This window comes from Coffea arabica, chromosome 11c (genome assembly GCF_036785885.1).
Source record: "Coffea arabica cultivar ET-39 chromosome 11c, Coffea Arabica ET-39 HiFi, whole genome shotgun sequence".
Lineage (NCBI taxonomy): Eukaryota > Viridiplantae > Streptophyta > Magnoliopsida > Gentianales > Rubiaceae > Coffea > Coffea arabica.
In genome coordinates this window covers 33,376,808-33,448,896 of record NC_092330.1, presented here as the reverse complement: position 1 = coordinate 33,448,896, position 72,089 = coordinate 33,376,808, and the positions used below count along the sequence as shown (strand labels likewise).

The 72,089-nt window shown below is 34.2% G+C and overlaps 5 protein-coding genes and 2 long non-coding RNA genes across 11 annotated transcripts; 4 read left to right on the top strand and 3 right to left on the bottom strand.

The window, feature by feature from the left end:
* The first annotated feature begins 4,844 nt into the window (after nucleotides 1–4,844).
* On the top strand, nucleotides 4,845–6,690 carry LOC140016694 (UDP-glycosyltransferase 83A1-like). The gene is made up of 2 exons (XM_072070284.1): nucleotides 4,845–5,340; nucleotides 5,671–6,690. Exons 1-2 carry the CDS (start codon nucleotides 4,860–4,862, stop codon nucleotides 6,300–6,302), a joined length of 1,113 nt encoding a protein of 370 aa, XP_071926385.1. The 5' UTR covers nucleotides 4,845–4,859; the 3' UTR covers nucleotides 6,303–6,690.
* On the bottom strand, nucleotides 4,960–5,988 carry LOC140016695 (uncharacterized). The gene is made up of 3 exons (XR_011822893.1): nucleotides 5,873–5,988; nucleotides 5,190–5,787; nucleotides 4,960–5,090 (listed from the first exon to the last, which is right to left on the bottom strand). It is a non-coding gene; the product is annotated as an uncharacterized lncRNA (long non-coding RNA).
* Nucleotides 6,691–34,690: 28,000 nt separating the features above from the next.
* On the top strand, nucleotides 34,691–38,852 carry LOC113717281 (uncharacterized). 5 transcript variants are annotated; one of them, XR_011823116.1, is made up of 6 exons: nucleotides 34,691–34,706; nucleotides 35,469–35,510; nucleotides 35,779–35,867; nucleotides 36,845–36,900; nucleotides 37,188–37,321; nucleotides 37,604–38,852. It is a non-coding gene; the product is annotated as an uncharacterized lncRNA (long non-coding RNA). The 5 variants fall into 5 exon arrangements; XR_011823115.1 differs by lacking the exon at nucleotides 34,691–34,706 and adding an exon at nucleotides 34,787–35,209; XR_003454309.2 differs by lacking the exon at nucleotides 34,691–34,706 and having other exon boundaries at nucleotides 34,789–35,510; nucleotides 37,604–37,652; nucleotides 38,587–38,852.
* A 3,939-nt stretch (nucleotides 38,853–42,791) lies between these two features.
* On the top strand, nucleotides 42,792–43,656 carry LOC113715758 (agamous-like MADS-box protein AGL80). Its single transcript, XM_027240047.2, has one exon. It carries the CDS (start codon nucleotides 42,792–42,794, stop codon nucleotides 43,464–43,466), a length of 675 nt encoding a protein of 224 aa, XP_027095848.1. The 3' UTR covers nucleotides 43,467–43,656.
* Nucleotides 43,657–45,768: 2,112 nt separating this feature from the next.
* On the top strand, nucleotides 45,769–46,482 carry LOC113716063 (uncharacterized). The gene has a single exon (XM_027240363.1). It carries the CDS (start codon nucleotides 45,769–45,771, stop codon nucleotides 46,480–46,482), a length of 714 nt encoding a protein of 237 aa, XP_027096164.1.
* Nucleotides 46,483–54,801: 8,319 nt separating this feature from the next.
* On the bottom strand, nucleotides 54,802–60,890 carry LOC113716062 (transmembrane 9 superfamily member 2-like). Its single transcript, XM_027240362.2, has 9 exons — nucleotides 60,885–60,890; nucleotides 60,711–60,747; nucleotides 58,740–58,827; nucleotides 58,535–58,575; nucleotides 57,118–57,700; nucleotides 56,830–56,967; nucleotides 56,574–56,730; nucleotides 55,943–56,427; nucleotides 54,802–55,133 (listed from the first exon to the last, which is right to left on the bottom strand). The coding sequence occupies exons 1-9, from the start codon at nucleotides 60,888–60,890 to the stop codon at nucleotides 54,914–54,916; spliced, it is 1,755 nt and encodes a 584-aa protein (XP_027096163.1). The 3' UTR covers nucleotides 54,802–54,913.
* A 3,404-nt stretch (nucleotides 60,891–64,294) lies between these two features.
* Nucleotides 64,295–67,551, bottom strand: LOC113716061 (subtilisin-like protease SBT4.4). Its single transcript, XM_027240361.1, has 10 exons — nucleotides 67,519–67,551; nucleotides 67,374–67,465; nucleotides 67,175–67,266; nucleotides 66,822–67,071; nucleotides 66,224–66,716; nucleotides 65,950–66,044; nucleotides 65,647–65,865; nucleotides 65,441–65,552; nucleotides 64,949–65,162; nucleotides 64,295–64,867 (listed from the first exon to the last, which is right to left on the bottom strand). Exons 1-10 carry the CDS (start codon nucleotides 67,549–67,551, stop codon nucleotides 64,308–64,310), a joined length of 2,160 nt encoding a protein of 719 aa, XP_027096162.1. The 3' UTR covers nucleotides 64,295–64,307.
* Between the last annotated feature and the right edge of the window lie 4,538 nt (nucleotides 67,552–72,089).

Sequence of the window (72,089 nt, the reverse complement as noted above, 5' to 3'; positions counted from 1 at the left end):
AGTCTTTAGTTTTTCTCTTCTTTCTCCTGACTGGCCTCTGACACACGCCAGGTGTTCGACAATATTCCCCAACGGAAAAAACACCTTTTATTCCTTGCTTCCTAATAGAAAACGCAATGCCTTTGCAATTTATTAATTCGTGTGGTGATTTAATTATGCGGCGTGGCTAAGCCTTCCATCTAGTCAAGGGTCAACTCGACGGCGCAGTCCCGAAAATCTGTGAGATCTAATTAGTTTTCACGTGTTCTTTTATTTATTAATATTTGCACGTTGTCTGCTTGAATTTTCAAGGGATTATTTTATTAATTGGATGTCAAGGGCCCGATGTTCAATGTGATTTATTAATCTCGTGCCAATTTAGTCAATTAAATCCGTAATTGTTTGATTGATTAATATTAGTGGCAACTGGTGTGTTTTCACATTAGGGGAACGTGCAATCTAATTTAAATAACCCTCGTAGCGTGTTATTGATTAGGGCTAGGTTTTTCTAGTTATTAATGCAATTGGAAAATTAATTCCTACGGTCGTACCTAGTAATACTTTTCTGGTTAGGGGTGATTAATGGTCGTACCTTGGTCATCTATAAAATAAGGAAAAATTGGTCATTAGAGCTCCTCGATGGCTATAACTAGTCTATTAATGAATTAAGTGAACCTCTCTTGTATCAATGATCGGATAAATGGACTGTGCCTGAGTAGTTGCATCCTTGGCTAGAATTTCTTTAGTCTTGTTTTAATTCCTGCTCAATTTGTGCTAGTTATTTGTTCATTTTTTGTACATTGTTTAATTATTTTTAGTTTCATTTCGGTGAAATCCCCCCTTACCAATTGGCATTTAAAAGAGACAAATATCTCCAGTCCCTGAGGAGACGACCCTACTTGCCACTGTCTACTATTCAGTAATTTTTGCCAACTAATTAATTCTGATATATCGGATTCAGCAAACTCTTCGGGAACAGGGTGAATCAAGTAATCCATTGCACACCTAGAGTCCCTGCTCCAGTACCTAGGATTAATTAATGACAGCTTTTTAGTGGTATTTAGGTTATCATTATTATTATTATTATTGCACAGGCCGACGACCTGTCACATTTTATGCATGTTTTCATTTTAGGATCTTTTTTTTCTCATATTGCATGATATTTCCCCTACTATTATTCTCTTACCATCTATATGTTTGGACCATATCATTTAGAATTGCATTTTATTTTAAGAAATTAGAAATAGTCTAGTCCATTTGCTTGAAGAGTTACCCTTCAAATATGGGAAATGAACGAGTATGCCTTCTTAGCCTTAGCACGCTCTTATTCCCCTCTGTAAAAGAAAAATTGAGTCACAAATCTTAGTCTCCCATATCCATTCTATTGCAATCCTCTCTTTTAAGTCATATATATTCATCTATATTATAGTTTCCTCTTTTTGAATCTCATCTTCAGCATATTCGTGACCTCTTCGAAGGATCATTTTTTGGGTCTCACAATTAATATGATTGGTACTAATTAGACTTTGAAGAGACATCTCGACCCTCTCGATCCCCCTAGGTTTAAGAATGCATCCATATATAAGTATCCAAATGTGATAAGTTTTATAAGTTAGACTAGGAAAATTTTCGACTAAATCTCATAACTAGTTTTGGTTAAATTGAAAAGTGCTTTAAGTTTGAACCTATCAAATCTTCGCCTTCCTTTTCTTCAACCGTGATTCCCAAACTCTTTTCTGTTATTTTTAAAGACCTGGAGTCATCTTAAAAGGGTTTTATTTATTATTTATCTTGAGTGACTTGGTACATCTAAACTCAATACCAAATGACAAATTTTTCTTTATTTATTTTCTAAAATCAAAAAATTCATTTTTTTAACACATAAAATTTATTTTCAAAAATGGGGCGCGACATCCCCAAGACTTTGAACTCTAGAAGAAACGAATTTTTTCTAGTTTCTGTGGATTCGACCATGTTCACCTTATATGCAAAAATTGTATTTTTTTTGAGTAGACATTTATTATTGCACAGGTTCAGTACCTATCAATTTTTAGCGCCATTGCCGGGGACTGGTACCTGATTAAATTGTTTCTTTTTGAGTTCATCTTATTTTTATTTTTATTTTACTCTTATTATTATTATCATCATCATCATCATTATTGTTATTATTATTATTATTTTACTAGTTTATGGCTGCTAATATTCAATATGTTGGTGATAAACTGGATTTTATTTCTAGAAGGGGTAATGAGGCTCGTATTTTTTCTAATAATCAATATTTAGATGCACTGACGTCTCATGTAGAGAAAGTGGCTGTTGCAACCTGTGGGATCTGTTATGTCTTGCATCATTTAACAGACATGTGCCCCGAATTTCAAGATGACCTGAGTGCTCCAATCAATACTTGTGGAGGTTTTTCACCCTATCTCAAGTATGGTGTGACCCTTATTCAAACGGGTATGATCAAGGACGGTGGGATAACTTTAACTTTAATTATGCAACAGAGCCAATGGATTTTCAACAGTAAGAGTATCAAGAACCATCATCCATGTCAGATATGTCTTTTGAAGAAATGATTAAATCACTAAATGTTTTTAGTAATAAGAGACAAAGTATAGAGCAAAACATGAAAATTAACTCATGAACCAAAATCATATAAACATTAATTAAATTCAATGAATAAACATTAACCCTATACAAATTAACACAAAAATTCTAGGAGATAAATTTAGAATAAGAACAACTGATAAATTAATAATTATGAAAGAAATATCAAAATTACAAATCGAAAATAATGTATGTGTCTAAATAATTAATGATTATGAATCAAAATACAATAAATTGTAAAAGGAAAAAAAAATTAGACTTGCCTTGGAGGAAATATCAATGCTTGCTTGTTCCTTTGACTTGATTGATTAGATTGTTCGTTCGGGTGTTGGTTTTTGGCGAATACATCAAGTCAATCACGTATAAGGATAATTCTAAACATGATTAAATTTCCTTTTATTTATCAATTATCTATTTCCTTACGTTAACTAATGTAAGGATATACTAAATACATTAAAATTATAATCATGAAATTTAATATGTATATATATAACACACATATACATATATATATATATATACATATAATTAATTTTCTTACACAGACAGTATATATACTCTCAATATTAGATGAATGATCACTATACAAAATTTGAATTTAAAATTTAACTTTTTCACATATATTATGGATCCAATGGTAACAATGTATACACCGTTATGTGTATAAAATTTATTTATTTATTTATATATATAAGGAAATTAGAGTGAGTTATTACAAAAGATGTCGTTTTCAGAGAGAAATTAAAAGAGATAAACATATTAAATAATAAAAAACACTTACTGAGGATGGGGTAAAAGGATAGAGTTCAAACTTCCTCTAATTGTTTAGATTATTTAGGAGATATTTGAATTTGTAAATTATAGACTGTTGTATTATTTAAAATATTTTTTGATGATTGGTGAATTATAAATTCAAAGATCTCTTAAATAATCCAAACAACTAGCGCAATTTAAATGAATTTCAAAAATTTCGTCAAATCTCTCAATCCAAGTGAAGGTTAGTGTTTTTGAAAAATTTTGGAGGCAGTTGCCCGAGTGCAACCCCTTTGTGCCCGTCGTTGTCTCCTTTGATGGTAGACCTTGCCGTAGTAATTGGGAAGGCCCCTAATGGTCCAATCCCACGGCCCCTTTGTGTCCGTCATTGTCTCCACTGATTCTGGACCTCACCGTAGTAATTGGGTAGGATCCTAATCCCTGAAGGGGGTGGTTCATTGTCATTACAACACAGCCAAATTTGTACTTGTAGACAAATTCAATGCCAGAAGACAATATTTACTTCCACACGCTGCTCCTCCATTCGCATGCAGCATGCTGAAAGAAATACAGCAGCATGCAGTATCTTTATGCTTCGAGTTTCTTGCATCTATTCTACCAGTTCAACGCGGAACTAAGAATGCCCTTAGTTATTCCAGGTGTTTTGTTTAATGATAATCACTAAGAAGGCAATAAATTCTTTCACGTTGGATTTGATTTACTACAAATAAAACACGAGGAAAAGAAGCGGTAACTTCATCTGTTCCTTTTTACCTTAATCCCTGTTTTCAACGACCGAGGCCCTGGATTTCTTTTTTTCTTTTGATGTTCAAATTCAAGAAAAATCTCCCACCGACAAATAAATAATCACCTCATTTATTACTCTAAAGCTAACAAGAATGTGAGCAGACTGATTTTCCTATCTCACAATTAATAGCAATAATATATTGTCTGGTTTTCTTTGTCAGACAAAGGACCGTCCTTGAGAAGAGCAGTTTTGTGTGATGGGAAATTTACATCTCATCCCATAAACTTTGTCTACTAGCAATTTTCAGTTCCACGGTTATATCTCTTAAGCTAAACTGCTTATCAACTAAAGATAAGATAGCAAAATTTGCTTTCATATATTGCATTGCATTTCAATGCTGTGATGGTAACAAAGTTAGAAAAATGATACATGCTTTTTAGTTTTGGTGATAGTCAAAATAATAAAACATCTCCCATCTCAATCTGTCCTTTGCAACCCATCTTCAATTTTCATTTCAATCTAAAATTATTGATTAGCAATGATGCCAAGATTATCAAAAAATTAAGAAAAAGGAAGGTGCACTTAAGACAGAGGAGCCTTATAAAACAAAAGCATAGTAGATTGCCTCCCTCAGGCTCAGGAAAACTTGACCACATATTGGTCATTAGACATTTGATATGCCATGGGTGCTTTCCCTAATTACAAAAAAAGATGAATTATAACATATAAATAGGGACACATAATAGTGGTAGTATAGTGTTCAAGAAACAATATGGGCATTCCACATGTTCTAGCTATACCTTATCCAGCACAAGGTCATGTACTTCCCCTAATGGAACTTGCCTTGCGCCTAGTCAAGAATGGCATCAAGGTTACATTTGTGAACACGGAATTTGATCACAAACGAGTCATTGAATCGTTATCAGGTGAAGAAAATGTACCTGATATGATGCATCTGGTATCCGTCCCAGATGGCCTGGAATCGTGGGAAGACAGAAATGACCTGGGGAAGTTAACAAAGACAATTTTTCGTGTTATGCCTGCAAAGTTGGAGGCTCTAATGGAGAAGATGAATGAATCTGAAACTGACAAAATCACATGCCTTATTACTGATGAGAGCATGGGTTGGGCACTGGAGATCGCGAAGAAAATGGGAGTCAGGGCTGTAGCCTTCTGGCCTGCAGCAGCAGCTGTATTGGCTCTGGAACTCAATATTCCAAAGCTCATTCACGATGGAATCATAGACAGCTCTGGTAAGACTCCTTTCAGCATAATGCTTTTACAGTTTCATCATTTTCGTATAGGCACTTACTTTTTTGTAGTCATAAAACAGTAAAACAATATAAAGTTGATTTAGAATTGGAACCTATGAAGTTAAAAATCATAATGCAAGCAAAGTAACAAACTCATAGGAAACAGGGAGGTGCAATTTTGGGTGTTTCAAAATAAGTTGAAAGTTGAAAAGCATATCAAGTGAATTAGTTTTCATCAATGCAAGGAAATTTTTGCAGCAAAGTAAACAAATGCTTTGCCAGAACAATGATTATCAAATTTGGCATTTATTAAGGCAAATTTTGTGGCAGGAACTATCACGAAGAAGCAGATGGTCCAGTTATCATCCACCATGTTAGCCGTGGACTCTGAACACTTTGCTTGGGCCAGTGTCGGTGATGCGACCACACAGGGTATTGTTTTTTATGCTATATTAAAAAATAACAGAACATTAAAAATGGCTGATTGGATTATCGGCAACTCGAGTAATGAGTTAGAGGCATCAGTTTTTACCTTATTTCCAGAAATGTTGCCAATTGGCCCTCTTCTAGCTAGCAACCAGCTTGGAAGATCAGTTGGTTCCTACTGGCCTGAAGACTCGGATTGCTTGGCGTGGCTTGATAAACAACCAGTCCAATCAGTCATTTATGTTGCATTAGGGAGCTTCACAGTTTTTGACCAGACACAGTTTCAAGAACTGGCTCTAGGCCTTGAACGCACCAATATGCCATTCCCGTGGGTTGTGAGGCGGAATTTAACAGCAGAAACAGATAATGCATATCCAAAAGGTTTCAAAGAGCGAATACAAGGACGAGGAAGATTATCCAGTTGGGCACCTCAACAACAGGTGCTGAGTCATCCTTCAGTTGCCTGCTTCCTCAGCCACTGTGGTTGGAATTCTACAATTGAAGGTGTAAGCAATGGTGTCCCTTTCCTCTGCTAGCCATACTTTGCAGACCAGTTCACTAATAGAAGCTACATATGTGATGATTGGAAGGTTGGATTAAGATTGGAAAAAGATGGAATTGGAATCATTGCACAAGGAGAAGTTAAGAACAAAATTGAGCAGCTAGTCACTGTTAAAGGCTACAAGGAGAGGGCCTTGGATTTAAAAGCAAAAGTTATGAGTAGTCTTAGAGAAGACGGATGTTCTGGCAAGAATTTCAACAACTTTGTCAAGTGGATTAAGGATGATTAGAACAACTAAGTGTGCTCTGAGCACGCTTGACTGCCACTTATCAATACAATTTAGCATTGATTCCACTCTACATCAAAGTATTTAGTATATTTTTTCCTTGAGATTTTGACTTATGCTTTTGCATTTCATTTTATAGCAGGTAATTCAATAGTTTCTTTTAAAAATTTTTTAGAACTTCAAGTTTACTTTTCTTGTTTGTTTAGGTGCTAACTAACTCGATGTTTGTCACTCTTAGATGAAACAAGCAAATATTTGCCAATATATTTTCAATTAACGTAATTAAGCATATTTATCTGGGCTAATTTGTTACAATGAATTACTAATTTTAGGAATATTTTGTACAAGTAAAAACAATTCTCACATTTAAGCATATATTTGTGAATACATGATTAGGCAAGTATAGTAAGCTACTACATAGGATGAGGAGATGTATCAAGCCAAAAGTGTTCATAATTTCTGAATAATTTATTGGCTTAATTACACTTTGCCCCCTGAACTTGAGCCCTTTTAACACTTTACCTCCCTAATCTCCAAATATATACGCTTTACCACTTGTGATCGATACACTATGAATTTGATCTTTTAGCACAAAAATAAATTAGATAATCCACAATAAAGAAGTCTAAGCAACTCAATGTGTTTTTTCTTAATGCTTATAGCAATACTTATTTTAAATGAAATAAAATTAATTAGTGCATTGGAATGAAATTTATTTGCTTATATTTTTTATTGTAGTACTTTTTAATGTGTTTTATATGAGATAAAAACATGATTAAAAAATAAATGTGTATTTTTGCCCTCTTGATAATTTTATTTTTGTACATGATAAAATGAGACGAGTTTAAGAATTTAGAGAGTAAAGCATCCACCACAAAAATTTAAAAACTAAAGCAAGAATCAAGATATAATTTGAGGGTGCCAAATGAAATTAACGCTAATAAATCAATAGTATATTTAACATAGTATGACAAATCATGCAATAAAACATGTTTGGCGTAAGAGAGCCATGACTTCACGTGTGGGTACTATCGACAAACAAACACCCCTTCAAGACAAAAGGCAGTTCCCTACATACAGTTTTTCCTAAAAGACTTGCAAATCAAAACTGTCAGCGAAGTTACTGAATCACAAGAAAATAGTAAGTGCAGCAATCAGCTGTTGGGGAAATCGGGTATTTTCCCACTCAAAATTACAACTAGTGATTAAACCGATTCAGTAATTCCCAGGAAAGATCGTCAAAACAATCTCCTTAAACAGAATTACCATTCCAAATAAATTCCCAGGAAAGGCTGGAGGGGTCACAAGCGGTCCCACTTAAAACCCAGTCTCCTAGACAGAACTTACGTGCACGGTGTATTATCACAACTATACCCGTGTATACATAAATAATACGTACACACGAATAAGAAAATACACCCAAGAGAATCGTATAATACACTATAAATAAACCCGGCAAATATAGACAAATATATTGAATACTATATTACAATAGAAAAGAAACTAATAAATAAATGCGGAACAAATAAAAGAGATAAGGAAAGAACGCACCCGAAAAATTGATAACGGAGTTCGGCCAATTTTGCCTACTCTCCGAGCACCACTCAAGCAGCCTGCTTTTATAATTTAGGAGAGAAGAAAGAATACAAAGAATTACAAAATCCTTATGGGTAATTCTTTGTTGTTCTTGGTACATTCAATTTGGAGGACTTGAGAGCTATTTATAACTCTCAAGCCAAGCTCTCAAATGCTAAGCTACTAGATGTGGGATTTGTAAATTTTGCCAAAAATCAACAATATTGGCTTGAGATAGTCAATAATGTTGGCTTTGAATTCAAATGTTGGCTTTGAATTCAACAAATCTCCACCTTGGCATAATTTCTAGTCCCACCAAAAATACAAACCTTCTCACCCAAACGGTCCTTGCGGTGCTTCCAAATTTGCGCCCTTAGGCGCCAACTCAAATATGCAGGATATTGACCAAGTCTAAACAATGTTCAAACTTGGACCTTGTAACCACCTTAGTCAGCATATCTGCAGGATTCTCCGCAGTCCAAATCTTCTGATGAAAAATCTCCTCTTCTTCGAGAATTTCCCGCACAAAGTGATAGCGAACATCAATGTGCTTCGTTCTTGCGTGCAAGACCTGGTTCTTTGCTAAGTGAATAGCACTCTGACTGTCACAAAATACATCAATGTGTTTTTGACCAACTCCCAAGTCTTCAAGCAATCCTTGAAGCCAAATTGCCTCCTTCACAGCTTCTGTAATTGCCATGTACTCTGTCTCCGTTGTTGACAAAGCCACCGTTGACTGCAAAGTAGGCTTCCAACTGACTGGCGCCTTGGTAAATGTGAACAAGTAGCCAGTTGTTGAACGTCGCTTATCCAAATCACCTGCATAGTCAGAATCACAATATCCAACTACACATTGACCAAGTGATTTATCCTGCTCAAATACTAATCCAACATCTACGGTATTTTGGATATACCGTAGAATCCATTTCACAGCTTGCCAATGACCCTTGCCTGGATCATGCATAAACCTGCTTACCACACTAACTGCCTGTGAAATGTCGGGTCTCGTACACACCATTGCATACATCAAGCTGCCAACTGCATTAGCATACGGGACTTTCGCCATGTATGATCGCTCTTCATCCGTCTTTGGAGATAATAGGCTACTAAGTTTCAAATGAGGAGTAAGCGGAGTACTTACAGGTTTTGATTCTTCATTCATGCCAAAACGTTGTAGTACTTTCTTCAAATACTGCTTCTGTGTCAGACAAAGCTTGCCGCTCGTTCTATCCCTGCTTATTTCCTTGCCGAGAATCTTCTTGGCTTCTCCCAAATCCTTCATCTCGAACTCTTTACTCAACTGAGCCTTCAATTTATCAATTTCAACTTGGCTCTTTGATGCTATCAGCATATCATCAACGTACAAGAGTAAGTAGATGTAGGAATCATCTCGTAGCTTGCGCAAATACACACAGTGATCGTATTTGCTTCTTGTGTACTTCTGACTCATCATGAACTGGTCAAATCGTTTGTACCATTGTCTCGGTGATTGTTTCAATCCGTACAACGATTTGCTCAGCTTACAAACCCAATTTTCTTTACCAGCAACTTTGAATCCATCTGGCTGAGACATATAGATTTTCTCCTTCAAGTCACCGTGAAGGAACGCGGTTTTCACATCAAGTTGAGTTAGTTTCAAATTCAACTGCGCTACCAAGGCCAACAAAATTCTAATAGAGGAATGTTTAACAACTGGAGAAAATACCTCATTATAATCAACTCCCTCCTTCTGAGCGTAGCCTTTAGCCACCAATCTTGCCTTGTAGCGAACATAAATCTTGTCAGGAAATCCTTCTTTCTTTGCAAATATCCATTTGCATCCAATTACCTTCTTGCCCTTCGGTAGTTGTGTCAACTTCCACGTCTTGTTCTTCTGAAGAGATTGCATCTCTTCTTCCATAGCATCTTTCCATCTATCATTTTCTGTACTTCGAACTGCTTCAGAAAATGTGGATGGAACATCATCAATAACTGGAAGTGCATAAGCCACCATGTCAACAAAACGAGCAGGTTTATGAATTTCTCGTCTTGCCCTATTGACGGCAATTGACTCTTGCTGCTGTTGAAGTTCTTGGGTTGAAACCTCTTCCTCATCTGACTCGTCTTCTGCCATGGGAGAGTCACTGATGGTTCTATTTGCTGGACTCACCACTAATTGCTCAAACTCCACCTGCTTCGGCGTACACTCCACCTGTTGAGGAGTACCACTGGTTCCATCTTGTGTTACCTTATTCAACATGGCAGATTCATCAAAGGTAGCATCCCTGCTGATAATGGTTTTCTTTGCTTCTAGACACCACAATCGGTATCCCTTAACTCCAGCACTAAAGCCCATAAAGAGAGCCTTCTTTGCACGTGGATCTAATTTTGATTCATTTACATGATAATATGCAGTAGAACCAAAAATACGCAAAGAATCATAATCTGTTGCAAGTTTTCCAGACCATACCTCTAATGGAGTCTTGCCACCGATTGCAGATGATGGCAAGTGATTGACGAGATGTTGAGCGTATGTCACAGCCTCAGTCCAAAATTTTCTGCCTAACCCAGCATTAGACAGCATGCAACGTACTTTCTCCACTAGTGTCTTGTTCATACGCTCTGACACCCCATTCTGCTGCGGTGTTTTTCTAACTGTGAAGTGCCGAACTATGCCACATTCTTGGCATATCTTCTGGAAGGGATCACTCTTGTATTCTCCACCGTTGTCTGTTCGGAGAATCTTGATCTTTCTTCCCGTCTGGTTTTCAACCTGAGCTTTCCATTTAAGGAAAATCTCTAGCACCTCATCCTTGCTCTTAATAGTAAACACCCAAACTCTTCTGGAAAAATCATCAATAAAAGTGACAAAATAATACCTGCCACCAAGGGATGGAGTCTTGGCAGGTCCCCACACATCTGAGTGCACATAATCCAAAATACCCTTGGTATTATGGATACCAGTGCCAAATTTCACTTTTCTTTGTTTTCCCAGAACACAATGCTCACAAAATTCTAATTTGCAAACTTTCGTACCTTTCAATAATCCTTGTTTGGCAAGATTTTGTAAGGATTTTTCACCAGCATGTCCCAATCGCATGTGCCACAACTTTGTTGCCTCCGTATCTTTCTTGCTACTGGAAGATGTTGCTGCTGCTGCTGTCCCAACAACTGTACTACCTTGGTAGTAATACATATTATTCTTCCTCACATCTTTCAACATCACAAGTGCTCCCGAAGTTACTTTAAGAATTCCATCTCGCATCTTCACTTCCAGGCCTTTTGACTCCAAGAGTCCCAAGGAGATGAGATTCCTCTTCAAATTTGGCACGAACCGAACATCCTTCAGGATTCTGGTGGATCCATCATGATTACGCAGCTTGATTGAACCTATCCCAACTGTTTTACATGGATTGTCATTTCCCATGTACACAACTCCACCATCAAGTTCTTCAAATTCAAAGAACCATTCCCGTATGGGAGACATATGGTAGGTACAAACTGAATCCAAAATCCACTCATCTGGATGGGATGTTAAAGGTGATACAACCAAAGAGAAATCTGATTCCGCATCACTTTTGCATTCTACAACATTTACGTCTTGCGGAGCTTTCCCTTTCTTCTTTAACTTTGGACAGTCTTTCTTCCAGTGCCCTTTCTCACGACAGAAAGCACACTCATCTTTGGCAACTCTGCTTTTCGATTTGGACCTTCCTCTTCTCCCCTTTGATTGGCTTTGTTGATGACCTCTTGCCACTAACGCTTCATCTGCTGCAGCTACTTTCTTTTTCTTTTTATCCTGCTTTCTCAATTCACGACTATACAAAGCAGAACATACAGCATCTAAAGACACATTTTCCTTCCCATGAAGTAACGTAGTTTCCAGATGTTCAAATTCATCAGGAATGGATGATAACAACATCAAAGCCAAATCTTCATCTTCAAAATTTACATCTAAATTAAACAGGTCTGCTACTAATTGACTAAATATAGTGATGTGTTCATTCATAGTAGTACCTGGTTGGTAATCGAAACGGAACAATTTTTTCTTCATTAGGAGTTTATTCTGACCACTCTTCTTCAGAAATTTCCCCTCCAATGCCTTCCACAATTTCCATGCAGAAGTCTCGTTCTTGAAAGAATATTTTTGCTCTTTGGATAAACACGATCGAATAGTTCCGCATGCCAACCGATTTATGGTACTCCACTCCTTCTCTTCTATGTCATCTGATTTCTTTTCTTCAATGGCAATGTCAAGACCCTGTTGGAAAAGGGAGTCCATGACTTCGCCTTGCCACATGTCGAAATGGCCAGTACCGTCAAATGTGTCCACCGCCACCTTCAAACTTGACATTGGAATCCTCGACCATGTGGACGAGGAAGTCGATGCCCCAGATATAATTCTTGACGTGGAATTGTCAGATGCCATTACAGACTCAAATGATAGTATTCAATATAACAAACTACAAACAAGCCAAAGGACGAACCTTCGGCTCTGATACCACTTGTTGGGGAAATCGGGTATTTTCCCACTCAAAATTACAACTAGTGATTAAACCGATTCAGTAATTCCCAAGAAAGATCGTCAAAACAATCTCCTTAGACAGAATTACCATTCCAAGTAAATTCCCAAGAAAGGCTGGAGGGGTCACAAGCGGTCCCACTTAAAACCGAGTCTCCTAGACAGAACTTACGTGCACGGTGTATTATCACAACTATACCCGTGTATACATAAATAATACGTACACACGAATAAGAAAATACACCCAAGAGAATCGTATAATACACTATAAATAAACCCGGCAAATATAGACAAATATATTGAATACTATATTACAATAGAAAAGAAACTAATAAATAAATGCGGAACAAATAAAAGAGATAAGGAAAGAACGCACCCGAAAAATTGATAACGGAGTTCGACCAATTTTGCCTACTCTCCGAGCACCACTCAAGCAGCCTGCTTTTATAATTTAGGAGAGAAGAAAGAATACAAAGAATTACAAAATCCTTATGGGTAATTCTTTGTTGTTCTTGGTACATTCAATTTGGAGGACTTGAGAGCTATTTATAACTCTCAAGCCAAGCTCTCAAATGCTAAGCTACCCGATGTGGGATTTGTAAATTTTGCCAAAAAGCAACAATATTGGCTTGAGATAGTCAATAATGTTGGCTTTGAATTCAAATGTTGGCTTTGAATTCAACATCAGCATCCTATTCGTTTTAGTGCAACAAATCAATCTGAAGAAACAGTAGATCTATGGATGTTTTACTATATTTTTTACATCCTTAATAGGCAAAAACTTTCATTGAAAATAATAACTTTCTTTTGTGCATAATAGATTATCTAGTGTAACATGTGTGTATAGATAATAACTTTCGTCCTAAAGAAGCAGTGCCTTAAATTACACAAGAAATTGTTGGAGTTAAAATACTTTTGTTATATCTTATTCAACAATTTGCCGTCGTAGGTATTACTTGTTGATTGCTCAATAGACATTGTGGCCAAGTTTGAACGAGCAAAGTAGCAAAAATTTAACTCTACGTTGAGTATAAAAAACTGAATTTCCATTTTTACTGTTGTTTAGTTGAATTTGGTCCAAACATATGATTTACTCACAACCTCAATTTGGTACAAAATTGACATTTGTTAGGAAATAGATTTTTTTTATATAAAAAAAAAAGAGAGAGAGAAACAATAGCAGTTTAAATGCAATGAAAATTTGGCCTATATATATATGTGTGTGTGTATGTGTGTGTAAAAGCAACAAGAAATTGTGAGGCCATGCAAATTGGAAACCCTAAATATTGCAAATCAATAAGAATTGGCCGTCATGTTGTCCTAGAAATAACAACAGCATGATTCGTACGGCCGTCAAGTTGTGCTAGAAATTATAGGATAGTTTAGTTCCAATAGTGCTATTAAGTGACTGTTTGCTCCACAACAGAAATTTTGCTCCCTTTGTCTTCAGACTTAATGCAATTTCTTGAAATATGTTTAAAAGTCATCACTAACTTTAATTCTCTTGGGCCACTTGGGTAATATCTATATATCATGCTGCATTTACGAAGAGGCTATACTATATATGAGCATAGTAGTAGCTGTATCATGTATGACATGGAAGAGCTGGTGAATTGCTTAAGATCAACTTTTACAGCTTAAACATGGGCTTTGGCAGCTGACGGATGAAGATGTATAGCATGGGTAATTTACAACAGGACGCAACAAAACCATCGTCTGCCTCAGTTCCTGTGGATAAGTACTCAATGCCCACTTTGACAAAAATAATAAAGAAAAAAGGAAAAGAAAAACGTTGTCTAACAATTTTAATACCTCTAACAGAATATTTATAAATAGTAAAAGATATTCAACATAGGAAAGCTTTGTATAAAGGCCAAATTTTATACAAAGACACACAACTTTTGCTTAATTTCTGTGAAGGTTGGGCACATAATTTTGTGGTGAATCTAAAGACATTTATAGTTCTGATCACGTCTAACAAAAATTTTTATACCTCTAACAGAATATTTATAAATAGTAAAAGATATTCAACATAGGAAAGCTTTGTATAAAGGCCAAATTTTATACAAAGACACACAACTTTTGCTTAATTTCTGTGAAGGTTGGGCACATAATTTTGTGGTGAATCTAAAGACATTTATAGTTCTGATCACGTCAAAAGTGTGCACAATTGGCATACTAGAAATTTAGTGAAGTGTCACTTTTATTAGCTAGTATAATTCCGCTCTCCTTGCAGAAAATTTTCAGAAAAATAGTAAATATGAATCCTATAGTCACCAAATGATCTAGAATCAGAATCCAGTTTTGGAATTAGATAGTATGTAAACTTAAATATAACAACAATTGAATTGAACACAATCCAACATATCATGCGATAAACATGTTTCGAGTTAAATAGCAGTGAGTGCTTCATCTTTACGTGCTTGCATCTGCCAAGTACAAACAAAAATCACTCCAAACAGAAAACTAATTCAATCAGTCCATTTGGATTTCCCTGTTTTTTTTAAAATAAGTTTTTCAAATACAATACGACAGTAATATAGAAACAAAAACAATTTAAAAAAATCTCATATAAAAGTTTTTCATATACGCTGCTACAGTAAAGTTTTTCAAAAACACATCCAAAAATAGCACATCCAAACTCAGCGAATTGAACATACAAATTTTATTAATTTAAAGAGGTATTAATTGAGTAATAAATTAATAATTTATTAATTTATCGATTGAACTTACAATCCAAGCAAACACTCATTTAATCAACTAAAGTTTTATTTTATTTTATAAAAATATGAATTATTCTATTAATAAAAGGAGGCTAAAAATCTAAGGAATATAAATCAATCCATATCTACTTGATTGCAAGTATAATTTAATTCTATTAATGTCTTCAATATGCATACGTAAAAGTAAAATATTGGAACATTGGATTTTAATTGACAGGAAGGAAACAAAAAGTAAAAGATAGTTTTCTTAAGAATTCCTAAAATGGTTTATAATTTAAATTTTTGTAAAATATAGTTTCAAGAATTATTAATAAAATTATCTTTTATTTTTGTTGTCTTTCCTACTAATTAAAATTTAATGCTCAAATATTGTAGTTCTAAAGCATTTATTTTAAAATCTATGTATCCTAATAATCATCTAATGGTTCATATAATGTGTATAAAATGCCAACTTCATTTCAAACTTAATTGATAACCTATTTAAATAACAAAAAAAAAGAGATCAACATAGTTTGCAAAAATTATATATTTCTTATATTTTAAAGAGATATTTAATCAAGTTTTTAAATTATCATTAGAAAAAATAATTTAAATCATTGTCAATTAATTATTAATAACAAGAAACAATAATATATATCTATTATATCAAATTTGAGATTAACTATGTAAAAGAAAAGAAACATATGACATATTACTATCATAAATAAATAAAATAAAAATTAAAAAGAAAAAGAAATTTAATTAGAATTCTTATTATCCATTTAATATTTTTTCCATTCTAATTTGAATCCTAATTATGCTAAAATCTTTAATATCACTATTTAAAATGAAAGCAAATATAATTATTGAAAATCAGAACATTGGAGACCCAAATTACAAAGTCAAAGTTGTTCACTAACAGCAATTTCATGTTGACCACTAGTCACTGTTCTATTTCAATTTTTTGTCCTAAATTTCCTAAAATCACAAACTTTGGGGAATAGATTTGTTTTGGCCGAAATATTGGAGACTAATTTGGCACACGAGCTAAACATTAGGGATCAAAACTTCAATTCTCTACCATTTAATTTCAATTGTCACATTGATCTTTCCCATTTCTTTTGAAAAAAAATGCTTCTAATTTATGATTAAAGATGAGGTAATCAAATAATTTTGTTCAAAATTAGAGTATGAACAAGTTGGCTTGCTCAAAAGAGACGAGGGTTATTCTTACGGTTTGGCATTACAAAATAGACAAAGTAAATGGAATTTTACCTTATGCCACAATAAATTTCGGTATATTATTCATGGCTTTCGGCAAATGGTAAATGTTTCATTTTGAATTTGCTTGTTTGATCTAGAGAGTTATTCATAAATTTATGCAAAAACAAGGTTTTCTTTTTTTCCTTTGAGAAAGATACAAGATCGATTTATTTGCATTCTACATCTATGCCTTCCACTTGGATTTAATAATAAAGTAGTATATGCTTTTACAATTTGCGAATTATAAGTGAGACATGGAAATTGTTTGAAGGTATAATGGTATTACCATTTGTGGCACAAAAAAATATTCAACGGAAGCAATTTTAACACATAAAAATATGTGGGAAGAGGAGGAGAACAAACACACAAACAAATAATTAATGATTTTATTAACTCAAATTTTAACAACAATAATACCAAATCATAACCTTTCGTTCATAACAACTCACAAATCTCAACTATGAACCTTTTCCTCAAACCCGCTCTCAGGAGTCAACTCAACTCTTTAAGAATTACCTAGCACCACTATAGCTATATATATTGAGACCGGAGACCAAACCTAAACCAACTAGCACTTGGACTAGTATTCTTGAATGACACAACTGCACAAAAGGAAACTTAACTGGACCAAGGATATTTCCAATTCCATGATAGAATAGACAATTACAAGACTACTAATATGAATCAAACTTGACTTAATGCAATAAAACTTAAGGAAAATAAATTGTAGTAGGACTAGAGACCAAAATAAGAAACTAAAATAGGAAATAAACAAATAGAATCGCTTAGTTTAATTTTCATCGTTGCTTCCCTTAAACTAAGCTCTTATTTGTGGTCATCTCCAATGCCATCTCGAATTTGAATCTCCATGAAAATTTAGCTGCTATATAGATGACGTAGAACTCCAACTTGCAATTGATTTTCAATTTCACCTTCACGCACGATAATGGACAAAATTTGTACTTTTCGAACAATTTTTCGATTGATCACTCTTGTCAAAAAAAGACAAACATGTTCACCGAAACTTCATTGCACACTCCATAATTTAGTTCATTCGCGTCACCAAGAAAATTTTTTAACACAAGAATATCATAATTTGCACCACCGAGATTTTCAATATCACCATGCTTTTCCTTTAAGTTTTCCATACTAACAATTGCATCAACTTTAACAGTACCACAATCTTGAATTAATTTGTGCACTCCACAATTGATTTCAACCAACTCCATCACTTGATTTTTCTCTTCAAAAAATTCATCAACTCTAACAAAATCAAGAATTTCTACATCAACAGGATCTTCAGTTACATCTTCAATTTGATCAATGATTTCACTTTCCTTCTCAATCACTCGCACAATTTCTTTTTGAATCATAGATTTTTCCTTTTCATGCGTACCCACAGTTTCTACAATTTCTTCTTTCTTTGTCTCATCAAAAAATTATGTTTCTTTTTCCTTGTCACAAGAATCTTCTTCACCATGGCCACAATAAGAATTCATCAAAATTTTCCAAACCACCTTTACCATCTTTGCATGTATGATTTTTTTTGGCTACGTGCAACTGGATTTGAGTGTTGAGATAGTGGAATTCCCTACAATCCAACTATTTATTCCTTTCTATTTCTTTAACTACATCACTTGATGATTTCGTGCCTCATACAGGTTTCAAGAACCTCTTCTGGACGATATCCCAAATTCCAATAATTTGAAAAAATGTTTTCATCATCCAACTCCAAAATTCAAACTCATTTTTACCATCAAAGATAAAAACGTCACAATGTGGTAAATGATATGGATCCATACTTTAATTTCACAAACAAGTCCCAACCCCGAAGATCAAAGTCTAAAGTTTTGATACCATTTGTTAGCACAAAAAACACACACATAGTGGAAGCAATTTTAGTACATATTTAAATACGTGGGAAGAGGAGGAGAATAAACGCACAAACAAGTAATCAATGATTTTGTTAACTCAAATTTCAACAATAACAATACTAAGTCATAGCCTTTCGTTCGCAACAACTCACAAATCTCAACTATAAGACTTTCCTCCAAACCAGCTCTCGGAATTCAACTCAACTCTTCAAAAATTACCTAGCACCACTATAAGTATATACAGAGACCCGAGACTAAACCTAAACCAACTAGTACCTGGACTAGTATTGTTGACCAACACAACTTCACAAAAGGGAACTTAACTGGACTAAGGATATTTCCAATCCCATGATAGAATAGACGATTACAGACTACTAATATGAATCAAACTTGACTTAATGCATTAGAACTTAAGGAAACTAAATTGTAGTAGGACAAGAGACCAAAATAAGAACTAAAATAATTAGGAAATAAACAAATAGAATAGCTTAGTTTAGTTTTCATCACCATTCATAGGATACTAGCAACAAAACTAATTAACACTTTAAATATTAGAAATATTTCCTTTAACACAGTGAGCGAAAATATTACACCAATAAAGTAGAAAAATATCAGAAGAGTAAATTGTACGTAGGTTAAGCTGAGGTATATAGCCTACTAGAAACTAAACTGAATTTCAGCTATAAATATCCAATGACTAATTTCAGAATTTGAACAACCTTATATCAAATTGATAATTTAACCAAGCCTTTTACTTAAGCCAAATGATGTGGCTTATATTCAAACAATATTTTCATTCTTGGTGCATTCATAATATAGCACAATGATATTCAAATGAAATAATAGTGGCATAGAACCTTAGTTTTGTTAGGGATGGCCATGGTTCAAATTTGAATCAAAATCAGACCGAAATTGAATCGGTGATTGTTGAATCCGAATCGAAACCGAATTTTGGAAATTGAACCAAAAGCATAACCATAACTACAAGTTCAGGTTCATATTAACCAAAATTTTGAATCAGAGCTGAAACTGATGATTTAGAACACCTGCCGTCTAAAAGAACACCTGCTATCTAAACCTATTTGGCCAATTTAGAATTGAATATCAGTAATTAACACTGAACACTAGTAGCTCAATCCTAACCTAACAACACATTATCCCATCTCATTAGTAAGCCTAGATCCTATAACAAATCTAAGTTCAAGACTAATCCAATGTAATCAACAACGAAGTATTTTTTTCACAAAATTTGCATCATTTGTCTTTTTTCTTGCATATGATAATATAATAAAGTTCTTTTTTTTTCCTACATTCATTGTCTTATTTTCTAACAATCAATTTTTATAATAATAATAAGTGTTTAAACATAATTAAGAGAACTAGAACTATAAGCAGAATAAAATAAAAATTGAAACCAGATCGGAATTGATGGTTTAAGAACCGTAATCATAATCATCCCTATAAGGGCTAGCTCAGGTTCCATCTTTGAGAAGATCTGGAACTGTTGATTTTTAAACTAAAACTGACCGTTTTGAGACCGTAGCCATGTCTAAGTGTTGTAATGAAAATTGCACGTAGAGAACAAATAGAAGTGAATATAAATTGGTAATTTGGTACGAAAGTGAGATGAAGGATGAAATATACTAATCCTGCTCGCACAAATGACTTAGATGCCCAAGGATATCTTTTAAAAAATTGTGTCATTTTTTAAATTGTCATTTTTATCTTATTATTAAGGCTAAAATGATCACAATTTAGTTAAAAAATTAAAACTCTATCTTAACATGGATATGGTTACTTGGATTTCTCCACGTTTGTTCAAACTTCTATGCTTATCTAATGTTATTTCAAACACTTTACTGTACTTCTTCCTGCACGTTTTTGGCTCTAAATCTACTGGCGAAAGAAAGGTCAGCATTTCAACTATTTGCGAAAGGTTTGTAGTCTAATATTTTTTAGGTTTCAATACGTTCTCAGGTTCTTCTAATATTTTTTTTTTTGGGTTTGTTGGAGTCTTCTAATATTTTAGCTTTCAATTCATACTTAAATATTTTTTTAATCTTTTTGCAGATTTCTTTCCAAGTTTCGACATTTTGTTTTTTGCCAACTCGAGATTCTTTTCCTGGTGAGTATTAGATGCATTATACTTCCATAATCTGTTTATCTTTTATTTTCTTTTATAAGTTTTTCCTACATATATTGTTGAATAAATTTTCACTATTTTATACTTTTTGACCTTTTTGGTTTACATGTGCATATTTCTCAACTATTCTTCATTTATTTCTTAGTCTGACAGGTCGTCAGCCGGTGCAATAATAATAATAAATATAGAACCTAGATACCACTAAAAGCAGTCAATAATTAATCCTAGGTACTGGAGCAGGGACTCTAGGTGTGCAATGGGTTACTTGATTCACCCTGTTCCCGAAGAGTTTGCTTAACCCGATATACCAGAATTAATTAGTTGACAAAAATTACTGAATAGTAGACAGTGGCAAGTAGGGTCGTCTCCTCAGGGACTGGATATATTTGTCTCTTTTAAAGTCCAATTGGTAAGGGGGGATTTTACCGGAATGAAACTAAGAACAATTAAATAATTTAACTAAAAATGAATAAATGACTAGCACAAGTAAAACAGGAATTAAGTCAAGAATAAATAAATTCTAACCAATGATGCAACTACTCAGGCACAGTCCATTTATCCGATCATTGATGCAAGAGAGGTTCACTTAATGTATTAATAGGCCAGTTATAGTCTGACAACCAATTTTTCCTTAAATTATAGATGACCAAGGTACGACCATTAATCACCTCTAACCAGAAAAGTACTCCTAGGTACGATCGTAGGAATTAATTTTCCAATTGCATTAATAACTAGAAAAACCTAGCCCTAACCAATAACACGCTACGAGGGTTATTTAAATTAGATTGCACGTTCCCCTAATGTGTAAACACACCAGTTGCCACTAATATTAATCAATCAAACAATTACGGATTTAATTGACTAAATTGGCACGAGATTAATAAATCACATTGAACATCGGGCCCTTGACATCCAGTTAATAAAATAATCCCATGAAAATTCAAGCAGATAACGTGCAAATATTAATAAATAAAGGAACACGTGAAAACTAATTAGATCTCACAGATTTTCGGGACTACGCCGTCGAGTTTACCCTTGACTAGATGGAAGATTTAGCCACGCCGCATAATTAAATCACCACACGAATTAATGGATTGCAAAGACATAGCGTTTTCTATTAAGAAACAAGGAATAAAAGATGTTTTTCCCGTTGGGGAATTTTGTCGAACACCTGGCGTGTGTCAGAGGCCAGTCAAAAGAAGAAAAAACTAAAACTACACTAAAAGACTAAAAACTAGAGATATCCCTGCTACTCTACGTTATCCCTATTTAAGCAATAAAAGAAAGATGACTAAAGGCTATTTAGGTGGTCCCCACACATGTGGACAAAACCTTCAAAGTACTTCTTGCCTTAAGTCTCTTTCCGTAGCTTTCTTTTAAGAGTCCAAAGGAGTAGATGCCTTCCACTAGCTTGTGGTCCCCCACCAATTCAAGGGCCCAAGAATTGAAGCCCGTAGAAGTCTCCCTATTTCCCATAAAGTCCTTCCTTTTTGGTAGTTTCCTGCTTCATTCCTGAAATTAAGTCCAGATACCAAATATGAGTGAATATCAGCAATTAACACAATATTTATCAGGGATAAAAGGGGAAATTAATAATAAAATTACTAACAAATTATACCCTATCAATTCCCCCCACACCTGAATCATGCTTGCCCTCAAGCATGGGAAAAATTCAACTCAACAATGGCTAGCTTTCACATTATCATAGCCAGCTGTGCTTCTACCCAGAATCAAGATCTAGTAACTAAGTGTCAAGACATGTCTCTCCCGGTTAGCTCCTAAGTTCATAGACCCGTCCAATTCATGGCTAATTCGCTTAGGAAATCCAAATACTAACTAGCAACCTGTCAATAACTAAGTCAACTGGCAACCAAAATCTCAACAATACGAACCAAGGATCGGCAGGCTAACATGATCATAAACTCACATATTCTCCACATCTGATTTTTTTTTTCTCTTTTTTTTTTTCTCTTTTTTTGGATTACTTAGTCCCGAGCTATTTAAGTCTTTTGACATGAACTCTGACATTTTTAGATGAAAGAGCCCAGTTACTCAACTTTTCACAGCTCCAGGACCACTTACTCATAGATATCGCCACTTTTTGACGCGAGAGCCGACACTTGTGGTGAAGGCTCCCGGTTACTAGGTGGCGACACTAGCGGAGTATAGCCATATGTTATTCACCATAAAACACCAAGATACCAAATAATTACAGATCATAGCCTGCGTCATGTCCTAAATATGGAGAACTAAGGCAAACAGGAGACCGAACTACACAACAGTGCCAGCAAAATATTTATATTGCCTAAACAAGTTAGCCATAAATTGCACCACGTCGTTAAACTTAAAGTATTCACCAAGAAAGCATGCTTTTACTCGCCACTGTAACTCAACTCATAGTACAAACCACAACTAACAAGAAAAAGTGAGCTGCCAAAAATATTCACCAAGATAGAAGCAGGGGAAAGACACTCAAAAGGGATAAAGGAGCAACACTTAAACAGAAAACAAGAGGAAAAATAGTAAAGAAACGAGAACTAGCACCCAAACTGACCCCCCACACCTAAAATGACGCATTGCCCTCAATGCGAAAAGATAATAGCAGAAAAAGGGGAGGGGCAACGGTACTTCCCTGAAGTCGTCAAGACAGGGGAGGGTTAGGCGGAAACGGCGGAGGGAATTTGGCTTGCTGCATGAATGCCGCAATATTCTGTGCCATGCCGGCGACATTGGTGTCAACACTGACCATCCGAGCCTCCAAAGCCTGCATTTCCGAAGCCTTTGTTGGGACACAGAAAACGCGATTGAAAACGCGCCTTCAACTCGCGTTTTCTAAGGCGCGTTTTCTGCACAGAACTTGCAGAAATGAAAACGCGATTACAGGTAAACGCGCCTCCAACTCGCGTTTTTGACTCGCGTTTTCTGCACAAAACTTGCAGAAATGAAAACGCGATTACAGGTAAACGCGCCTCCAACTAGCGTTTTTGACTCGCGTTTTTCTTGAATCTTGACCCCCTCCTGCACTCCATCACGCGGGCGCGTCAGGAGGAAATGCCACCTACATATCAGCAAAAACAAAAACTGAAACCCAAAATCAGTCGAATTCAAGGGAAGTATATTTAAACTATCACACGAAATCAAATAAACAACGTAAAAGAAACAATTGGGTTGCCTCTCAATGAGCGCCTTTCTTTAACGTCTTTGGCTAGACGTCGTCCAAAACTTTGCTTAAACTAAGCAAATCGAGTCTTCCAAGTGCACCATCTCCACCCGTTCAATTGGAACCCCTTCATAATACGGCTTGAGACGATGACCATTCACTACAAATTTCTTCTCAGTCTTCAAACTTTGGATCTCTACTACACCATAATGAAAGACATTAGTCACCACAAAAGGACCAATCCACCGAGAACGTAACTTACCTGGAAATAACTTCAATTTGGAGTGGTATAGTAGAACTTTTTGCCCACACTCGAATGTCTTCCTTGAGATCTGTTGGTCATGAAAAATCTTATTTTTCTCCTTATAAATTACCGCATTCTCATAAGCTTCATTGCGAATCTCTTCCAACTCCTGTAACTGTAACTTCCTTTGAATTCCGCTCTCCTCAATATCCATATTGCATTGTTTTACCGCCCAGAATGCTCTATGCTCGAACTCCACTGGCAGATGGCAAGGCTTACCAAATACCAACCTATAGGGAGACATCCCTATAGGCGTCTTGTAGGCAGTCCTGTATGCCCACAAAGCATCTTCCAACCTAGAACTCCAGTCCTTCCTATCAGGGCGGACCATCTTTTCCAAAATAGACTTTATTTCCCTATTCGAGACTTCAGCCTGGCCATTGGTCTGTGGATGGTAAGAAGTGGAAACCTTATGAAGTACACCATATCTCCTGAACAGAGCAGCGATTGTCTTGTTGCAAAAATGCGTCCCCCTATCACTCACAACTGCCCGTGGCATTCCAAATCGCACAAAAATGTTAGACTTTATGAAATCTGCAACCACCTTAGAATCATTAGTGCGGGTGGCTTTTGCTTCCACCCACTTCGAGACATAATCCACTGCTAGTAAAATGTATAAAAATCCACAAGAGTTTGGAAAGGGACCCATGAAATCTATACCCCAAGTATCAAAAATTTCAATGAAAAGCATGGGCACCTGTGGCAGTTGATCCCTTCGGGATAAATTGCCTACCCTTTGACATTTATCACATGTCTTACAAAACAAGTAAGCATCCTTAAATAAGGTAGGCCAATAAAATCCACTTTTCAACACTTTTCTAGCAGTCCGTTTAGGACCAAAATGACCCCCACATGCAAAAGAGTGACAGAAAGTCAATATAGATTGGAATTCACTTTCACTTACACATCGACTCATTATTTGGTCAGTACCTTGTTTCCACAGATAGGGATCATCCCAGACATAGTACTTTGCATCGCTTTTTAGTTTGTCCCTTTTTGCCTTGGGCCAACATGCGGGCAATTTGTCAGTAACCAAATAATTCACAATATCTGCAAACCAAGGAGGGGATGAATTAATAGAAAGTAAATGCTCTTCAGGAAAAGACTCCCTTAATGGTAATCCTTCCTCCGCTACCAGTATTCGGCTTAGGTGGTCAGCTACTAGATTCTCCGCTCCTTTTTTATCTCTAATTTCCAAGTCAAATTCTTGCAGGAGCAATATCCATCTTATCAAGCGGGGTTTAGCATCCTTTTTGGTCAGCAGGTATCTCAAAGCTGCATGGTCAGAATACACAATTACTTTAGCACCTAACAAATAAGGTCTAAATTTTTCTAAAGCAAAAATAACAGCTAAGAGTTCTTTTTTCGTAGTAGAGTAATTGAGTTGGGCGCCATTTAAAGCTCTAGAAGCATAATATATTGCGTGCGCCGCTTTCTCCACCCTTTGCCCCAAAACTGCTCCCACGGAGTAGTCGCTGGCATCACACATAATTTCGAACGGGCGATTCCAATCAGGAGGTTGGATGATAGGTGGAGAAGTGAGTAATTTCTTCAACTTCTCGAACGCTTCTTTGCACTCCTCGTTGAATTCATAACTGCCATCCTTTTGCAAAAGTCTAAAAAGTGGTGCCCCGATCTTTGAGAAATCCTTGATAAATCTGCGATAGAAACCTGCATGTCCTAGAAAAGAACGAACTTCCCGTACAGTTACGGGGTAAGGTAAAGCAGATATCACATCTATTTTAGCTTTATCAACTTCAATTCCTCTAGATGACACTACATGTCCTAGAACTATCCCGTGCTCAACCATGAAGTGACATTTTTCCCAATTGAGCACTAGGTTAGTCTCAATGCATCTCTTCAAAATCAATGTCAGGTTATCTAAGCAATCATCAAAACTATCACCATAGACACTGAAGTCATCCATGAATACCTCAATTATTCTCTCTACATATTCAGAAAAAATGCTAATCATACACCTCTGGAAGGTTGCAGGGGCATTGCACAACCCAAAAGGCATTCTTCGATAGGCAAAAGTGCCAAAGGGGCAAGTGAAAGTTGTTTTCTCTTGATCCTCTGGTGCAATTGCTATCTGAAAATAACCAGAGAAACCATCTAAAAAGCAATAATAGGCACGACAAACTAACCTTTCAACCATTTGATCGATAAATGGTAGAGGAAAATGATCCTTCTTGGTCACTGCGTTCAACTTGCGGTAATCGATGCACTAGCGCCAATCCGTAGGCTTTCGAATTGGAACGAGTTCCCCTTCATGATTTTCCTCCGCAGTTACCCCTGCTTTCTTTGGCACCACTTGGACCGGACTCACCCATAGGCTGTCTGAGATAGAGAAAATAATTCCTACGTCCAGAAGCTTGATTACCTAATTCTTGACCACTTCCATCATGATGGGGTTCAATCTCCCTTGTGGTTGTCTTATCGGCCTAGCATCCTCTTCCAGGCGAATTCGATGCATGCACACAGACGGGCTTATACCCTTGATGTCTGCAATTGTCCACCCTATAGCTTCCTTATGCTCCCTTAAAACCCGTAGCAGCTTATCCTCCTCCGTGGGTGATAATTTGGATGAGATTATCACTGGTAACGTCTCTTTTTCACCTAGAAAGGCATACTTTAAATGTTCGGGCAGGGGTTTCAACTCCATTTCAGGTGCCTGCACGATAGAAGGTAATAGCTTTAAGTGTGGTTCAGGCACAAATATAGGAGCAACCTCATACCTTAGAGGACTTTGGCCTAGTGAATGCAAGGCTCCAACCATTCTTTGCAAATTGATGTCTAACTCCATTTCGCAGGCTGCTTCCAGATCCAAATGTTTGGTGATTGCTACCTCCAATTCATCCCTGCCATTAATCTCAAATACTTCTTGCACCAAAGGGTCAATTATACTCACAGCAAAAACAGCATTAGAATGACACGGATATTTCATGGCCTCAAATATACTGAAATGAACTATTTCTCCATCAAATTCCATCGTTAGGGTGCCCTTACTAACATCAATTTTTGTACGAGCCGTGCTCAAGAAGGACCTCCCCAACAAAATTGGTGATGGATTTGGAGAACGTTCATCACCCATATCAAGAATATAAAAATCAGCAGGGAACACTAAATTGTTCACTTGTACTAACACATCTTCTATCACCCCATCAGGATAAGCATTAGTCCTATCAGCCAGTTGAATTATAATGCCAGTTTCCTTTAAGGGCCCCAAATTCAAAGAAGTATAAATAGCCTTGGGCATCACATTTATAGAGGCTCCTAAATCTAACATGGCATTCCTAATGCTAGTGTTCCCTATTTTACAAGGAATAGTGAACATACCTGGGTCTCCGCACTTGGGTGGAAGTTTTCTTTGAAGCACTGCAGATACGTTCTCTCCCACAATTATCCTTTCATCTCCCCTCAATTTCTTCCTATTGATACATAGGTCCTTCAAAAATTTGGCATACCGGGGTACTTGCTTAATTGCGTCAAGTAGGGGGATATTTATTTCCACCTTCCTAAACATCTCCAAAATTTCCTTTTCCTTGTCTTGCTTTTTAGGCCTTTCTAACCTGCTAGGAAAAGGTGGTGGGTTAGGCTTAACAGGAATCACTGGGTTACGTATTACCTCCTTATTTGTGCCAGACGTTCCTTCTTCCTCAAGTTCCTTCTCAATGCGGTCCTCATTCTTGTCCTTCGGAGCGACTGGTGCTGGACCTTCAACCTCTTTCCCACTCCTGAGGGTCATTGCACTTACATTCTTGGGATTCACCTCAGGTTGTGGTGGAAGTTTTCCCTTTCCCTGGGAGTCCAGTCGGTTGACAATTAAGGCTAATTGACTCATCTGATTTTCCAAGTTCTGCATACGCGCTTTCATCTCTTGATTGTTGGCCTCAGTGTCCTGTTGAAATTTCATAGTATTAGAGGCTATGGTTTTAACCATGTCTTCTAGGGACATACCTGAGGCAGAGGAGGGTTGATTCCTTGTTTGATATTGTTGCTGGAAACCCTGTTGTCTATTGGGGATGAAATTTTGTTGCTTATTTCCCCCATAGCTCAGATTTGGATGATCCCTCCAACCCGGATTGTATGAGTTGGAATAGGGGTCATACTGTCTACGTGGCATGGGCATGTTACCAGCCATGTTTGCTTGCTCAATTCCCTCCTCTTGTAACTGTGGGCACGAGTCAGTGGTATGACCAATATTCGTACAAATCCCACATACTTTGGCCTGCTGTGCATTTCCTACAGCCATCTGTCGAACAAATGAGGTTAATTCAGATAACTGCTGTTCAATGGAAGATGAACTTACCTCGTTGACCTTTCTCGTAGGAACATCTGCTCTCGTACCAAACTGCTGGCAATTCTCTGCCATTCGCTCGATTAAGTCCCATGCCTCCTGGGTAGTCTTATTCACCAGTGCACCACCACTTGCTGCATCAATGATATTTCTATCGTTCATCAGTAGCCACTCGTAGAAATACTGAATCAGCAGTTGATCACTTATTTGGTGATGCGGGCATCGGGTACGCAGCCTGGTGAACCTCTCCCAATATTCATACAAGGATTCTCCGTGAAATTGCTTGATGCCACATATTTCCTTTCGCAAACTAGCAGCTCTAGATGCAGGGAAATATTTTTCAAAAAATTTTTTCTGCATCTCTGGCCACGTGGTGATAATGCCTGCAGGTAGACAGTATAACCAGTCCTTTGCCGAATCCTTGAGAGAAAAAGGGAAGGCCCTTAATTTAATTTGTTCATCAGTTACTCCCGAAGGCTTCATACTCGAACATACCACGTCAAATTCCTGCATGTGTTTGTGGGGTTCCTCTCCTGGCAGACCATGAAAAACAGGCAACAAATGTATTAAGCCAGGTTTTAATTCAAAAGCTGCATTCTCACTAAGGCGAGGAAAAGTTATGCAAAGAGGTTGTTGGGTCAAGTTTGGAGCAGCCAACTCCCTTAATGTCTGTGTGTTAGCCATGGGGATTTCTTCTTGCTCTGAGTCACTCGAAGTGTCCCCAAATGAATCTGTTGGTTCAACTTCTGGCTCAGGTCTCTGAGATGTAGCACTGGAGTGCTCCTCTCGGAGCTGTCTAGTCTCTTTTCTTGTCCTACGCGCAGTCTTCTCTACCTCAGGGTCAAAAACCAAATTACCTGTACGAGAAGATTGCGGCATACACTAGAAAAATCCCAGAAAATTAGAGCGAAAATGAACTTAATAAAGAAACAAATAATAACGCCAGTCCCTGGCAATGGCGCCAAAAATTGATAGGTCGTCAGCCTGTGCAATAATAATAATAAATATAGAACCTAGATACCACTAAAAGCAGTCAATAATTAATCCTAGGTACTGGAGCAGGGACTCTAGGTGTGCAATGGGTTACTTGATTCACCCTGTTCCCGAAGAGTTTGCTTAACCCGATATACCAGAATTAATTAGTTGACAAAAATTATTGAATAGTAGACAATGGCAAGTAGGGTCGTCTCCTCAGGGACTGGATATATTTGTCTCTTTTAAAGTCCAATTGGTAAGGGGGGATTTTACCGGAATGAAACTAAGAACAATTAAATAATTTAACTAAAAATGAATAAATGACTAGCACAAGTAAAACAGGAATTAAGTCAAGAATAAATAAATTCTAACCAAGGATGCAACTACTCAGGTACAGTCCATTTATCCGATCATTGATGCAGGAGAGGTTCACTTAATGTATTAATAGGCCAGTTATAGTCTGACAACCAATTTTTCCTTAAATTATAGATGACCAAGGTACGACCATTAATCACCTCTAACCAGAAAAGTACTCCTAGGTACGACCGTAGGAATTAATTTTCCAATTGCATTAATAACTAGAAAAACCTAGCCCTAACCAATAACACGCTACGAGGGTTATTTAAATTAGATTGCACGTTCCCCTAATGTGTAAACACACCAGTTGCCACTAACATTAATCAATCAAACAATTACGGATTTAATTGACTAAATTGGCACGAGATTAATAAATCACATTGAACATCGGGCCCTTGACATCCAGTTAATAAAATAATCCCATGAAAATTCAAGCAGATAACGTGCAAATATTAATAAATAAAGGAACACGTGAAAACTAATTAGATCTCACAGATTTTCGGGACTGCGCCGTCGAGTTTACCCTTGACTAGATGGAAGATTTAGCCACGCCGCATAATTAAATCACCACACGAATTAATGGATTGCAAAGGCATAGCGTTTTCTATTAAGAAGCAAGGAATAAAAGATGTTTTTCCCGTTGGGGAATTTTGTCGAACACCTGGCGTGTGTCAGAGGCCAGTCAAAAGAAGGAAAAACTAAAACTACACTAAAAGACTAAAAACTAGAGATATCCCTGCTACTCTACGTTATCCCTATTTAAGCAATAAAAGAAAGATGACTAAAGGCTATTTAGGTGGTCCCCACACATGTGGACAAAGCCTTCAAAGTACTTCTTGCCTCAAGTCTCTTTCCGTAGCTTTCTTTTAAGAGTCCAAAGGAGTAGATGCCTTCCACTAGCTTGTGGTTCCCCACCAATTCAAGGGCCCAAGAATTGAAGCCCGTAGAAGTCTCCCTATTTCCCATAAAGTCCTTCCTTTTTGGTAGTTTCCTGCTTCATTCCTGAAATTAAGTTCAGATACCAAATATGAGTGAATATCAGCAATTAACACAATATTTATCAGGGATAAAAGGGGAAATTAATAATAAAATTACTAACAAATTATACCCTATCATAGTCTATCATATTTTTCACTAGATCATATGATTCACGACGGATGTGTGTGCATTGATCACTAGTATGAATATAAGTGAATGCATCATTAACTCCTAAATAAGATGGATTGTTTTAGACCAAGCTTTAATGACCATCTAAATGCAAATTTCTTTACTTTTTTTTTTTTTTTGTAAATTCCTTATTTTTTTCTTGATCCAGAGAAGAATGTAAACTATAGAAGGGATTGTCCCTTAGTCAAATACATCAAATCAATAAAAGAAACCTGTAATCTATACTACAAGTCTATAGAGTGTCATCAATAATGCAAAGGAATATCAAATTCAGCGCATAGCTTTAAAGTTTCCTGCTTTCTATCCACCTTTTTCCATCCTTTTACCAGGCCTCGAACATCCTTAAGAATATGACCTATACACTTAGGAGAATGCAATATACTTTTTTCCTTTTAGCAAACCAAACAAAAAAAATTTTTGAATTAGCTAATTTTTTTTGTCTTTTTAATTTTTTTTCTCTCTCTTGGATACCCATCTAATATAATTTGAAACATAAAAATGTTAATGGACTGATCTTATTGAAAATTAGATAAATTCTTCGAACTATTTAGTAATAAGAATTAATCTTCTAATACACTGGCAGTATATACATGGTTAACTTTAGATAAATGATAACTATTCAAAATTTAAATTTAAAATTTAAGTTTTGCACATATATCATGAATTTAACAACAGTGATAGTGCATTCTCCATCAGTGTATATAAGATCTACTCTTATTATAATTAGATTTTTTTGTAGCAATCACATAAATCCTAATTTGGGACTTTAGTCATTACCAATTGCCTTGGTTGGAGATGTTAAGCGTGGACGTATACAAGTTAATTTAACTTGCAACATTTACATGAGCAACACAGTTGTATAATTCTTGTGATTTATTGTGCAATGGAAATGTCCACAGTATCTTGTAATTCAGAATTATCCATGACCACAGTTTACGAAATTTTTTTTGTGCGCTCCAATGATCTCCAACTCCGAAGAATGAAAAGCATGTTTGACAACATTATCCATGCTCGTTAATCTTATCTTAATGTCTCCCAAAATTGTTTTTTTTTTTCACATGAATAACATGGGCCTATAGGCCATAACAAGATTCTTTGAAGAGTTATGTATGTTAAGTAATTCACTACCAAAATTTTATAGATACTAGTTTTTTAGGCCTCGCGCTACGCGCGAGGTTGCCCTAACTTGTGTTAATTTAATTTAATTTTATGGAGTAGGTTAAACGATGATAATTGGTAATATGATTGCATTCGATAATTAGAAAGTAATTTTGTACAGAAGGTATAGATGTATCAGTGTATGTATATAGATATATATATTTAATGTAGAATGAAGATCAACTGATTCTTTAAAGACGTTGGATGAAAAAAATGTCAAATGTGTAAATAAAAGAAACCATAGTGTTTCGGTACTGTGTTATCACATAAGAATATAGGTCGTTTATAATAACGAGCTCTTCTTTCACTTACACTATAAAAGAAAAGAGGGGGGATGGAGTGATAGACTCAGATTGATTTCAACCGTTATATGTAGTTGTTTTTAAACTGGTTTTTTTTCCCCTGGTTGAAATATTTATTTTAAGTTAAACGTTCCTTTGTTGGAACACAAGGGAAATCGTAGTGAAGAACAAATTTAGTTTATCATGAAAATTCTTCCTTCTCAAGGTAAAACAAAGCAAGAAAGCTAAAGTGGGAAAACAAAAATATTGGGCTTGAATATAAAGTATGGAGTAGAGGTGTTGAAATGGGTGACTTGGGTGGGTTTGGGTTGGATAAAATGGGTAATGGGTATAAGTGAATTAACTCATTTATACCCGTTTAATTAGATAGGTATAAATGAGTAAGTCAAAAAATGAATTGGGTAACTCAATTACCCATTTACAACTTATTTATTTTAACTTTTGGTAAACTCATTTAAATTTATTTTTGCAAAACAAGTTATCAATTTATACCACTCTTTGTACCCATTATTAGTTTTAAATATTTATTTATAATGTTCAATAAATTTAATTATCAATTTTTTTTCATTTATACTCTATGTTACAAAATTATCTATTATTTAATAATTGAATAATAAGAATATAAAAATTTGAACTAAGTACTATAAAAATTAATATAAAAATTTCATTCAAAAATTTTGAACTTATACCATCTATTCATGGACCGATATAGGTAAATTTAATTAGGAGGGTTGATTTGTCACCTCTAGTATCGAGCCATTATAACAATTGGTTTGAGTTTTATTAATATTGTCAACAAAATGGCTACGAAAAATGAGTACGAATTTGGGTTGGATAAAATGGGTAATGGGTATAAGTAAATTAACTCATTTATACCCATTTAATTAGATAGGTATAAATGGGTAAGTCAAAAAATGAATTGAGTAACTCAATTACCCATTTACAACTTATTTATTTTAACTTTTGGTAAACTCATTTAAATTTATTTTTGCAAAACAAGTTATCAATTTATACCACTATTTGTACCCATTATTAGTTTTAAATATTTATTTATAATGTTCAATAAATTTAATTACCAATTTTTTTTCATTTATACTCTATGTTACAAAATTATCTATTATTTAATAATTGAATAATAAGAATATAAAAATTTGAACTAAATACTATAAAAATTAATATAAAAATTTAATGCAACAATTTTGAACTTATACCATCTATTCATGGACCGGTATAGGTAAATTTAATTAGGTGGGTTGATTTGTCACCTTTAGTATCGAGCCATTATAACAATTGGTTTGAGTTTTATTAATATTGTCAACAAAATGGCTAAGAAAAATGAGTACGAATTTGGGTTGGATAAAATGGATAATGGGTATAAGTAAATTAACTCATTTATACCCATTTAATTAGATAGGTATAAATGGGTAAGTCAAAAAATGAATTGTGTAACTCAATTACCCATTTACAACTTATTTATTTTAACTTTTGGTAAACTCATTTAAATTTATTTTTGCAACACAAGTTATCAATTTATACCACTCTTTGTACCCATTATTAGTTTTAAATATTTATTTATAATATTCAATAAATTTAATTATCAATTTTTTTTCATTTATACTCTATGTTACAAAATTATCTATTATTTAATAATTGAATAATAAGAATATAAAAATCTGAACTAAGTACTATAAAAATTAATATAAAAATTTAATTCAAAAATTTTGAACTTATACCATCTATTCATGGATGGGTATAGGTAAATTTAATTAGGTGGGTTGATTTGTCACCTCTAGTATCGAGCCATTATAACAATGGGTTTGAGTTTTATTAATATTGTCAACAAAATGGCTACGAAAAATGAGTACGAATTTCGTCCAACATGGTAAGTTGTTTCTTCTACAATCTATACTGAAAATGTTTAAAAGGTAAGATGAGGGTTTGAAAATCAAAGTCAAAGGTAGATGCCACGAGTGCAGGACCATCTCTCGCTCTCTCTATCTCTGTTGGGCTCAATGTATCCAAAGTGGCAAAATTTTCGTTGAAATGGAATTTCTCATTTCACATGTTAGGCGTAGCTGGTGTATTCGGCGGCTCCCTATTCAGTGCCCATAACAAAGCCACGCGGATAGCTGGAAATTTCCTAAATCAATTCCCTTTTGCCTAGGTCTGGGATTGAGCCCATCTTTGAAAAAGTCCTGGACTGCAAGCCAGGCAGACAGCAGCAAAGCCACGCGGACAGACAGCATCGAAGTTCCAAAGCCATGCAGACAGCTAGGCGCATGGCAGTCTCTTCTTTTCAACATAAGTAGATAAAGAGCGAAGGGCTGTGGTGACCTGGAGGTTTTTCGTCGTCCTCTCACGTGCCAATCATGTGAGTCACCAGCCTTTTTTTTTCCGCGCAATGCGCCAGACGTCTGCATATACTTCCTCCCTAGGGTTTTCGTAAATTTCCTCCGCTGCCGCCGCCTCTCTTCTCTTCTTCCTTTTCTCTTCTCTTTTTTTTCCCCGTTGCTTCCTCTTCCTCTCTCCTGTCTGTATTTTTTCCTCAGACTCTCTCTGTTCCCTCCTTCTTCGCCGCCACATCATCTCCCTCTCCGACACCCAACATCACAAGCACCCCATCTCCCACCAGCCCTGGGATTCTAGGACTTCCAATCCCTCCGCTAAATCCTCGCCATCATCAACATCTTTCACTGCCTTCCTTCCTAGATCTCCACTCCCTCGCCCTTCATCTCCTCAGACTCTCTTCGTTCCCTCCTCTGCCACCATATCATCTCCCTATCCTCTATTAGCTACCTAAAGGATGCCCATAAGGTGTTGGATGGAATGCTTCACAGAGGCGTCGCTTTGACTATAGTTGGTTTTGGTGTGTTCGTAAGTCCACTTATACCCTCTCCTCTAAAAAGAGGTTGTCAGTCCCTTCTCTCTCATTCTCCGATCAACTGCAAAGCTAATGTTTCCCCGATTCTCCCTTAAATTTTAGAAAATTTTTGGGCTCTCCGGGACTGCAAAATCTATGGCTCTTTTATCTGCCCACGGATTTGCTTGCAGTTGCCGAAAAGCCTTACATTCAATAGATCGATATAATTTCACAGTGTTCTGTATATATCTCTAAGTTTTTTAGGAATTTTAGTTTCAGAGAATCAACGACTGTTACTGCAGCCATGGATTAGAGGTATCGTTTATTTTTTGTAATTTTAAAAAGTTTTATGTTCTTTGAGTCTTCTTACTATTTTTATGTACTATTTTTATGTATTTTTGTGCTTCGTTTTTTCCTCTTTGTATTTCTTCTTGTTATATATATTTTTTTAAAATTTTATGTTCTTTGATTTTTGTTACTATTTTTATGTATTTTTTTGATTAGTTTTTTTTTCCTCTTTGTATTTCTTCCTGTTAATGGTGAATAAACTGAAAGTTGATTTTTTGAAATTTTGATATTGCAGATTTAAAATGCTCGATTTGCCTAGAGTTCAGGTGGCAAGGAAGCTTTGATTTTGATGCCCAGAGTTAGAAAGCCTAATTATACCTTTGTGTAAGGTCCAGCTCATAGTTATACATTTATTCATTTCTTGTTTCTTTCATCCGAAAAAGTTTGGGTTTGAATGAACAAGCTGACCATCCATTTTCTTTTCTTTGACTAAAGTTCCTTCATAATACCTGTTGGCTATGATAATCTCATTGATCAGATAGCCTAGATGATAACTTACCCATTGCTTCAGTATAGTACTGTGCAAAAGTATATGTAATGTGCTTCAGTATGTTAACTGAAATTGAGTTGCCAAGGGTTTCATCTTGCTTCAAACATATAGTAAAAATCGCACTCAATAAACATAAAATACTTAATTGATAAGTGGTCCTAGAAGGATGATTACAAGTATAAACTTTCAAAAGTACTACACCATGACAGCAAGATTAGAGAGGGCAGGACTGAGGGAGTTTGCCGGGTGGCGGAAGAGGAAATGTTGCTGTAACTCTTCTTCCTAGGCTTTCCCATTTAATGTGGAATAGCTATGCAACTCAATTGCTTGGTTAGCCTCTCTCTTTGCCTGGCACAAGAAATTAATAATCTTCCCTTAAAGCTCATCCATAATTTTGCCATCATCTTTATTAGCACTGGAAGAACTAAAACTTCAAGATCCTAACTGTCAAAATGGTAGCTACTTTTTACATAATTTTTGGGTCTAGCTGAATCCTATTCCCCTGTCTTGATGTTTTATATAGATAATTTCAGATTTTTTGTATTCTCATTTTCTGTTTCGGTGTATTTTTAGCAGTTAGAAATGAAGAGATCATAAGTAAACATAATAGGTTTTTCTCCTCCTAGAAAAAAGAAACCCTCCTCTTGTTTGGCCAAGCACTGTTCTGATAATGATATTTCTCTCCCTGTGTCCATAATTTTTCGAAACAAAGGAACCAAAAGGAACAGACATTTTCTTTTTTTCCCATCCTTGAGTTTTTGGCTTTTCAAATAATATGCCTAATAAATATGTTATGATTTTGTTGCTGTAGAGAGATACTGCTCTTCGTTTCCTGTTGCAATACTTACCAGAATATGCAAATCCAAGGTATGTTCTTGTGCATTCTCAAAATGCAGCATTCATTTGAGCTAATGAATCCTTTGCTCATAGCTAATGAATTCTTTATGGTATGTACATCAAGGGATGAATGATGATTACAATTGGTATAAATGATGTAGAACTACCTGTTTTAGTCATCCTTTAATTGTGTTTGTTTTCTTTTCCTAATTTTTGTGCCATTTCTTTTGTTTTGTTTATTTTTTGGCTTATTCTGCGATTGTTTTGTGCCACAAAGTTCAGTAATTGTTATACTCATCTTTCTGTTGATTATGTAGGTTATTCTTCTGTGCTCAACAGAGGTTGTGCTGCAGCGAAGTGTAGCCCTTTTATGTTACGGGATTTGCTTGCCTGAAGTGTAGTGAATTTGGGCAATCCCTGATAAGTCACCAAAGACTGATGCAATGAACATGTTAGTATCATCTGTTAGGTCAATATCAAAGCAGCACCTGTATTAACATTGATTTGCAATTGAGTAATTAGAGCCCCTCTATCACCTGTTCTATTTGTTTTTTACTATTTTTTCTTCTATAATGTAGCTTGAACGTCATGATAGAACTGTTATAGGAGGGTATTAAATCAATATACAACTATTGGTCTCATTAGGGAGTGGAAAATATTGTAGTACATGCTATGATTTGTGTACAGATGTTTTCCCCATCATATTCATTACTCTTATGATGTATATTTGCAGGCAATCACTCTGCCAAACTGCCAGAGAATAGTTACTCATGATTGCTGAGGTTAGTTTCCACCATGAAATGTGAATGGAATGCCAAAAAGTTAATGACTTTTGTTCTTTTTTATATATTATGGACCAATCGCAAGATTAAAATTACAGTCAGTTTTCTTTGTTTTGGTTGCTTGTTGAGTCATTCCAAATGTAATGCCAAAAAGTTTGACTTACTTTTGTTCTTTTTATATATAATGGACTGATCGCAAGAGAGAAATTACAGTTAGTTTTGTGTTGACTGCATGCTGAGTCATTCCTAATGTCTATTTTTTTGCTTTGTTTTAGATGTTTGGTGTGTTGCGATTATTACTAGTGAAGTTGCACTTGCTGACAGCCTCAAATCTTCTGTTTTCTCATGAATTTTAGTTTAATTTGGTTGATCTTGTGGAAACTGATAGAATATATATATTGCCAACAAAAATGCAATTTTTCCCTAGATTCAAAGAAGGTTAACTGTCAAAGGTTAATGGTTGTGTTTTCATATGGCTATAAATAATGAAATTTTTTCTAAAATCACGGTCAATGTTTTGAGTATGTTTGAACTTCATCCTTGAGAAAAAAACCAGATTTTCAATAAAATAAGTTCTTGTTGATAAGAATCCAATTTTCAATGCAGTTTTGAATTTTGTTTGAGTTTGTACCTCAGATATTTGAGTTGAATTGCTTTTGGTATTTGACATTGTGACATATGGAGGAAATTTTGTGCTTCTTGTCTATTGATTTTGTATGAAACTGAAATTCTTTGTGTGTCTATTTTTCTATTGAAGGAATAGAATTTGGATCGTTAAAAATGACGTTCTTAATGGTTGTCATGGTCTTATGCATACCTTACATTGTGGGGCTGATCCTTTGCAATGGAGTCGAGAGACAAATTTACATTGTGGGGTATATTGGCTATTTATTCTTATGCTGTTTATGATTATCCTTGTGATTTTTTGCTTCAGAATGTTGAAGTGCAGGATCATGTGGTAGAGTAGCTAAGAAGGAGGAATCTGTTGTGCTGTGTTAGGCATTCATGTAGTCTGATTAGGAGTGCGACTCAATGTTAAATTGATTATTGTAATTTTTTAATCTGTTTAGTCTTTTTCTAGAGAACAGTTTAGTAGATGTTTTTAGTTAATGTGTAGATATCATTCTTATAAAGAATTCAACCACAAATATTTTGTAGTAGTTAGGTTGTTGATTAATATGGCTCAAATGCCATTTAGTTTGTACGTGGCTTAATTTTTTATAAGTATTTATGTACAATTTTTTTTTTTTTTTGCATTCTATGTTAATCTGTTTTGTGGGTGATCATTTGTAACAGCCAAAATCTTGACTTGCAATTAGTGGTTTATGTGTTAAACTACAGCCAAATAATGATTTCTAGATAAATTACTATTTTTAATACCTCATATATTATGCTTTTTGGTCAATATAAAACTGGCCAGGGCATTTTCGATTTCCATCGCGCGAAGCGCGTTTGTGCCTCCTAGTGTTGAAGAAAAGAAGCAACTCTTTCTCTCGTCGCCCACACCACTGAATGACAAAAGCCACCAACACTGCATGACAACAGACCATAAGACTTAATGGCTTATAATGTGGCCAAATTGCTGTTATGATTCTAATATCTTAGATATTATTATTGTTGTTCTTGTTGCTGCTGCTGTTATTATTATTATTATTATTATTATTATTATTATTATTATTATTATTATTATTATTATTATTATTATTATTATTATTATTATTATTATTATTATTATTATTATTATTATTATTATTATTATTATTATTATTATTATTATTATTATTATTATTATTATTATTATTATTATTATTATTATTATTATTATTATTATTATTATTATTATTATTATTATTATTATTATTATTATTATTATTATTATTATTATTATTATTATTATTATTATTATTATTATTATTATTATTATTATTATTATTATTATTATTATTATTATTATTATTATTATTATTATTATTATTATTATTATTATTATTATTATTATTATTATTATTATTATTATTATTATTATTATTATTATTATTATTATTATTATTATTATTATTATTATTATTATTATTATTATTATTATTATTATTATTATTATTATTATTATTATTATTATTATTATTATTATTATTATTATTATTATTATTATTATTATTATTATTATTATTATTATTATTATTATTATTATTATTATTATTATTATTATTATTATTATTATTATTATTATTATTATTATTATTATTATTATTATTATTATTATTATTATTATTATTATTATTATTATTATTATTATTATTATTATTATTATTATTATTATTATTATTATTATTATTATTATTATTATTATTATTATTATTATTATTATTATTATTATTATTATTATTATTATTATTATTATTATTATTATTATTATTATTATTATTATTATTATTATTATTATTATTATTATTATTATTATTATTATTATTATTATTATCCCAAGCTGTCCTTCAAATCAGACAGTAAATTTTCTAGCTATAATGTGCTTGCGTATCTTAACACTGAGATAAAATATGAGAATTTCAAGAACTTATACTTGTTCTTCATTAAAGCAATTATATTGTTCTAATTATTGAGGAAAGCGACTTATTGAAACGTACTTTCTAGCATTTATATATAAGCCTAGTTAAATAATTTTTTTGTGTTTCTAATAATTGGTTTTACCAATTATGAAAGTTAATCAAAACGGAGTCGTTGTGGAAAAGCTAATTTGACTGGTCCATGATGGAAAAAAGCTCGCTTGAGGTAAGATTTTGTTTATTAACAAGTTTAACAAACCCCATGTTGCAACTCATTTGATCTTTCGGAACACATGCTAAAGCTGGCAATGTTGTATTACCGTTTTCTATTTTTTTTCTTGGTTCTTGTGTCTGCATATAAGTAAATATAAGTAGGGGCATTCATGGACTAGATAATTAGTCCATTTGCAATTTTGCTAACCCTAACTGCAAGTAAAATTGCATTTCATATCCTAACCTTATTCAATCGATTACCCTATAAGATAGGATCAGGTATACAAGATAACCTAACCCTCTTGTACATGTAGGAGAAAAAAAATTAAATTAACAAAGAAAACAACACAGCAGTTGTTTAAGTTAATATGAGTATTTAATCCTACAACTCTAAAAAACTACCAACAAAATAGAAAATCAAAGAACAATAGATAATTAAAACATAAAATATTTTGAACATTTATTTTCGTCTTCCCTACTTCTTGAAAACTATTAATTCATTTTATATTAAAGATGAAAGACTGCTTCATTGCTTCACAACCAAACATGTAAGCTCTAAAAAATTAAAAATAAAAAGTAGAGTGGTGAAGTGGATAGAAATTATGAGAAAGGAAAAGAAATTTTGAAGAAAAACAAAAAAAAAATAGAATAGAAGAATAAATGAAATTAGTGGCAACAAATGTAGGAAACAAAAAAAGTAAATGGAAGATACGGTTAAACATACAAATTTACAAGTTGTGAAAAATAAAATATATAATGGCTTGGGTCTCGTAACTTAAATTATTAGTAAATGACTAAATAATTATGGTTCAGATTTGGATGCTGATTATCTTAACTAACCTTACACATATGCCGATAGGTTCAAGTAACCGTGGTTTTTGTAAATGGAAAACCATAGTCTAACCAAAATTTTCAAGTAGATTCGGGTAACCTAACAATTTTTAAAATTACGGGTTAGTTATCATATTTTTTGGTTTGGATCAATTCGATTTTCTCGGTTACCCGCTTTTTCACTTCTTTTTTAACACCCCTACATATAAGTACAAAAACCAATTATTGTTCGCGCTGAAAGATTTGAATAATTTCCCCAAAAAGAAGAATTTACTAAATTTCTACCAAATGAATTTGTCTACAAAAATTCAGACAACATTAGTTGGAAACAGATGGACCCTTAATATGTTAGTTTAGGACAAAGGGCAGGAACGGTTGCGGTTTTGGTCATTTTCAACAGCGCGTAACCTTGGTTGCACACGGCGCAACTTTATTTGCACAACGTGTAACTTTAGTACAAAATTTTGCGGGTCCCACACACATTGTGAAAATCGATGTACAACTAGTGATCTGGACCACACATTTTTTTCTGGCCAAAATCTGGCCGTGAACAGTTCAGGAGCGATCATCAGCCCCTCATCCGTTAGTTTAAGGATAACTTCTTCTTGCGTAGCCACTAAGTCAATCATTTTGGAAATTTTCGAAGAGGTGTAGAAGTCAACGGATTGAGAAGAAGAATTTACTAAATTTCTTCCAAATGAATTTGTCTACAAAAATTCAGACAACATTAGTTGGAAACAAATGGACCCTTAATATGTTAGTTTAAGGATAACTTCTTCTTGCGTAGCCAATAAGTCAATCATTTAGGAAATTTTGGAAGAAGTATAGAAGTCAATGGATTGAGAAGAAGAATTTACTAAATTTCTACCAAATGAATTTGTCTACAAAAATTCGGACAACATTTAGGAAATGTTGGAAGAGCTACAGTAAATTCTTTTTGAAGAAGTCAATCATTTAGGAAATTTTGGAAGAGGTATAGTAAGTCAATGGATTGAGAGATCAACGGATTGAGAGATTTAGGAATCAGTATGGCAAGTCTCTCTTCTTTTTTTTTTTTTTTTTTTTTTTGAGCCGGTATGTTAAGTCATTATCATAGTTACATAGGTGTGGTAATATGGTAAGTCGTTGCTTACAAAGAAGGGGAAAAAAAATAAGGTAAGTCATTGGATTGAGAGATTTAGGAAAATTTATGGTGTATATATCAAGCATGGCTCTGACAATTAAATCTATAACTAAATACATATTACTACTTAGTACTTACCATATAAATGGCAGTAACAAATGGCTATAATATCTTACCATATTAGCTCTACACTTACCAAAAAACAAAAACAAACAAAAGGATATGTTTCAAATCATCATAATCCCAACAATCAATAATGTTATTTGCAAGATCTCTGGTATTAATTCTGACCCATTCAACATCAGTATATATAGCAATGGCCATTTGGAACTAGAAACAACATAGCATCAGCAAACTACCATATCCTTCCTTCCCAATCTTGACTTGCATCCTTGCTTTTCCCCTTTAGCCATGACTAGGAAAAAGGTAAAACTGGCTTTCATAACTAATGATTCGGCAAGAAAAGCAACCTATAAGAAAAGGAAGAAGGGTCTGCTGAAGAAGGTAAGCGAACTCAGCACCCTTTGTGGTGTTGATGCTTGTGCAATTGTATATAGTCCATATGAATCTGAACCTGAGGTTTGGCCTGGCCCGGTGGGAGTTCAACTCGTGATTTCACGGTTCAAAAGAATGCCAGAAATGGAGCAAAGCAAGAAGATGGTGAATCAGGAGGGCTTCATCAAGCACAGGATTGCCAAAGCCAATGAACAGCTGAGGAAACAATGCAAGGAAAATCGCGAGAAGGAGATGACTGAGGTGATGTACCAATGCTTGACTGGAAGAGGTATACAGGACCTGATGATGGCGGACTTGCATGATCTGGGGTGGCTTGTTGATCAGAATGTAAAGAAGATTGAGAAAAGAATTGAATTTCTCAAGAAAATGGCTCCTCCTCAACAAGCTAAGCCGCCAACAACACCACCAGGTGAACCATCAATGCCTGTGGATGGGATTCCAAGGACTGGCTGGTTCAACCAGTGGATGAATAACCCTGGTCAAAACAAGGGTTCTGGTTCTGGGAATGAGATGACTATGAAATTCCATGAGAATCACAATTTTATGTGGTCTAGTGCCTTTTTTCCTTGAAAAATCGTGCATGGATGTTGTCTTGTAGAATTCTCTGAGGTTTTCATCTCTAGTTTAATTAGTGTTGCAATGTCTTAAAATTTGATAAGTTAGTGTTTGTGGGTGTTCTTCTTGGTGTAATGTATATGTGGGGAAGGAGCCTATGTTCTATTTTCTACCTGAAAATGCTTGGGATTCAAGCCCAAGTACATTTGGGATCATGAATGCATTAATAAGACGAGTAGGAATTGGAATATATATGGACTCTTATTAAGCCTATATAAATGTTAAAATTTTTCTCAAAAAACCTGTTTGCTTCTTTTATCTTTGTTTCTATTTTATTTTCTTGTTGTCCTTCTACAATTTTTCCACCCCCACCAACTTGCCATCCCCTTCGCTATTCGAGATAATCGACAACTACCTTACCACACAAAATTGGGCAAGATGTTGGACTCTAGTGAGATAGAATATGCTACGATTTGTTGAATTAAATTAGAAGGGTTCAGCTGACAATAATCGAAAACAAGAAATAAGAAATTTATACATAAAAAATAAAAAGTGCAACTATGAGAATTTATTTAAAGGAGCCATGTAGCAATAAGGGTGAGAACAAATTTGAACCTAAATCATATTAGCATTGTTTTCAGACTTGAACTGGATCGATTAGTTGAATCGGTCAAATTGAGAACCGATCAAGTAATCCGTCCGAGTCAATATAAAAACTCGGTAATTAGAAAATCAATAAAACCCAGTCAACACCCGAGTCTAACCGGTGAATTGGTGTAGTTGTATTAAACCCGATTTTCCCCTTCTTCTTTTTTTTTTGGCCTAATTTTTTTTCCAAACTGACTTTCTCTGGTCTTCCCTTTGACCGATTAAAACAAGCAAAAAAGAGGAAAAAAAGCTGGAAAATTGCAGAGTTTGCAAAACGAAATCTTTGTTGGTAACCTAGCTCTTCCACCGGGAGTCCGCCGCCGCTCCTCAAAGGTTGCAGCCGCCTCTCCTCTGGAAATTTTCAGACTTCAAGCTTGCATTGCTGCCATCTCCTTCGAAGTTCGGACTTAAACTTCAAGGGTCAAGCATGACTAGAAGAAGCAGGTAGAATTTTCTCAAAACTTCTATTAGTTTTGCCCTTTTTTCAGTTTTTGTCTTGCACTCAGCACTCGGCAACGTCTTCTATTAGTTTGGTCTTATATTTGTAGAACTTCTATTAAGTGGCTTGGCGGCCGCCTTGTATGGTTCTGATGTCTAAATTGCGTAGAAAGCAAAAATTCCAATTTTTTCCCCCTTTTTGGGTTGTTGGGGTTTTTTTTTTTTTTAAAAAAAAAAATTTGGCTTTTTTGGTTGGTTGTTACTGCAGGTGAGGACTGAGGAAGGATGATTTCATATATGTCACTCTCTTGGATTGTCTACTGCTTCGACTTTGCTGATTGCTCTTGCGCATGGAATTCTTATTAGATATGTTGGTTTGTCAAATGATAAAGCTATATACATTTAAGTGTTTGATAAGTTTCCTTTTTTTTTTTTTTATCTCATAAAGTGTTTGATTAAGTCAATGTTTTAAAAATCAGACCGTTAATTGAACCGGTAAAGTGAAAGGGGGTCGAGATTCAACCGGTCGGATTGGTTCAACTCCGGTTCAATGAATTTTTTTAAAAATAATTTATATAAATATATATATGCACAAAATAAGACATGTAATGGACTAATTTAATACTTTATATGATGAAAAGTTTACTATTTTTTAATAACTTGGGTTTTTAAAAATAAATTTTTTAAATTATAAGTTAAAACAATAAATTTCATCTCAATTTCAATTATATCTAAATCCAACCCAAAAATATCACAATATTTTGAAATTATACAAATTCACGTCTATGAGAATTTAGACATTGTGATCTTAAATTTTAATTTATGTTTTGGAATTTAAATATTGCAATTTAAAAAAGGAAATTTGGAGTTCGAAAGAAGTCAAGAGAATCGAAAATAGAAATGTAAACTTGATAAGAAACAAAAAATGAGATAAAAATGAATGATTGTGGCATTAAATAATTTGGGTTAAAGAAAAATAATTCTTTTTAATTTAATGGACAAAAACAAAATTAAAAGATGGAAGAAAACATCAATAAATTAAAAATAAAGAGATTTGATTAAAAAGGGAGTGATAAAAGAAAAGAGGATAGAGAGAGAGAGAGTTGAAGATTAAAAAGAAAGAACCATGAGAGAATGAAATTTTGTAAGAAAAATGGAAAAAGAAATATGAGTGTTTGTTTTATACAAATAAGTTATCAAATGGTGGGAGAAAGCTATGCAATCACTCTCGATGGAACAAGGTCAAGCTAGAGTTAATCTCACCATTAACATATTCTGGCACATCTGGAAAGCCAGAAACAAGAGAATTTTTGATAGTGCTCATCAGGAACCTCATAACACTGCACAAAAAGCACAAGAGGAGTGGTTGGAATTTGAACAAGAAAGGGAATCTGAGCAGGAGAGCAGAGCAACCCAGAATAGGAGTGGACAACAAGCAAGAAATGAGCAACCAAGGGAAGATGTGGTATGTCTGTATACGGATGCAGCCATTTCTGCAAAAATGATCAGGACTGGAAAAGGGATCATTGCAAGAAACTGGAAAGGAATCATATTGAGAGCGAAAGGAAATGTGCACCAGAGGAAAGGAACAGCGAGCATGGAAGAGGCACTCGCAATACGAAATGCTCTACTGATGGCCAAGCAAGCTGGGTGGAAGAAAATTATTGTACATTCAGATTGCAAATCAGTGGTTGAGCAAATTAACAGATGCAGTGAATATGAGTACAACATTGCAACTATTCTAGAGGATGTACAGGAGCTTAGAAAAGGCTTTGACAGGTGCTCTTTTCTGTTTATTTCTAGAACAGCAAATGTAATCAGTCATGCACTAGCTCATTTTGCAGTTAAACTAGTGCATAACATTGAATGGGAAAATGACTTCCCAATATGGCTGATTGAGTTAGGGATGAAAGAAATGAGGGTAGTATCCCCTTTTTGTAACTAATACTTGTATTATCAAGTGTTAATATTAATGAAATCTATTATCGTTTGTTGGAAAAAAAAAGTTATCAAAAAAACTAATAAAATGTGATGGTGCAATGGTTGATACATTGGTTTTCTATTACAAAGGTCTTGAGTTCGAATCTTGATGGCTGCATTTTGCAAAACTTAAAAAAAAAAGGGAAAGTTGAAAACTGAAAACCCGCCGGTTCAATCCGGTTTGGCGATTTTTACGGTTCAATCGGGTTTTGACCGATTTTCTAGTAAAGTCAACAATGACATAGAATCGGACCGGTGCCATGGTCGGTTCGCGGTTCAACCGGTCGAATCAGCCAATCCAATCCGGTTTTCAAAACATTGGATTAAGTTACAAAAGTCGCCTCAGTAAATATGCAATACAGTAACGAGAATATATAGGGTGCAGGATCAAGGTGTTCCTGTTTCGTTTGAACAATTAATAAGAATCGAAATTCTAGTACTAATGATCTTTTCAGCTCGTAAGAACGGTGCACATCAAAACTAGAAAAGCTTCAAAGACTTAGAAGTCAAATTTTCTTGGTTATAATTACTAGGAAGAGTTCCATAGTGGGAGATTAGTTACTACGACCAATTCAACATGTTACTACATGTTCTTGGTTACATTTTGTATATTTGATTTACAGGAAAAACATGACATATATATATATATATATATATATATATATATATATATATTGTTGCTACATGAATTGAATTGGATTTGGATTATTAGTTCTTGGTTATATTTTGTATAGTTGATTTATAGGGAAAAAATTCACACACACACATATATATATGGCGTATTTATGACGTCATCCAGTTCAACCTTCAATCCGGTCGAACCCATTGACCCCTGAATTCAACCGAGTCGATATCCAATCCAAATCTGGAAACATAGCATATTAGTCCGAGCCTGTTGCATTACCCAACCAAAAAGGGTAGATTTGGGAAGAAAGCGCGTTTTCTTGAACCAGTTATACCACCTCTAAGCTTGTTTACTATCGTGTATATCTAAGTCAGCAATGTTGCTCCAAATGTTCCACAAGCGGGCAAAGAGCATACGGATTTTTGTTGAACCCAATAGACCACCTCCAAATTTGTTGATTCTCGTATATATCTAACCTAGCAATCTTTTTTTTTTTTGGATGAAGTATTTTCTTTAATTGAATTCAGCATAATTGTACAATAAGCTCTACATCTATTACATCATATCTCTGTTTCCTGTATCTATCAGCACTATATACTCTAAAGCCTCTATCTCTATAGTCACTAAGTACTTAGTTAATGGCTCATATATACATATAATACCTATCGATCTCATCAAACACTTATATTCAAATCCCCATTCGAGCATTAGTTCCAGATTTTCCTTTGTTCTTGCAGCACTCTCCCAAGATACACACGTTGATTGGACACAATTTACAATTGCTGCAACAAGTTGAACATTGGTTTTGCTGGTTTGCTTAAAAACCCTGCTGATCCTCTCCTGCCATAAGTGCCAAACAGTCGCAATTATACATGTAACACCAATCTTGTTCCTTCTAAGATTTCGATAAATGATCTCTTCAGCTTTCTTACGTCCTAACTCCAAGTTTTCCAATAGTCAAGCCGAAGGTAACAACATAGTCTACCAAAAAGCGTACAATGGCGGAACGACAATGACACCATTCCATCACCAAACTCGGGAAAAATTCTTTGAAAGAACTCAATGTTAAGGGCTCACCAGGTATTTTAGTGTAATGTAAAGTTTAAACTTCGTGTTAGAATAAGACATATATACATGCTGCACTAGACATATATAGCTACGACGAAAAATATAGACAAAGGAGTTATATATCAAACCTAAATGAACTTGTATAAAGTAAACATATCCATTCGGGCAATTTTATGTTAAGCCTTTTCGCTTGGGCTTTTTTTTTTTTTTGTTTCTTTTTGTTGGTTGTTAAGGGTAACTCCTACCAATTATAGGAGGCTTTTTCACTTCCCTTAAGAATAGTTAGTGGCGCAACTGCACAGTATTATTTTTACCGTTCAAATCCGACCACATTAGGTTGATCCGAACCGGATTCTGGACTATATTCATTGTCATTAGAGGTGGCAAAATGGGTGGGATGGGTGGGTTTTATTTGAGTCTGAGATAAGACCGAGTAATATGGATTTATGTCCAACCTTACCCATATGTATTTTAGAACTAATTTGGGCATGATCACTTTGGGACGGGTTTAGATTGATCTCGCCTAATATCCAAGTTTATTTTGTGTTTTCCTTTTTTCCTTTAATTCTTTTTTATTTTTTATATAACTTTAATATTTTTTATTTATTAAATTTCTTTTAGTCTCACTGTGAATTTTATATTTTCCTAAATTATTTTTCCCTCAAATTTTCTTTTATTTATTTTCTGTGTATATATAACTTTTTAATCTTTGATTTCCAATGTTGCTAAATTTTAGTTGTGGCAAAAATAAGTCCTATAAATACTCAAAAGTAGTTGTATTTATGAGTATAAAGAAATGGCGTTTGGAACTATGAGCCATCATAAAATGACCAAAATTGGACAAAGTATTTTCTAATAAGATTACAGAATAATGACTTCCATATTACTCCCAATATTCATTTTGGTTAGTATTCTATTGGAAAAGAAGTTCAAAAACATTTACAGGATTAAAAGAGCTCCCACCAGCCCTGTTTGGGCGCTCTTTAGTCTAACTACACAACCATCGAGTTCCCATCTTAAAACAAGAAGTTTTTTTTCAACATTTTTCAAAAAAGTACTCTCAATTAAGACTGGCAACAGAATTTTTACGAAAAAAGGAGAAAAAACTGATTTCTTAGGGAGAAAAGAGTTCAGGAAACTAGATGGGGGGTTTTAAGCATAATTACAAGAAAAAAACTGAAGGATCTAACTGGAAGAATAAAAATGGTTCACTTGAGTCAGTAAAAAATATACAACAATTGATAGGTTAATTTTTTGGTGAGATATTTGGACCCCAATGGGTACCCAAGTATTTCTAAAAAAATTTCATCAATTAATGGGTATCAATAGGATTAATCCCATTTCAAGTCCAACATCAAAATTAGAATACCCTCATGCCCAAGGTCCCTTTGGGTATGGGTAGTCCATTGAGGTTTGGGACAAATTGCCCCTCTAATTGTAATTTTTTAAAAAGTTTTTGAAATGAATAGTTCACAGGATTGAGTTAATGTTGATCTAATTTGAATCTTGAAAAGCATAGTGTGATTCTGATTGCAAGGGGAGGAGGGGTAGGGACGGTTGACAGATCAACCGTCCCTAAACAGTGTAACATTTTGTAACTTTATGTAAATTTCTTTTACATCCTTACAGCAGAGGTGTGATATTTTGTCACTGTTCATGTGGGTCTCATATGTAATAATTGTGTCACTGTTGTTAAGTTTTACAACTAATTCACATAGATTTACACTTTGTTCAAAAAATATTACATCGTTCAGAGCTGTTGTTACTATATACCTTGATAATCATTTAATGGGTCATATAATGTGTATAAAATGCCAACTTCGTTTCAAACTCAATCGATAACCTATTAAAATGCCAAAAAAATCAACTTAGTTTACAAAAAATATATATTTCTTAAATTTTAAAGAGATATTTAATTAAAAAGAAAAAGAAGTTTAATTAGAATTCTTTTTATCCATTTATACTCTTTCATTCTAATTTGCATTTTAATTTATGTTAAAACCCTTAAAATCACTATTTAAAATTTAGGAAAACATAATGATTCAAAATCTTGTGGAACAAAAGTGCGCAGTCCAAGTTATTTTTGTTAGTTAGTCAATGTTCTATTTTTGTTAGTTATCCTATATCTATTTAAAATTACAAGTTTTGGGGACTAAATTTGTTTTAGTTGAAAATTTGGGGACCAATTTGACATATATGCCAAACATTGAGGATCAAAACTGCAATTCTTCCAATAAAATGCATTTCATCCTTTATCTATAGGCAAATACTTGGTAGACCTAATCTATGGCCCTACCCATAGACCAAGTAGTCCACAATTTGCCACATTGTCAAATGGAATTGGATTAGAAACTAGAATCTTTCCTCTTGGTTTCAACACTTTTTTTCTTCTTCACCTTTGATAGGTGTGTATTTTGAGTATTTTAAGTGTGTTTTATTAATTAGTTTTGGTGTGTTTTAATTAGTTTTATAGCTTATGAACTAGATTTCTAGTGAAAATATGCATTTTGTGGTTTAAGTGGTAAAAATTGCATTTCTATTGATTTTAATGGTGAAAACTTCATGTTTTTGTAGGTTTAATGATTCAATCATCAATTGGAGTGATTTGAAAAGATAATTGGATGATTATTGATGATTTAAAGTGATTTAAAGAAGACATGAAGTGTAAAATACTCAAAAAATGAAATGCAAGTTTTCCAGTTTTGACACCTTTTAGTATTTTGACTATATATTGAGCTACAAGCATTGGATTAAGGTGATTCTTGTACCATATTGAAGCTAAGAGATAGATCTACAATTGATATGAGACATCGAAGTCCAGTTTAGCCGTTTTCCTTGTTAGAATGTCAAAATACAGAAGTATATTTTCATTGTTGAAAGCTGAAACAGAGTTCTGACCAGTTGAGGCTATTGTAGTCATTTCTTGGTCTACAAAGCTCCAAATTGGATTATTCTTGATGCATTGGAAAGCAACTCAAAAGGCTACAACTTTTACGTTTTACACAAGAGCTAGTTCAGCCTCCATCATTAAGAAAATATCAGGGGAAGTTGGTATAAAAACAGAGCAAGGATGAAATCTGCCCAGAATGAGCAAACCTAGAAAAAAAAAAAAAGCAAAACGGAGGGTCAAAACACGAGCTAGGCCGCGCTTTCTTGCACGCATTTTTATATGAATTTCGGCTGCAACTTGCTCTGAAACTTGTGCTCTTTTCACACAACCTTTTTTATCACTTTTTCTGCAAAGATTCCAGCTGGAAATGATCAGATGAGCATGGAAATTTTGAGAAGCAATCTTTGAGAGTTTCAAGAAGTAAGTTCACTATAAAAACAACTCATCTTGAGATTGAGTCTCTCTATAGAAAGAGGCCAAGAAGAATATTTTCACAACTTTAGTAGGTTAGAGAAACTCACCAAAAATGTAGTCTTCATTAGAATTTCCTTAGTTCATTTGTTAGGAACTTAGGGTAGATTAGTATAGTTAGTATTGTTCATTCTTCTTGTACTAGTAGTTAAACTAGGATGAAGATTAAGGAGCAAGATAGAGAGTTTGATCTCATGTGACAGAGGTGATATCTCTTCTACTACTTTCTCTCTTGTATTTGTTTTCATGCTTAGTTATTATACATGGATTTGTGTTTCAATGTGTGTTTCTAAAGTTTATGCCTAGAGTTATGGATGAACTTTCTATATCTTGTTAGTAATATTTTTTTGGTTATTTGGTAATATTATTTTGACCAAGTTATTTATCACTTTTGCTTTTCTAATCATGATTAACCGGCCATTAATTGTGATAATCTTAAGGTATTAAGTTTGCAATAAAAATTAGAATTTAACACTAGTTCAAAGAAGTGATAAACCTAGGGAGTATACTCACGAAAGTAGAAGTGCATCTTTGTGGTTTTAATGACTTGTTTCATATAATTTCATAGAAGAAATGAACTTGTAATTAATTTCATAACCACGAGAGTAGGTATGACTTAGTTACAAGTATAGTTGATTCACTACGAGAGTAGATTTCATATACATTAGGAAATTATATTATAACTAATCAAAATAATAGCATTCACTTAATCGGTAATTTCATTTGCAAGAGTAGTTAATAATTCCATACTTCTAGGAGCATTCTATTGTTATTTATATTACTTTTATCTCATGATTATAGTGTAGAACTAATTTCTTACACTTGTGATAATCTAAATAATAAAAAAGTTTGAAAACCATCGGTAATTGACAATCTTCTCTGTGGGATCGACACCTAATACCTTATACTCAATCGTGATTCGTATACTTGTGAAAAATCACGTGTGGGGTATTTAGAAATTTATGAATGTAAATTTGATTGTGGATGAACTAATTATTATATGCATACCTTGCGCTCGTCAATCTTCTCCTCTCTGTGGTCCAAAAGCTACCCATTCCTCCACCACAACCTTTATCTCCTCCTCTTCCTCTATTCTCTTCAAATTCAGGTGCTGGCGATGGTTACTAACTCTGAACCAGTTAAATAATAATACCTCTTTCTCTTGCAACTGAATTTCTTAGAATAGAGGCTCAAGAGTTTTCATAAACCCACAAGGTAAATTCTACCACCATAAATACAAGAATAAGAAAAGAACATCATCGCATGGCTGCCCATTGATTTGTTGGGTGGAGCAAATCCCTTGCCAAAGAGGGTTTTATGCTGAAATTCAAAATCAACACAGCAGCAAATCCATTGATATGATTAGAGAAGTCTTACAACCAAGAACTGCATAAACCATAAGAGAGCTGCTCTTCCTATGTTTTTATAGCTGAAGAAAATAGTGCCCTTATTGAGTTGCGCCAGCAGCTTGAATTTATTAGTTAGAATTCATTTTCTGCTGAATGATGCCACCAAAATTGTTGATTACAGAGAGAAGGGAAGCTAAACATACTTGGATGAAATTAGAAATCTGAAACCTTTTCTGTTTATCGTTAGTAATTGTACTAGGAATTTTGGGTTGGAATTATACTAGTTTGGTCAAGAAGCGAACTAGAAGTGAAAAAGCAAAAAAAAAAGAAGTGAAAAAGCAAAAAGAGAGAAAACGTAATTCCTGCATTCAGTGCCTGGTAATGATGTTGCAAAGTTTAGGTTGCTCGGTCTATGGGTGAGGTCGTAGACCGGATCTACCTAAGATAAGGCAAAAATTTGAGTAGACCCGGTCTACAGGAAGACGGCCCAAAATCTGCCACATCATTACCAAGTGTAGAAACTAGGCTTTTTCTCCTTCTGCTTTCTCACTTCTAGTTCGCTTCTTACGCAACCTAGTATAATTCCAACTGAAAATGCCCAATACAATTACTAACAATTTTAAATGTCTGATTTCATCCAAGTATATTTAACTCCCCTTCTCTTTGCAATCACCAATTTTGGTGGCATTATTGAGCAGAAAATGAATTTCGACTAATAAATTCAGACTGCCACAGCAACTCTGTAAGGGCATCTTTTTCTTCAATTATAAAAACATAGGCAGAGCAACTCTCTTATTGTCTATGCAATTCTTGGTTGTAAGTCTTCGCTCATCATATCAATGGATTTGCAGCTGTGTTGATTTTGAATTTCAAAATAAAGCCCTCTTTGGCAACGAATTTGCTCCACCCAACAAAACAATGGCCAGCCATGCGATGATATTCTTTTCTTATTCATGTGGTTATGGTGGTAGAATTTACCTTGTGGGTCTACGAAAAATCTTGAGCATCTATTCTAAGAAATTCGATTGCAAGAGAAAGAGGTATTAATATTTGACTAGATCGGAGTTAGTAACCATTGCCACCACCCGAATCAGAAGAGAATAAAAGGAAGAGGAGTTGATTAAGGTGGTGGTGGAGGAAGGGGAAGGTTTTGGACCATATACAGGAGAAGGTGAAGAAAAGAGATAGCGTTAAAGCCAAGAGAAAAGATTCTCGTTCTAATCCAATTCCTTTTGATAATGCGGCAAATTATGGGCCACCTAATCTACGGATGGGCTGGATCAAGTCTACCAAGTATTTGCCAACATGTTGTACTTTTTTTTTTTTTTTTCTGACGCAGGGGTATTCGGGCCTTCAGTCCGACTAATCCCTTGCGGCCCGAGAGAAGAAGCCCAACCCCCTCGAATACAGTAGTCCCAGAACTCGAACCGTGATCGCCATACCCTAAAGAAGGGCAATGAAACCACTCGAGCTACCCTGGGTGGGCGCCAACATGTTGTACTCTCTTGTTATGTTCTGGATTTTTTCAGCAACTTTTGTACTTATTTATTCTCTTCTTTTTAGATGTCATCAATATTTCAAAAGCAATAAGTTTCCACAGGACAACAGCAAATTTAAGATGGACAGAGTAGTTGTGAGACCACACACAATTGAAGCTTACCAAAAGGGGTGGTATATTCTTCATGAGAGAAACTAAATAAAAGCTCATCAAAACATGACATCTTAAGTATCCTGAACGAGAGAATTAGTGCCTCTAGGAGGTCATATACATGATATATGACTTGAAATAGTTGATAAATTTTCAAAAATAATTCTTTAAACTATACAGTATAGCAAGAAGTGCCCTCTAATCACTATATTGTCAAGAAATATGCACACAGATGCAAAAATTCTTGGCTAGCCTGAGAAAAAGGATTCCATCAGACCAAGGAACTTTAATCAGTTCTATCTGGCAGAAAAAAATCTGATGCACGAATCCCTTGATTTACAAACTCTACTCACACTTAATGGATCTGTAAATGTGACGAACAAATACCAGAGCTGCTCGAAAACCAACAGCCCCGAGCATGAGGAAGAAACCGTAACAGATGCAAGCCATGTATCCAAAGAAAAATGAGGTTTGCATGAAACCAGACATGTCAGATCTGGCATGGTAGTAGTACAAGCAGTAACTGTAGATGAAGATTCCTGTTGATCCTCCACAGAGAAATGACCTGTGTCAAGAAAATGGATTGCTGATTAGTGAACAGATTAGCACCATTTGCAAAATGAGTGCAGCCAAATGGATCTAATGAACTAACTACTAATCATTATGGCAAGTCTTCTGCAAGTAAAACGAGAAAATTATCACTCAGCTACTGCTTCTGGCTAGTTGTAAGGAACAGTTTAGGAATTAATCGATTGGTTTTGTTGAAGAAAAATCCGGACTTCGTCACATTCTACCCTCTAAGAGTTTAAGTACGATCTGATTATCTGATCTGTAAGGAGACGGAATCAGAACAAGAAAAGGAAGATTTTGTTTCAAGGGGTGGATGTGGTTTTTTCCAAAGTATGCGGAAGTTTGCTTGGGCAGTTTATAGAAACTGCTAAAGACTGGAAATGATAATTCCATATTGGACAACAGCGGAGATATTATCAAATTGCAATAATGAATTGTTAGAACTTCAGATTAATTTATTTGCACCAGGATTAATATTAGAAATTCGGATTACACAATTAGCAGCAGGATTAAGAGATGGTTTTGTTAATTCATGAAACAGGCATCAAAGAAAACCTTTAGAACACATGTACCTTTCAACCTCTAGAGTTTTTTGGGAAGCTGTATTTTTTCAATCAATGTATGTGAAAACTGTGTCTTTAATTTTGTTGCTTCAGTGAAAACTATAAAATTCAAGACGAATGAGCACTCGGTAGACTAATTACTTCAGTGAGATAGAAAACACAGAAGATGGAGTTCATAGCATACAAATGTTACAAAAAAAATAAAAGAAGTTGAACATATGAGGTGCAAGAAACAATCTACCTCCACCACCAATTATGATCTTCAGCAGCAAGCTGGAAGTATGTCAATGCCACAGTGACAAAAGCGGTCACAATGAGGAGAATGATGAAGACAATGAACAGGATGCTGTAAATTGTGTATATCTTGTGACCCCATACACTTGCGAATATGTAATAAAGCTCAATATATATTGCACTAAATGGCAAAAATCCTGCCATTGCCATCTGAGGGATGGTATATCTATACCAAGGCAGTTCTGGGATTTCCCTAGGATACTTTGTGGTGCGGCAAGGAGCTTGAAACTCAGTTCCGCTATTCTTTCCCGCAATACCTCCCAGTACAAGCAATGGGGATGTGACTAATGTCCATATCAGAATTATAACAATAATTGTTCCAAATGGCAACGCCGCAGTTGCACTATAGGCAATAGCAGTGGAATTAAGGAAACAGAAAGTTAGAAATAACGGCCCACCGAAAAGGCTCCCTGTCAACAGCAGATTCCTCACCTGTTACACAAATTAAGATATCAGACTCAGAAAAATGATACCACAAACCAAAGCAGGAGAAATTTTCTTGTGGTTAGTTAATACTGAAGAACCGGAAGAGCATCATTCGAAAATGGAAAAGGCAATGAGAATCTGGCAGCACATACCCAATTACTTCCTTCAAGTTGACGATAGAAAGAGGTTGATGTGTAACCAGCAATTCCAGAAGTAAGAGCATACATGACCAGCAATGCCGTGAATAGAGCACCTCGATTATAGGGGTAAAATACACCAACAAGTCCCAGTAGAAATATGAACACTGCTCTGTATTCAAATGATCACTGATTAACCATTGAATGATCAAGAATTGGCTGATTCAGCCTAGCATTATTTCAGGAAAAGGCAAGTCACCTCGGCACTTACAGGGTAAACAGCTGTGTACCACAGCCAAGTGCTGCAGCAAAAAGAGACTTGTACTTCGGGAAGCGAAAAACATCACCACGAATGTACTTCCACCCTGTCTCATCTTGGTCATCAGCAGATTCCTCGTCATGTGTGTACCTTCCATTGGTTAACAGATTGATTTTAAACACATACAATTAGAGAATAGCAATCTAGTTAAGTAAATTGCACTTACTTGATGAAATCATTCTTCAGGATTTGCAGGAAATAGTAGCAAGGAAACCGTTTAACAATCTAAATTGCACTTACTTGATGAAATCATTCTTAAGGATTCGCATGAGGATGGTAGCAAGGAAACCAGTTAACAAGAGAACTGTGACACAAGAGTTTACAATTGAGAACCAGTGAATCTCCAGATGATGTGGTAGGGATGAATTTTGAGCATATTTATCCATCCTCTTCTCAAAAGGAATATCAGTTTCATTCCATTTTACCGAATATGTGAATTCAGCATCAACTTCTTTATCTTCCGTCAGGTCTAAAACTGAATGCAGATCCATCCTTGCAGTTATATCAATCACTCGATCTTTATTGTACTGAATATCAAAATGGACATGTTCGTATAGATAATATCTGTAATCCTTCTCTGCTCGGCCTTCTCTGTCCACCCTTCCTATTAGACCCCATATGGGCAGGTCATCGTAATACATCTGGAAGTAATAGTCCTTTTCAACTGCTTTTCGGAATTGAGAAACTTCTTCCTTTGTCAGCTTCTTTTTGCACAGGAGATCAGATTCTTTATCCACTAGAAAATCAAGGGAATAAGGGCCGCTAACGAGTCTATCTCCATTCAACACCTCCCCTAGAGCTTCCTTTTTCTCTTTGATATGATCTGTCATTTCAATTAATTTGATATCCAGAAAACAATATAAATAAAAAGGTAAAAGCCTGCGGGCAGAAAAGCTACTGCTAAAACTTCTGATCAGCACAACCCTTATAGTTCTGCTCACCATTCCCACATTGAAGAAGAAAAAGTTCCTAATTAAAATGAATTTACTGCATATGAAACTATGATACGACTGCTACAAAGCATTTTGATATAGTTTCTCAATTCAGAAAATTATCCTAGCCCTTCTGAGCTTCATCACTAACCTTGCATCAATATATGAAAGCCAACATTAAATCAACAAAAGGAATTACATCAACATATCAATGTGCACTTTTGAACATCAAACTAATTGGGTAATCACTGAATCCCAAATACTTAAAAGTTCGTATGTCAAATGTATCCAAAATGTTTAATAATAATCACAACAAACTGACAGAAGGTGGAAAATTTAGAGACTCGTAACAAAGAAGGGAGCAGTGAAGATATATGTAGTCAGCTTTAAAAGTAAGCACTTTACTTATGATGGAGCAACCTCATATAAAGCAATGTGGTACAGCTAAATTTTTGCGAATTACATGGCTAAAACATAATAGTGCTTGAAAAACAAACATTGCTAAATAAAAAAAAATTTGGAAGAATGATCGCTTATGCATGGCATCCCAGCAACTCAAATTTGGAGTTTTGGTAAAGAAATGAAATAAAACAAACGTTCAATTCAAATTAATGAAACTCGCTAATGATCTTATGCCTTAGAATTAAATGGATCAAAGCCTGAAGAATGCACTAATGAAAAAAGCGAAAAATTCAAGAATTCATCACCAAATTGAAGAATAGAACCTGGTATACAAAATGGAAGGTCGAAATATCGGTAGGTTTCACTGGAAAATCACAAAACAAAACATAGGAATGAACAAACTTTCTCGCAATAATATAGAACATTCATGAAAACAAAAGCAATCTGAATACAATAATCTACCAACGTTATTCATGTGCATGGACATCTGACTACAATTATGGTTACTGAGGGGAGAAGTGATGGAACCTGGGATTGTGAAAAGGGCCAATCTTGTTAGCATAAAGAGGGACAGGTTCTCCAGGTTGGTAACGATGGTTTGATGCATCTGATCTAACTGGGCTTATACGGTGGCATAATAAAAGAAAGATGAAAATGGAAATTGGTTTCCACATTTGGGCAGATGGAAAGAAGAGAAGGAAGATGGAAGTGAAATTCAGAGCATCACCTAATGCAAATCATAGAAGGTTAGATTTTGGCATAAAATTTGAAGAGAATCCTAATTAACGTGGATGTGCATATGGTTGGTTCTTCACCGCATTTTCTACATTTTACCGAGGAATAGAGACAGTTAGCTCAAATAATTTTGTTGATTTTTGTCCAAAAAAATTGTTTTGTTGATTATTTTCCCTTACAATAATGGTCCAAATATATTTTCAGATGAGTGGGTCAAGTGTGAAGAATTCTTTTACACTGTCTGGGTGAGAAAAATTAAGGACCACGGTCTCACCAGTTGTGTTATGTCCAGTATAGCCTATTTTCTTTTTATTTTAATTCTTACATTGTTACCCTAGGAAAAATTGATCCATGGTTAAATAGGACCAACATTGGAAGAAAATTTGTAAAATTAATTGACAGATGTTGAAAATTCACAGGCCAAAAATGCAGGCATGAAAGGTTGATGAGGAGGAAAATATTTTCAACTGTATAAAATATTTTCTCTTTCCTAGAATTTTTTTTAGTAAGAGTTTATGGGAGTCTCTTTTTTATTTTCTTTTTTTTTTTTAGTTTTAGATTTGAGTTTTTCTCATATTTTATTTTATTTGGGGCTTAATTAAATTTATCTAGTCGGATCTTGGGGTTTAGAACTTATATACACTAAATCTGCCTATTGAAGATATGAACAAACCTTGGAGCTGTAATGATGTATATGTAATTATAACATATTTTGGAGTTTTACAGTGTTATCTTTTATGATTTGTTTATATTTGAAGGAAATTTCTTCTGTCTGTTGTATCTGTTGTCTAGCCTCGATGTATTAATTACCATTTGTGCAGCTTTCAATGAATAAATGAAGCTATCTTGTTTATCAAAGGACGTATTTTAAAGAATATTTAGTTAATTTTAACTTTTCCAGTTAGTCATACGTTATTCTCGCAATATTTTTAGATCCCTTAGGGAAGGATTGTCCTTTTTGGCAAAATGGAATCCAACTTCTTTTGCTAACCAATAACATGTATTTTTTGGATATGTACCACAATGGTGCCTTGCAAACAAGGGTAGAGCCAAGATCCCATAGTAAGTGGGGTCAAATTTTAATACAGTAAAATTTAAATTACTAACATTACATGCATATTATAATTGTTTCTTAAGAGTACTTAGTTTATTAAAACACTGCAAAATCAATTTATTATTAATTATGTTAAATACATCTTTCCAATATCAGTAACTAAAACTCTCTTGATTTTTTTAAAAAAATTTTGTGAACAACCATCAGCTTGATCTTTTATGGGTTTTCTTTAAAAAAAAATTTGTCTTTACTCTGTTATAAATAAAAGTCATAATAACTTAATCTGGTATCATAAATAAAAATTTAGCATCCACTTGAAAAATTCTTGTTTTTGGAAACTTTGAAGTTTGAAAAAAATTGGTTTGACCACTCTACTCTAGAAATTTCATCCCTTATTTTGGAAATTTTGAAAGAATTTATTCTCGAACTAACTTCCACAAATAACTTGAAATAAATTCAAAATTATTGTGATCGTAACGATTTTGAATTTTCAATTATTTGGAGTCAATATATATATAAAAAAAAAGAGAATTTGGTAAATTTTAGTGGGATCAACTAATATACAACTTTAAAATTTTCTAAACTTTTTAAACCTGAAAACTAATTTTGCCAAAGTGGGGTCAATTGACCCCACTTGCTTGCACGTGGCTCTGCCACTGCTTGGAAATGAATGACTCATTGAATCGAAACTTGTATCTTTATTTTCTCACTAAAAATGGCACCAAAATAAAGTTGTGCCCGAGTAATCTACATCTATATAATCTATATCTATATAAATTTGAAAAAGAATTTTTAGCAACAAAACTCCACGCATCTTCCCACTATCATTCCATTTTTCTAGCATTTCACGTTTAATTTAATTTATAAAATATATTCTTCTTAACTTCCATGTCTATTCTTCACATTTGAAATTGTTGGTTACTTTTTAAAATCATTTCATTTTAAATTGTTGGTTAATATGCATGTTATCCTATTTAAACTTCAACCCATCACATTTCCGATTGCCTTACGTTATTTATGATTCTACAACAATTAAAACTTCTATAAGACCATAAGAAGAGATAACAAATATAACATCTTTTCATGCTTTCTTATTAATTTAAATAAGTAAGATTATTTACACTCTATTTTTGTTATTCACACTTCAATAATCATTTTGGTTATATAATTTTCATTAATTAGACTAAATGATAAAACAAATAGTGGAATTGCAAATAATAAAAAATGGAGTGCAAATAATATTTTCTTAAGTAAGAAGTAGCTTCCATTCCTTTCTAAAATAAAAAAGTAGTGACTCCACTTACATAGGAATTTGGTTTGAAGTTTATTAGTGGAAGGGTGAACAAAAAGAGAGCATTGCCAAACTTAGTAAAAGTAAAAAAGTAAATGACAATATTTTATCTTTTAACTTAGTAATCCTAAGTAAAAGGGCAAAATTAAATAAAAAATATTCATGAAATAATGTCGTGGATTTAAAAAATAAAAAATGGTACCATTCATGAAATCCAAATTATGAAATCATTAAATAAAAACCAAAGTACTACTAGCCTTTTAAAGTGGAAATTTTTTTTTTGAAATATTCATTTTTGATAAAAAAAAATAATGATAATAACAACACCAATTCTACCAAAAATTTTAAAAAAAGTAACATTATAGTTTAAGATAAAGATATAGAACATTCAACCCTAAAATACTACTTAATTTGTATATATCTTACCCAAATTTGACATTAGATTTGAATAATAGTGCAAAACACAAACATTAAGGATAACTTTTGGTATCATTAATTATTTATGTATTCTTATTGCTGTCTTCATATGTAAATATGTATTTGCTATCATTGTAATCCATATTTCTTCTTCAACCTTTCCTACCACTTTTCAACATCTCAACAATTTCTTCCCTCCCTCCTCTCCCTATATCTAACCTCTAAATTCATATCCCTGCAACCAAATATATTTAACTTTACCTATCATAATGAAAACATAAAATTGAAAATTAATTACAATGGTTGCAATTATTAGTATCTAAAAATGGAAATGAAAAACTGATAATATCTATAATATTCTCAAGTACTACAATCAATATATATATATATATTTATTTATTTATATATATATAACATAGCAAATACATATTTACATATGAAGACAGCAATAAGAATACATAAATAATTAATGATACCAAAAGTTATCCTTAAATAATTAGTGTTTGGGTTTTGCACTCTTATTCAAATCTAATGTGAAATTGGGCTAAATATATACAAATTATGTAGTATTTTAGGGCTGAATGTTCTATATCTTTCTCTTAAACAATAATGTTACTTTTTTAAAAATTTTTGGTAGAATTGGTGTTGTTATTATCATTATTTTTTATCAAAAATGAATATTTCAAAAAAAAAATTCCACTTTAAAAGGCTAGTAGTACTTTGTTTTTTATTTAATGATTTCATGAATGGTACAATTTTTTATTTTTTAAATCCACGACATTATTTCATGAATATTTTTTATTTAATTTTTCCCTTTTACTTAGGATTACTAAGTTAAAAGATAAAATATTGTCATTTACTTTTTTACTTTTACTAAGTTTGGTGATGCTTTCTTTTTGTTTACCCTTCCACTAATAAACTTCAAACAAAATTCCTATATAAGTGGAGTCACTACTTTTTTAAATTAGAAAGGAATGGAAGCTACTTCTTACTTAAGAAAATATTATTTGCACTCCATTTTTTATTATTTGCAATTCCACTATTTGTTTTATCATTTAGTCTAATTAATGAAAATTATATAACTGAAATGATTATTGAAGTGTGAATAACCAAAATAGAGTGTAAATAATCTTACTTATTTAAATTAATAAGAAAGCATGAAAAGATGTTATATTTGTTATCTCTTCTTATGGTTTTATAGAAGTTTTAATTGTTGTAGAATTATAAATAACGCAAGGCAATCGGAAATGTGATAGGTTGAAGTTCAAATAGGATAACATGCATATTAACCAACAATTTCAAATGTGAAGAGTAAACATGGAAGTTGAGAAGAATATATTTTATAAATTAAATTAAATGTGAAATGCTAGAAAAATGGAATTGGTAGTGGGAAGATGCGTGGAGGCTTGTTACTAAAAATTCCTTCTCAAATTTATATAGATATAAATTTCAAACTACTTCAAACCATGAGATATCGACACGTATGATTTAAAACTAGAAGGGGCTTTTCTGTAGGATAACTATACCACAGGAAACTTTTTTATTTTTTACCCTTTTATAATTACATGAGCAGGTATAGTGTAGAGAAAACAAGAACCCAAAACTCTATTGTAATTTCCTATGTTCCAATCTTTCATGTTTTGAACTTCTATATGTTTATTCACAATTTTTATAATGGTTATCCACTATTTCTAACTGAATTAGACATACTGGCCACAATTCTCTTCGCCCTCTTTTTTTTTTTTTTTTTCCTGTTTATAAGTAAATAGGGTTCTCTGTTGGCACAATGGTGATAGCAAGTCGCTTTTCACGATGAAGACGGAGTATTTTTAAATTGGACGGTGAAGATTCTGGAACCATTTTCAATGTATCAAAAAACAAATTTATTGCATATTTCATCTTCTTGTATATCTACATTTGTCATATTGATATTTACATCTCTTGAGATGGTATCTGTATTGTATCCTACCGTCACCTTGATCCAATTTTTCCTCCTAATACATGTTGCTTTGTCCATAACTAGAGTGGGATCCACGTTGATAACATGGGAGCTTGCATTCCATGGTGTCACCTTCTAGTTTGTCCACGACCTAAGATTAATTGTATTTTCTCCTTTTTTTTTTCTTTGGAATATTGTACATAAATAATATCAATAATCTAATAAAAGCCATTCAATGTTAAGTACTTCGAAAGAAAATCTAAATCACCCAAATCAATTTTTGACAAAGAAGATAGTACAAAAAATGTAGATAAATAACTTTGAAAATGATCCATGACCAATATAACACTACACAATAGTTAAAGATATTCATAATATTATGCTAACATTAATTTCAAGATTTTATTGGCTACCAAACCCTCAACCTCACACTAAAAAGTCCGTTGACTTTCAATAAATATACCACATTTACTTTGAGATTTGGGAGATTCTACAGTTTAATTTTTTGGGTATTATACGCTCAAGTTTAGAACTCTGTTAGCTTTCAATGAAGATACTACACATATTATTGCAACCACACATTTTCAAGAAAATAAAAGAAAGAAAATCCTTACAGCTGAGATACTTTCACCAAGAATTGCATCTTAAGCATCAAATTGATTAAGCTATTACATGTTCAATTGTCGCTTGATTTGTTGAATACAATACAATTGGACTCCTAACAATATGGATGCCATCATACCACTCAAGTGAGGCAGATGCCATGTTTTCTACTTTTTCTCCACTAATAGTTACAGTAAAAGATTTCCCTTCATTCAAAGCATTGAAAGAAAGAGTGTCTGGCTCCACTTTTATATCACATTCACAAGTACTCTTTGTAACCTTGGCTCTGTATGTAGAATTTGGAAGGCCAACATTGGTAACTCTTCTTGGGAACTGAATTGAAAAAGGCTGTCCATTTTCAACCCGAGCAGTCATTGTGGGATAATTTAGGTCCTTTGATATGAATGGAACCAAAACTGTGCAAGTAATGTTGACTCCAAATATCTTTCTCACTGCTGATGAATCATACTTCAAGCCGCAAAACATTTTGATATAATCTTCTTTAGGAGTCTCATAAACTAGTCCTGGATTTGTAGCTTTTATTGGATCAAGATGTCCTGCTCCATAAGAAAACTCTGCATCTCCCCAAAGGCTGTTGGTTGAATTCATTTGCCAGGCTACCATAACAATGAAACTTTTGAGTTACAAGTAGTGATGATATTGAAGATGTTAAATTTATATCAAGGAACAGATGTTACCAGTAGTCATAAGAGCTGATTTTATCATTGAAGGAGACCAAGTTGGATTCAGTGATTTGATATAAGCAGCAGCACCAGTAACATGAGGGCAAGCCATGGATGTTCCAGACAATATATTATAGTCTAGATGTCTTTTATCTATTAAAGCATCTGTGGGCTTAGCTTCAGGTGAATATGCAGCAAGGATATCCACCCCTGGTGCAACTATATCTGGCTGTTTAACAAAAACTAGTTTTTCAAAAAATACTCTAAAAGGTACTCTTATAGGTAGTCTAAATTTTTTTAATATTTAAAAAATATCCCAAAATATATTTTAATGACTCTACTACTCTTAAATATTCCAAAATATTTTCTAAAAATATCCCAAAATATACTCTACAAACTCTGCTACAGTAAAATTTTTCAAAAATACCCCAAAAAATAGCTAATCCAAACGGAGGTGTTTAGAAGAAAAGGCAACATGTTGAAGAAAATTTGTCCAATATCATGTACCTTCAGAATCTCTGGGAAGATTTTGTTTGGCCCTCTAGAAGAAAAAGAAGCAACAATTGGAGCTGTTAAATCGAGTATACTTTCACTTGTCAGAATGTTTGCTTGAGGTGTTCTACATAAAAAACACAAGAATGTTAGACTTGAGAAATTCATTGAAATCTAGCCGAAGTTCCTTCACACAGGATAACAAATTGTAAGATGCTTACCTGGTGGAGTTTACATAGCTCTCAACTTGCTCAAATTCGTTACCGTTTAAAACTGATGCAGCAACAGGCACAACCCGGGAAACATCTTCTGCTTCATCCGTTAGACAAATAGATCCAAGAGCTTCAGCATCATAGGCAAATAGCATCCCGTCATAACTTTTGCAGAGCACAATCTTTCCCCTTACTAGGTCATTGTCCAAACATCCAGAACCACAAATCCTAAAGTTCAAGATGATATTAAATTTCATTCTTTTATTCAGAATTATTGCAATGGTTATTCTACTAACATCCAAACAAATTTACCTAGCCCTGTCCTCAGAGCAATTTTTAGAAGCATCTTTCCCATATATAAGAGGAAATTGCGTCCCGTTCAACTTGAAAGAATTAACTGCATGTCCCTACGATGTCAAAATATCAGCAAAACAAACAATGTCATAGCAAATAAAGATGCCAGCACACTTGCAAGTTTGGATGAACATTAACCAGTACTATATGGTATGGAATGGTTTACTTAAATCCATCCAAATGTTTATTTTTTTTTTTTCCAATGAAAATGCAACCAATTAGGGATATATACCATTACGGTCTTTCCATTTTCAAGGACAACTTTGCTGATAATCTTACGATTTGTAGTGCTTGCTCCAATACTGAATAACCATGGTGCAGTACTCGTAACAAATCCTGGTGCACGATATCCTTCATTTCCAGCAGAATGAACAGTAAGTATTCCTTTCTCCAAAGCATGCAAGGCACCAATTGCTATAAGATCTGTTTCTAATTTTTTAGGACTTCCTGGCCCTAGTGAAATTGTGATAATATCAACTCCATCAGCAATAGCGTCATCAAAGCTAGCCATTACATCTTCATCCCTGCATGCAAATTCAGAACAAACGCAGTACACAGCAATCCTTGCTGAAGGGACTCCTCCTCGTGCAACACCTCGAGCAATTCCATAAAAGCTTGCGTCCTGAACATTATTTCCAGCTGCTGTTGAGGCAGTATGAGTTCCATGACCCACAAAATCCCTAGGGGTATATGATGAACTGTAGAACCGAGCTCCAATAATTTTTCTGTTAAGTAAAGTAAGAGCGAGCAAATGTCATACAATTAAAACAGCCTCCCTTCTAAAACATAGCTTGATTAACAGATAGATAAAGAGCAATCGAGAAGCTTACTTGTTACATGTAAAGTTATTGCCTCCGGTATAACAGCCTCCCTTCCATTTTTTGGGAATAGGACCAAAGCCATGATCACCAAAACTTTTTGATTCCGGCCAAATTCCAGAATCAATAACTCCAATGATTATGTCTCCCTCAAAGCTGAGATTTCTACGAACATTTTGAGGAAATCCCATGAAGTCCCACGATGCAGTTGTATGAAGCTTTAAAGTTGTACTCGGAAACACCCACACCACGTCATTGTGAGCTGCGTAATAAAATGAATGGAAACTCATAAATGTGAACTACATCTGAACCAAGATCTAATACATGAAAATTCTAATGTTGTGACATGACAGTACTATGCTTACCTGCCATTGTTTGGTACTGTTTGTAGGTAAGATTTGCAGCAAATCCATTAAAACTTCTCTTGTAGCTTCTAATGAAATGTCGTCTTGAATTACTACAGATAAATCAAGAGTAAAAGGTCTAATAAGCAAAAAAAAAAAAAAAAGGGGGTATAAAGAAGAAGTGCCCAGTTCAATTTGAGATCTCGAATTTAATATTTACCTGCTATTGACCACTGTCTGCAATATCCTCATATGGTGCTCAGTAGGTGAATAATCACCTTCAGGAAGACTTCCCATATATACTATATAAACCTGCAAGTAGCTTCCAGAAAAAGAAGAACTAAAAATCTTGCTCACAGTCTTACCTGATACGTTATATGGCACGCAGAAAATTGCATAATTTGTGGCTTTTCAGTGCAGATGGAATCTCCAAATAGTTTTATGCATGCTCCTAGGATCTTTGGTCTCCTAACATCTTCAACCAAATAGCGTAGGTTTTTTTTTTTTTTTCGAAAACATTAGGAAAAACATGTCGTTTATCTGGGTAAGAAACATGATTAACAATTTCCAAAGATTTGAAGCTTAACTACTTCATGGGCTTATGCTAATACCTCGGTCAAGGGTGACCGTCCTAAAACAATTGCAATTGAACCATAATTGACCGATTGACATTATACACGCACAAACACCTACGCAGAAGATGGATGCTTGATGCATCCGCTGGGTCTAAGAGAAAGCATATGGGAGGCAAGGTTTCCCACCCACAAAGGCACTTAAGTGCCTTGTGGAGGCCAAGGCACAACAAACACATATACTCAAATGGGTAAAAAGTTAAACTATTGCTACACAAAAAGACAATAATTTATTTAAGACAAGTAAATGCAAAAAGTATTGTTTAAATTAGGTAGTAAAAGAGAAAGGAACGCTATAGATATATTCTGAGAAAAATGAAATAAAGAAAAAAGAAAAAAAAATTCATTTCAAGACGAAAAAGATGCCACAACACAATACTAGTACATATTTCAGACATAGAGATATATGAAAATATCAGGTAATTTATGCCTAATTTGTAGAGAGATTAAAGAAGGTAGAGTCAAACCCAAGGTACTAATTAAAATAAATGAGTAAGTCCTTGTTTTTTTTTATTAATTGGAGGTAAATAAGCATTCATAATGGTAACTAAATTTGTTATTTATTGTAAAGGAATGAGAGGAAATAAAAAATTAATCTTTGACTGTATATAACATATCAAATCCATAAAATTGAAAAAAAAAAAAAGAAGATATCAAATCGGGCTGTTAGCCAAAAATCAGACTGCATCAGCGATTCAATGGTTGAATTGTTTGGTTTCGTAGCCTTACACTTTTTCGGCCCTCACTAGACCAGAACACAAATTGGTCGAATATTTAACAGATCCAACCATTCGCTCCAATCCAGGTCTTAAAAGAATCGATTTGAAACACAAAAATTGTTGATAAAACCAAATTAGCCATTTCATTCTCATCAGAGAATGGGTTTATTAGACATTCTTCAAAAAATTCGTAGTTATAACAAAAAGAGATAAAGAAAAAAGGGTTCTCAAATTGCATCTTTTCCAATGATAGGCCAGATTATTATATTTTCAAAAAGTTAGTCAGTGGAAATATTAAAGAAAATACTAGCAAAAATATTTCTAAATAGCAAAAGCGACTTGCCTTCATTTCTTCATCCGGAACATCAGTATTTCCGCTCAAAATTCCTAAACTAGTGAACAAGAAAATGTAGGGGAACCAAAGATAAAAGACTCTAGCCATATTATTGAATCGAGAATAATTGCACATTTGTTATAATCTTTTGCCTTGTGCAAACTCTACATATATATAGAGTGAAAAGCATTTATGTTTTGCCTTAAATTGCGGTTAATATTTCAGCAATCTTTCTTAATGCTGAATGATCTTTTGAACCACAGGTAATAAATGTATAACCAACTCAGTTTTATGGAGATTCAAACTATAAATCCATAAGCTCTTTCCAAATGGACTAAAGTCATACTTAGGATAACTTTTCCTAAAAAAAAAAAAGTCATACTTAGGATAATGTCTCCTCCGGTCCCATAAGTTTTGTTCAACATTATTTTGGCCCCTCTCTTTGTAGATTAAATGAAACTTTTCATCCAATTTCTTGATTTTCTTTTTCTTTAGTTTTTAAGGTAAACAAATCCTCCGGCAGCCAACTTGGGTTTTAAAAATCTTACGTTGCTGTCACTTGAGTTCCATGTGAACCTCATTGCATCAAGCTTAGAAGCTATAGGAAAATGTAATCAAACAATATTCGCCGGCAGATTTGCCATGGGGCCACAAGGGTTAGGGTGCAACAAATTAAGTCAAGTTCAAGTACTAAACTGCTTGAGTTCACTATTGAGTACTCGAGCTAAAATACTTAAACTCAAACTCGAGTTCGTTAATATTGTGGGCTAAATGAAACGTTAAAAGAGTTTGGTGATTTATGTCACACTTTACCCTCAATGTATATATGTACATTATTTGTTTAACATTAGAAGCTAATTAAAAATGATTAACTTTTTATACACTATCAGTGTAGTAATTTTTTTTATACTAGCATCTTTGGATTCATGCTACATGTGCATGATTTAAATTTTAAATCTAAATCCATATTATATGACATGATCTAAAACTTGTTAGTGTAAAATGAATTTTACATTGACAGTGTATTAAAAATTATCTAATAAATAAATTATAGAAATTTTCTTGGATGACTTTTACCAGGAAAAAAAAGGAATTTGTATCAGAAACTTGATGCAACTTATTAGGCCTAAAATAATTCTCCTATTGGGTCAAGGATAGGTATCAAGACTCCGCCTAGGATAAGTATTCCTACTGCACATCTCGGTGGCTTGAGACCGCGGACAACCCATTTAAAAAGTATTACAAAAAATAATGTTAATAATGCCAGAGTTATTTAATTTACTTAGGTTTTAATCTAGGAATTGAATTAAAACTAAAACATTGAATCTAGATAACAACGACAGCATAGAGCATAAACGAATACACAATTCAGTTCATTCCAATTCTTCAGGTCAAAGTTTTGATCCTAGTCCATGAAGTGAACTTCTCGATTTATAAGCTGATGAAGAGGAATATTAGTTTCATGGAATAACAAGTTAGATTGAATAGACAATTAGTTAAGTTTGAAGACTCGTGATAGTATATTTGGAAGTTGGTTGTTGCTCGCTCACTCATGCATCTCAACTGTTCCTCTTCCGAATTGCAAAGCAATTTCCATTGATTTCATGACTAAAGTTACAATTTTTCTTGTCGCAAGTCTAATAATGATCAAATCCCAGTGTTTAGCTGATATGATGAGACAATTAATAAATTGTTGGACTACTTACAATGTTGATCACTATTCAGGTGTAACGCATCCCAATATTGTGGGTTCTAAAAACAAAATATTTTTTTTTAAAAAGACAATTGCTGATCAAGAATACAAAATTCAAACCATGATATTGGGAGGAGGACGGATTAGGTGGTACAGGGAGAGGGGGTGTAAGTGAGAGGTCTGGGATTCGAGACCTTCTACTTACACTAACAAAAAAATAAAATAAAAAACCGAGCTCCTTTTGGATTAGCTGTTTTTGGGGTGTTTTTGAAAAATTTTGTTGTAGCAGAATTTTTAGATTATATTTTGGGATATTTTCAGAAAATATTTTGGGATATTTAAGAGTAGAAGAGTTTCTAAGTATATTTTGAGGTATTTTTTAAAATTTTAAAAAATTTAAACTAATTTTTAGATTACCTTTTAGAGTACTTTTTAAAAAATTTATTGTATTTGAAAAATTAGTTTTTGAAAAACAGTCCCATCCAAATCTTGAAACAAGTTACGTTACATATTCAATCTTGAAAGTAAAGGTTTGACCTCTATTCTCTGTAAAATTGAAATATAAAAAGGCCTCTTGAAAATGTAAAACCTTTCAAGAAAGAACAAACAACTTCCTCCTTTTTTGAATTAAAGAAGTTGGAAGGGGTTTCTTTCCAAATCTTACTTCCATTTGTCTACTCCGTTAGCAATGTTGGTGTATTTAAACCGTACTTAAACCAAGCTTAATTTATTTGGATGAGAGTTAGGTTGGATGATAAGATAAAAGGAATTGTATATCAAAAGTTCTGAATTTAAAATCTCTCACTTACCCAAAAAAAAAAAAAAAGAGTTTAGTTTATTCATCAAATAGCCAAACTGTCACAGTTCAGTTACTTTATTATAGTTGGTTGCTCGGTTTGCTGTTGATGTTATAAGCATTGCAGCATAGCCCTGCTCCTATCTTCCACTGTACTTCTGGGAACCGGGATAGTTACAATTGAGCTAGCTATCGTTAAGAACAGTCGTTGCACTCCGTCCGCAATGTGGTATATGCTAATAGACACGATTGTATTCGTACATTGAGTTGATATATGCAAAAGACATTTATGAGCGCAACAAAGTTATATAAGAGTACAATATATTACGTAAAAGTATAACAATCAAACATTACACTAAAATATCAATGGTACCTGCCTCGAGTCCGTCCTTTTGTGCTGACAGACAGAATCAGATTTATATAAGTTTTTTTTTATCCCAATCCTGTTATGACTTAAGTCTCTTTTCTTCGGATTTGGGGCAGGGACGGTCATCAGTATGACCGTCCCTGCACGGTTAAGGGCCAAGATGAGCCCTCAAATTTTTGTGCGGCTGAGATAACACCATGTAACTCGATTTCCGCGCTAAGTGTGGGGCTCACCACTATCTGTTGTGAAAATACATCCTGTGAAAAAAAAGTTATATCGTGTTGCACCAATGTTACGCGCAGTTGCAAAATGAGGACAACCGGCACAAACGGTTGCCCCGTATCCCTTTTCTTCCATTCCGGCGAGTGCTTCACTTGTCAGTTATCCCAACTACT

What these genes read in the sequence shown, in the direction of transcription:
- LOC113716061 (XM_027240361.1), bottom strand. Translation starts at nt 67,551, where the DNA reads ATGCAATTTTCTGCGTGCCATATAACGTATCAG. An exon ending in ACAGTACCAAACAATGGCAG is followed by an intron (nt 67,072 to 67,174) that starts GTAAGCATAGTA and finishes TTTATTACGCAG; the next exon opens with CTCACAATGACGTGGTGTGG. An exon ending in ATCAGCTCTTATGACTACTG is followed by an intron (nt 64,868 to 64,948) that starts GTAACATCTGTT and finishes TTGTTATGGTAG; the next exon opens with CCTGGCAAATGAATTCAACC.
- LOC113715758 (XM_027240047.2), top strand. Translation starts at nt 42,792, where the DNA reads ATGACTAGGAAAAAGGTAAAACTGGCTTTCATAACTAATGATTCGGCA.
- LOC113716063 (XM_027240363.1), top strand. Translation starts at nt 45,769, where the DNA reads ATGGAACAAGGTCAAGCTAGAGTTAATCTCACCATTAACATATTCTGG.
- LOC140016694 (XM_072070284.1), top strand. Translation starts at nt 4,860, where the DNA reads ATGGGCATTCCACATGTTCTAGCTATACCTTATCCAGCACAAGGTCAT. An exon ending in TGGAATCATAGACAGCTCTG is followed by an intron (nt 5,341 to 5,670) that starts GTAAGACTCCTT and finishes ATTTTGTGGCAG; the next exon opens with GAACTATCACGAAGAAGCAG.
- LOC113716062 (XM_027240362.2), bottom strand. An exon ending in TTATTTTGGTGCCATTTTTA is followed by an intron (nt 58,828 to 60,710) that starts GTGAGAAAATAA and finishes GTATAAGCCCAG; the next exon opens with TTAGATCAGATGCATCAAAC. An exon ending in CTTAAGAATGATTTCATCAA is followed by an intron (nt 56,968 to 57,117) that starts GTAAGTGCAATT and finishes AACCAATGGAAG; the next exon opens with GTACACACATGACGAGGAAT.